The sequence below is a fragment of the Clupea harengus genome, chromosome 5 (genome assembly GCF_900700415.2).
Source record: "Clupea harengus chromosome 5, Ch_v2.0.2, whole genome shotgun sequence".
NCBI lineage: Eukaryota > Metazoa > Chordata > Actinopteri > Clupeiformes > Clupeidae > Clupea > Clupea harengus.
In genome coordinates, this window is record NC_045156.1 from 72,609 (window position 1) to 144,697 (window position 72,089).

The following is a 72,089-nucleotide window of genomic DNA, read 5'->3' on the forward strand; positions in this document are numbered from 1 at the left end:
AATCTGGCTGATTCACCACTGCTATTTAGCATTCTTAAATTCTAGTCCAAGTTAAGTTGGTCCGACGTTTTTTTTTTTCTCCGTCTGTGACATCGCGCCCGCCCCCCCCGGGAGAGTGTCCACGCCCCCCACTTTAAGAACCACTTCTTTATAGGATAAAGTACAAGTCAGTACAATGGTGAGTTGTATTTTTCATGCACTTAACATTCGTTTTTATGCCGGTCGCGTTGTTTTATTTTTGCTGTAGGCTATTTATCTGCCGGTCCGTGAAAATAATGCCTACATTAAACCGGTCCGTGGTGCAAAAAAGGTTGGGGACCCCTGAGTTAAAGGAACACTAATGTAGGCTATAACTACCAATGTCAGCATAAATAGCCTTTACAGCATTTTTTTTTTTCACATTGAGAACTGACTTGTTTTCAAAGTCCCCCCCTTTAAATACTCCAGACAGTGTAAACTAGGCGGTTTCTCCGCATTTCATTAAGTCTATGATATGATGACAATGCATCATCATCAACACTTGATTATGGAGGTGACTTTACACCCGAGATTGTGTTTAAGTTATGCTTTGTGCCAGGCAGCAACGCAAACGCAGTTCATAGCTATGTGTAACTGGCTTGCAAAGAATCGGTCTACAATTTTCAATGAATAATCAGAATCAGAATCAGAATAGTATTTATTGCCAAGTAGGTTTACACCTACCTGGAATTTGTTCTGATGTATAGGTGCATACAGTAAACATAAAAACATACAAACACAGTAAGTACTACACATAACATAAAACATAAAAACACAGTAAGTACTACACAAACACAATAAGTACTACAATACAAAAAGCAGGGCAGGAGTGCAAAAGTGGATGTGCAGTGTGCAATGTAGTGTGTGTTAACATAACACAGGCTTGAGGTGTGGGGGCGGGATGAGAGTCCACGTCAGGTGGCCTTGTTACTAAGGCCAACAGCAGCCGGGAAGAAGCTGGTTTTGTGGCGTGAGGTTTTGGTCCTGATGGACCGCAGCCTCCTGCCGGAGGGAAGGACCTCGAAAAGTTTGTGACCCGGGTGTGAGGGATCGGCCACAATCTTACCTGCCCGCCTCAGGGTCCTAGAGGCAAACAGGTCCTGTAGAGAGGGCAGATTGCAGCCAATCACCTTCTCGGCGGAACGGATGATACGCTGCAGTCTGCCTTTGTCATTGGCAGTGGCAGCAGCGTACCAGACGGTGATGGGGGAGGTGAGGATGGACTCGATGATGCAGGTGTAGAAGTGCACCATCATTGTCTTTGGCAGGTTAAACTTCTTCAGCTTCCGCAGAAAGTACATCCTCTGTTGAGCTCTTTTGGTGAGGGAGCTGATGTTCAGCCCCCACTTGAGGTCCTGGGAGATGATGGTGCCCAGGAAGCGGAAGGACTCCGCAGTGTCGACTGGGGAGTCACTCAGGGTGATGGGGGTGGGTAGGGCTGGGTTCCTTCTGAAGTCTACGACCATCTCCACTGTCTTCAGAGCATTTAGCTCCAGGTTGTTCTGCCCACACCAGGTCACCAGATGGTCAATCTCCCACCTGTAAGCAGACTCATCCCCCGCAGAGATGAGCCCAATGAGGGTGGTGTCGTCCGCGAACTTAAGGAGTTTGACAGACTGGTGACTGGAGGTGCAGCTGTTGGTATACAGGGAGAAGAGTAGAGGGGAAAGAACGCAGCCCTGAGGGGAACCGGTGCTTATGGTCCTGGAGTCAGAGACATGCTTCCCCAGCCTCACGCGTTGCCTCCTGTCAGACAGGAAGTCTGTGATCCACCTGCAGGTGGAGTCAGGCACGTTCAGCTGGGAGAGCTTGTCCTGAAGCAGAGCCGGAATGATTGTGTGTGAATAAGCCTTATCTGCAGCGATATGTGTGAGGATAATTACTAATGCATCTTCAATTGCTAAAATAATTTACGTTTTATTAGGCCTATTAGACTAAGCAACTCTGGCAAAATCACCATAGCAACACATCAATAAACTTGAACCTGCTCCAGCGCAGGCTAACAGCTTAAATGAGCTGGTTAAGCTTGCCACTCACCCGGGAAAAAATGGCAGCTCCCTTCCTCAGAGATCCCATTGACGAAGGAGCGATATTAGTTAGATTAGCGTTTTATAGGGAGAGTTCTTCGAGATCGCCAAGATCCGTTATCACATCATGATGACTTCCTATACGAGCGCTATCGATTCTGCCGACAAGGAATCATTTATTTACAAGACCTTCTCGAGCCGCACATTGCGAACACCACACACCGCAGCCGGTGACTGATAGGTGAGGTTAAAATGTTTCAAGTTGGAGTAAAATATGTTTTCAGTGTGAGAAGAATGCCTTTGAATATGTTCATTTTTGTGTGTGGGTTCCTGCCAATCAGAGAGGTGGCGCTGGCAGCAAATTGGATGTTTTTGAGGGGATGGGTAGAGAGAAAAAAAGAGAGACGGCGGAGCACCGTTAGGACTGGAGGCATGTTGAATTACAGTGCCGTCCACAATTATTGGCACCCCTAGTGAATATGAGCAAAACAGGATATAAAAAAATATGTCTTTGCTGTTTATCCTCTTGGTCTTTCACTCAAAATATTCACAAAAATCTTACCCTTTTCATTGAAGTAAAATTATTGAAAGAAAAAAAAAAAAAAGTTTTTCCCCAAAACATGTGTGCCACAATTATAGGCACCCCTAGAAACATCTTATAATTAAAATCTAACTGAAGTATATTTCCAGTCATGTTTTACATTTTTAAGTTCACTTGTTTGATAAGGAACTCTTAAGAGGACAACCATGACTTCCTGTTCCACTGGCGTACAAATATGAGGTGACACAGGCCAAATTCCATTAGTCATTCATCACTATGGGAAAGACCCAAGAACACAGTGACGATGTGCGACAGAAAGTTGTGGAGCTGCACAAATCAAGAAATGGACACAAGAAAATCTCTAAAGAGTTGAAAATGCCCATTTCCACTATCATGGAAATAATTAAGAAGTTTAAAGCGACAGGAGATGTTAATCAGCCTGGAAGAGGACGTGACCGTGACCACGCACCGTGAGGAGGATGGTTCAACTGGAAAGAGAATCTCCAAGGATCACAGCTGGAGAATTGTAGAGGTGAGTTGAGTCTTGGGGTCAGAAAGTCTCCAAAATTACCATCAGACCAAGAGGATAAACAGCAAAAACATATTTTTTTATAGCCTGTTTTGCTCATATTCAAAAGGGGTGCCAATAATTGTGGAGGGCACTGTAGCTGTTGTAAGAAAGTTTTAGTATCTGAAGTAAACAGTTGTATTAGACATTGAGGAGTGTTTCACGTTTCCCAACGAGACTACATCTGCATGCGGAACACGAACCTCGCTAAAGGCTGCTGTTGCAGGAAAGTTGCCGTGAAGTTGTTAGCAGACTAGGTGCTAATCCTGAGCTAAACTAGCCACTGCATTCGCTCAAGAAGAGGAGGAAGATCGCGGGAGAAGAGGACAACGGATTCCCACTGAACTATACGGGTAGTCGTGAGTGGATTACTTTTGTTTCACGTCAAATTGATGGTTATGAGCTCCAACGGAAGTGCACCACCTTTAAATTATACTGGCCAGTAGAACATTTTGGTATTTTGTGCTATGTCTGCGGTGTTTAACTGTTTGCTTGTTAATATGTTGCGATATAATATGCGATTTTTTTTTATTTTATCCAATTTTTTTTCCCAACAAATCGTAATGAATGATTTAAATATGACCAACACAATATTAGATACATTGTGTAAAATATTATTTCCCACATTTTACATTTTTATTTAACTGCTCATTACAGAATCAAGAACAACAAATCGGTGGCTTTGTTTAAATTACTTAAATGCCCAGTGGCAAAGTCATTGTAAGAATAAACACAAGGCATGCCCTTTTTAAACACTGTGTGCAAAATGTACCATCTTAAGAAATGTTTTTTTTTCTTCCGCGTTCTATCATATCGCGATTAAATCACACATGCAATTAATCGTCCTATCCTCAACCCCCTGTACCACTGACGCACATGTCTTTATACATACATATATACGTAAATACATACTGATCCGCCCATACACAGATTCAAACTCCTACTTCTATATGGTCATCTACACATACATGTATATACACATATATAGTACATGATACATAAGCGCATACAGTACATATATCCTCATAAGTATCTATTAATTCATATCAATTAGATACTCTTTGGGCTTGTTTTTATCTACTTATTCTAAAAGGGTTAAGAATTATTTTCGCTAGCAAGATCTCATTCGATGATTCATTCCATTAAGCTTACTGCCAGCAGGCACATTTAAAGAAATATGATCTGATTGATTGGGGTAATGAAGCACTTAAAGTGGCATTATGCAGTAATTGCATTAAAAAGCTGGATGGCCCTGGGGACAAAGGACTTCCTCAGCCTGTCTGATGAGCATGACAGTGACAGGAGTCTGCCACTGAATGTGCTCCTCTGTTTGTTGAGAGTACTGTATAGTGGGTGGTGGTCATTGTCCAAAATGGTGAGCAACCTACTCAGGGTCCTTCTCTCAGCCACTGTAGTGAGGCAGTCCAGTTCAGTGCCAACAACAGCTCCCGCCCTCCTCACCAGCCTGTCCAGTCGCCCTGCATCCCTCTTCTTTATGCTGCCTCCCCAGCACACCACAGCATAAAAGAGGACGCTGGCAACAACAGACTGGTAGAACATGCGCAGGAGTTTGTTGCAGACATTGAAGGACCTCAGCCTCCTCAGGAAGTAAAGTCGGCTCTGACCCTTTTTGTAGATTGCATCAACGTTGGCTGACCAGTCCAGTTTATTGTCCATATGAACACCTAAGTATTTGTAGGTGTTGACCACCTCCACACTGACCCCCTCGATGGAGACTGGTAGCAGAGGAGGCTGGGACCTCCTAAAGTCCACCACCATCTCCTTGGTCTTAGTGGCGTTCAGCTGCAGGTGGTTATTCCTACACCACTGCACAAAGTTATCCACCAGGCTCCTGTACTCACCCTCCTGTCCATCCCTGATACATCCCACAATAGCAGAGTCATCAGAGAACTTCTGGATGTGGCATGACTCCGTGTTGTAGGTGATTGATTGATTGAGATTGATGTCAGCTGCTGATTCGGCGCTTGTGTAGCGGCCGTGGAGATCTCGTGCAGGAGATAGTTTGTCTGTTTTGTTTTTATGTTCTGTTTCACTATGAGAATCCCATACACACGAAATGAACTACTAAACATCAGAGCAACTTTATCCCGTAGTTGCCACCCTGATCTTCAGGGTTTTCATTCGGATATCCTTACTAACTCTACGGATCGTAGCCCAAACAAACACACGAGAGCTCGCCCATGGAGGCTACTCCCCCGCAGCAGAGCGAGGGGCAAGCGAGCCGGCTGCAGACTCCGCTTGGAGAAGAAAGGTTTCCGTGCACCTTTACCTGGATTAGTACTGGCTAACGTGAGATCACTCAGCAACAAGCTGGATGAGCTCCAACTTCGGCTGAGGACGGACAAGAGCTATTCACATATTGCTGCTTTCTGCTTTACGGAAACCTGGCTCCACTCCAATATTTCTGACACGGCGATGGACCTGCCCGGCTATCAGCTCTTTAGAGCGGACCGCGATGCGACAGCCACCGGGAAAACAAAAGGCGGAGGTGTCTGCTTTTATGTGAGTAACGAGTGGTGCAGCGATTTAACAGTCATCGCTGAATTATGTTCCCCCGATCTGGAATTACTGGTGATACACTGCAAACCCTTCTACTCACCTAGAGAAATATCATCCATTATCCTTGCGTGTGTCTACGTCCAGCCTCAGGCGCACGCTGACACCGCACAGCAACTTTTAGCAGATCAGATCACGGAGTTGGAGAACAAGTTCCCTAACTCCACTTTATTTGTCATGGGTGACTTTAACCACACTGATCTGAGATCTGAACTTCCAAAATACCATCAGCTGGTGCGCTGCGCCACCAGGGGAGAACGGACTCTTGATCAGTGCTATTCTACCATCAGAGAGGCATATCGCGCGTGCGCACCACTAGGCAATAGCGATCATTCTGTGATTAAACTCATCCCCACATACCAGTCCCTACTCAGGAAACAAAAACCGGTCAAGAGGTCTGTCCAGATACGAACACCTGATGCAACTGAATCACTGCAAGCCTGTTTTGACATTACAGACTGGGCAGCTATTAAGCTGGCATGCAATGACATTGATGAGTATGCAGACACATGCTCATCCTACGTCTACTTCTGTGAGGAACTCTGCATCCCCAGACAATCCATTGTCATTTATAGTAATAATAAACCGTGGTTCAACAAGGAGGTGAGGCTACTGAGGAGAGGGAAGGAGGCGGCCCACAGGAGCGGAGATAAGGACGCGTACACCAAAGCCAAATATGCCCTCAGCAAAGCCATCCAGCATGCTAAAGGGGTGTATAAGACTAGAATTGAACAACAGGTCGGGGATAAGAACATCAGAGCTGTCTGGAGGGGCCTACAATCTGCCACGGGCTACAAGAAGAAGCCCCCCCCCACCTCTAACGACCCAAATCTACCAGACCAGTTCAATGTGTTCTGCACAAGGTTTGAAGCACCGCGTGGGTCCACCCCCTCCATCCCCCCCGCCTCCCCTCCCCCTGCCACCACCTCACCTGCTCCACTGGTCATCACTGAGCATGAGGTTCGGAGGCTCTTCAAAGGTCAGAACACCAGGAAAGCGTGTGGGCCGGACATGGTGTCACCTGCTACCCTCAAGCACTGTGCCAGCGAGCTGGCTCCAGTGTTTACGGACATTTTTAATCAGTCTCTCAATTTATGCCGTGTCCCTGTATGCTTCAAATCTGCTGTCATCATTCCAGTGCCGAAAAAGCCCAAGATCACCTGCTTAAATGATTACAGACCGGTCGCCCTCACCTCTGTAGTCATGAAAGTATTTGAACGCTTGGTCCTCTCCTATCTCAAAGCATCCACTGACCACCTCATGGACCCCCTCCAATTTGCATACAGACCCAACCGCTCAGTAGACGATGCAATCAACATAGCCCTTCACTATATTCTACAACACCTGGACAATCGGAACACCTATGCAAGGGTCCTGTTTGTGGATTATAGTTCTGCCTTTAACACCATCATTCCCGACCTCCTCCATAGCAAACTGACCCATCTGAACATCCACCCCCTTACCTGCTTATGGATTACAGATTTTCTCACCAACAGGAGACAGTATGTCAGGCTGGGCCCGCATCTGTCACAGCCCCGCACAGTTAACACCGGTGCCCCCCAGGGTTGTGTGCTGTCCCCCCTGCTCTTCTCCCTGTACACCAACGACTGCTCCTCTGGTGACCCGTCTGTCAAGACCATCAAGTATGCAGACGACACCACCATGATAGGTCTCATCAGCAACAACAACGAGTCTGCCTACCGGAGGGAGGTCGGCCATCTAGAGTCCTGGTGTGCAGTCAGCAACCTAGAGCTCAACGTCAACAAGACAGTGGAGGTGATTGTGGACTTCCGAAAAAAGGTTCCGACACATCTTCCACTTGTCATCAACAACTCATCTGTCACTGTAGTAGAGCATTTCAAGTTCCTAGGCACAACCATCACCAACACACTAAAATGGGACAATAACATCACTCAATTAGTGAAGAAAGGTCAGCAGCGCCTGTTCTTCCTCCGGCAGCTGAGAGGACTACAGGTCAGCCCCCCCATCATGGTGCAGTTTTACAGGGCTATCATTGAGAGTGTGCTTACATCCTCTCACTCGGTCTGGTATGACTCTGCCTCTGCCCGCTCTAAGGCCAGGCTCCAAAGAGTCGTACGGGCAGCAGAGCGCATCATCGGCTGCCCCCTTCCCTCCATCAAGGACCTTCACAGCTCCAGATCCCTCAGGAAAGTAATGAAGATCACGGCAGACCCCTCACATCCTGCTAACAGTCTCTTTAACCGTCTCCCCTCTGGACAGCGATACAGGGCCATCATGACCAAAACATCACGTCACCTCAACAGTTTTTTCCCCCAAGCAATAGCCCTCCTAAATAGCTCTCACACACGAACTTTATCGCACTTTATTTAACTTTATTTAACATTATTATTGTTGCACTACCTCCATTCTTATTTATTATTTTGCTCATACTGTCTGGTACTATCTGTCCTTGTATTGTTGTTCTGTGTTGTCTTGTTGTTCTATCTGTGATACTATAGCCTGCATGGAGAAAACCAAAAACAATTCCTAGTATCTGTATACATGGCGAATAAAGTTGAATTGATTGAATTGAAGTCAGATGTGTATAGGGTGAACAGGACTGGTGAGAGCACAGTCCCCTGTGGAGCACCAGTGCTGCACAACACAGTCTCAGAGACACAGTCCTTCAGTCTGACGAACTGTGGTCTCTCCGTCAGGTAGTCAGTGATCCAGGAGACCAGGTGGACGTTCACACCCATCTGCAAGAGCTTGTCACTCAGTCTGAGGGGCTGGATGGTGTTAAAGGCACTAGAGAAATCAAAAAACATGATTCTCACAGCACCTTTTCCCTTATCCAGATAAGAGTGTGCCCTATGCATTAAGAAGACGATGGCGTACCTGGGGTCTGAGGATGTGAAGTAGCAGTCTTTCCATGGTCTTTGAAATGTGTGATGTTAAGGCGACTGGCCTGAAGTCATTAAGCACACTGGGGTGTGGCTTCTTTGGAACGGGGATGAGGCAGGATGTCTTCCACAGTGCAGGGACCTTCCCCAGTTGGAGGCTCAGGTTGAAGATATGCTGCAGAGGCTCACCCAGTTCCACCGCGCATGCCTTGAGAAGTCTTGGACAGACTCCATCGGGGCCGGCTGCTTTCCTGGGGCGCAGTCTCCTCAGCTCTCCTGTGACCTGAACCGCCGTGATGGTAGGGAGAAGGCTCTGTGTGGTCGCCTGGGGGAGGGGTGCAGCAGCTGTGGAGAATGGCAGAGGGCTGGAAGCTGGAGGGAGTGGGGCCACATTGGCTGTGGTCAGAGCAGGGGGGAGGGGAGGATCACAGGGTAGTGAGGGTGGGGGGGCTGTGGCATGCAGTGAGCAGGTAACAGCAGCTGATGATGGGGGGGATGCAGGAATAGGTGTTAGACAGTCATTAACACCTGGAGCTGGGTTGTCAAACCTGTTGTAGAACTGGTTAAACTGGTTTGCTCTCACCACATCCCCCTCAACAGTGCTGCTGCTCTTCTTGCAGCCTGTGATGGTTTTCATGCCATCCCACACCTCTCTCATGTTGTTTTCCTGCAGCTTCTGCTCCACCTTCCTTCTGTAAGAGTCCTTTGCCTCTCTCAGCATGGTCTTCAGCTCTCCCTGTACACGCTTCCGCTCAGCCTGGTCCCCCTCTTTGAATGCCCTCTTTTTCAAGTTGAGGAGATGTTTTACATTAGAGGTAATCCAGGGCTTGTTGTTAGGGAAGCAGCGCACAGTTTTAGTGGGAGCCACAATGTCCATGCAGAAGTTAAGGTAGTCCGTAGTGCAGTGTGTGACCCCTTCAATGTCCTCCCCAAAAGAGTCCTGTAGCACACTCCAGTCAGTTGACTCAAAGCAGTCCCTGAGGGCATCCTCTGCCTCAGGAGACCACTTCCTGAAGGAGCGCGTGGTGGTTGGTTGTCTGCACACTTTTGGTGTATATTTGGGTTGTAAGAAAACCAGATTGTGATCTGATTTCCCCAGGGGAGGAAGTGGTGTGGCTTTGTATGCGTCCCTCATGTTAGCATACATTAGGTCAATTGTCCTGTTCTTCCTTGTTGGGCAAGACACAAACTGGTGAAAAGCAGGCAGAGTAGAGTCCAGAGTAACATGATTGAAATCCCCCGAAATTGCAATGAAGGCCTCAGGATGTTGAGTTTGGAGCCCAGCGATAACAGAGTAAATGGTGTCACACGCGATTTCGACCGTAGCTCGTGGAGGGATGTAAACGCAAACAACAATGGCGTGCGAGAATTCCCTGGGCATGTAATACGGACGGAGGCTCACAGCTAACACTTCGATGTCAGGGCAACAGATGGTTTCTTTTACAGTCACATGCCCTGGATTGCACCACCTAATGTTAACATAAAGTGCAAGCCCCCCATCTTTCCGTTTTCCACTTAGCTTAAGATCTCTGTCCGCTCTCACCGTAGTGAAGCCGGGTAGCTCCACGTTGTTGTCCGGGATGTTGCTGGTTAGCCAGGTTTCCATGAGGCACAGTAAGCTGCACTCTCTGTACAACTTCACGTTCATCACCAAGGCTGCCAGCTCATCTGTCTTGTTGGCTAACGAGTTTACATTCCCCATCACACACGAAGGAATAGCTGGTTTGAACCTCCACCGCTTCTGCAGGCGCCTAGCCTTCCCCAACGCCCCAGCTCTGCTTCCACGGTAGCGTCTCACCAGCTCCTCTGGTATGGGGTAAACTTTGCCGGCATGAATTCTTGTCCGCAGTGCGAACAGCTGATCCTCGTGTAAACAAAGTACTGACTGCCCTGTTGCAGTCGATTCGTACGTGTATCCATATGATATAAAGATATCTACACAGTGCCTATGAAAAGCAAAGTGTAAAACAAGGACAAACAAACTTAAAAAAGCTAAAAAGACTCGAGACAACGGAGCTACGTGGAAAGGCTGCCACTCACGTCGGCGCCGGAAGTTGAACAGATACGAGGCTTCAACCCACCACCTAGTAAGCAAAAACACATCAATACTACTTAAATACAATACTTGAGTAACTTCCTCAGGAACCTGAACTGAACCTGTGTGATGACTTTCCCTTACACTCAGACTGTGAGGAGGTTGACTTTTCCTCATTGAGCGGTAGCACTGACACCTAATTGTTAGCCCTGTCAGACCCTGGTTTGAAACTGTGATTAACATTGAATTAGGGTTAAATACATTTTACCAATAAGACACTGGACAAAATACAACAGTAATAAGGATGATTAGTGCAATGTCAATGAACGTTAACGTCGTTAGCTACTTGCTAACATGTACGCTAGGCTAACATAAAACACTTAATTTTAACCTCATCTTCATAATTATGGACATAGTTCGAAACTTAGAGTTTAAACCCCTTGTCCTTTCTTGCTGTGGCTGTATTAGCCTGGATAATTCGGCTCACATCTGTCAGTGAAATTGTTGGGAGATCCAGGAGTGAGCGGGTGAAAAATGCAGCCATTGTTATTGCGTTGACAGAGAGACCGGAAGTAAACGTGGTGGCTGAGACCGTGGAGCGGAAGTACGTGGCATATAGGCAACTGGGTAACCAACTGGCTGGCTTACGTTTTTGAATTGCTTAGGCATATCCTCAACGTCCAGACAACCATAGTCGTGGTCATGGGCAAATGCAAGTTTTCTGACAGCTGGGTGTAGTAGGGAATAACCGGCAGGCTTATTGTTCGGTTTGTAAAAAAAAACATCAATGTCATCTGGATGGGAGCTAATGCACTTCGGTCGCATATGCAATCCACTAAACATAAAAATGGAATGTGCGGTTGGCGAGAGCAATTCATTCTACCACTCTGCCAACTGTCTGTGCTGCTGCACCACCACCACTAGTGCCACGGTACAAGCCAACGCTACGGCTCCAGCAACTACGTCTGACCTCCGGGTGACTATGGGCACCACACCAACACTGCGTGCGGAGGCTCTGGTGTTTAAACACTGCAGTTAAACACCACTCATTGAACTCCAACGAAGGAATTTCGGAGCTGTTTAAAGAAATGTTTCCCGACTCTGACATCGCAAAGTCATTCACGTGTGGTAAAGACAAAACCGGCTACATCATCAGATTTGGATTAGCATCGTTCTTCAAAAAACAGCTTGTTGATGGCATCAACAAGGCAGGGCCATTCGTGTTGATGTTTGCTCATGAGTTCATATTAGGCCTATAGCACACCAGTTCACGTAGTGGATGCCAGTTTGTGGAGTGATATTAGCAACAATTCATATAGCAGATGCCAGTTTATAATGCATCAACAGTTCATGTAGTGAATGCCAGCCAGTGTGCTGGAACTATCTCTCCATTGCACATTTAATGTAGTTTGTTTTATTTTTATTCACAAAATGAAATAAATGTGTGCAATATGTGGTCAACATCAGTGAGTCTCTAAATCTATTATGTTGTGTATAGTGTTATATATGTCAAAATCTCCGTAAACGTTAGAAAGGTCGCCGATTAACACTTGCAACTCAGTGTCGTGATGGTTTTAAAAAAATTCAGAAGGTAGTAAAAAAGGTATTAAAAAGGTATTAAATTTAACTTAAGGATTGCTGTATATACCCTGCTTTTCTACCGTTACATATATTTGAATCAATGAAAGAGCACAACAGCTACGACAATCCAAATCCTCATGAAAACACTTCCACAATGTACAGTACCTAACGGCACTTTTCTACCGTTACATATTCCTCCCTGCTAAACCCTGCCATACCAGTGACCACTCTGCATCCGCAGGCCCCTGCAACAGAAAATGACAAGTGTTCCACAAAACAGCAATGAAAAATAAAGACAACAGGTTCTCTGTCCACAGTAACAGTATGAAACACAGTGTGAAACTACTTGTACATGACAAACTTGTGTCTATACCTTGTGGGCAGCACGCCCCTGGTGCTTCTAATAGGGCGCTTCCATACTCTGAGTCTGTTTCTGCTTGGTCCTGTGGTTTAAACTGATCATGTGTGGGTGCTGTTTCAAATATGCAGTGCTTTAACTGGTCTCTATGAACAACTTTTGGAGCCCCACCCTGCTCAGGACGTATCGTGTACACCGGTATGTCTGGATTATTTTGTTTTACCACTATGTAAGGTGTGGTTTCCCAAGCATCCTGTATCTTATTCCTGCCCCTAGATTTGTGGTTACACAGCAGCACCCGGTCCCCCGGCCGGACAAGAGCACCTCTGGACTTGCGGTCATAGGTCCTCTTTCGTCTTCGAGAGCGGTCTCCTGCCACTTTGCCACCCTGAGAAGCAATGATGTCAAAGAAGAAGCAGCAAGGCCCAGAAGATGATGACTGTTCCCAGTCAGCTAGTAGTGGGGCAGATAACAGCATTTTTTGATGAAGAATCGTTCAAATGTGGATACAAGCGCCAAAATTGGCACAATTACTCTATGGATACTGCTCTTCCAATAAAGAACGTTAGCCAACGCAAAAAAAGCTCATGTCGGCCGTGGCGGCCTTTTTATTTCCCGCCATTATCAAAATATGCGTTTTCCATGATATCTCCTGAAAAAAACATCAAAGCACATATAAGATGATGTCAACCCCTATGTTTTGATGGTCAAGGATTGCAATGATACCATAGACAGCATCATTGAATGCTTTGTGGCATTCATGGCCACCATTTTGCCCTCCTCCATAACCGATTTCTGTATTTTGCGTCATATCTCTTCAGCCAAACACAATAAATGAAAAGTGGTAATGTCTACCCCTATGTTTTGATGGTCAAGGATTACAATGATACCATACACAACACCATACACTTTATAGATCTAAAGATAAGTCTAATTGTGAGGTATAATACTGTGGAATGGAAATCATAATATTAATAGACCTATTTTTCTAAGGGATTTTAGATGACATTTTATTTGAAGAAAGAAATAATATTTGAAAACAGAATTTGGGTTTTCTACCTGTTTTTCTTATTACTCCAAATTGGAATAACACAAATTGATGTACTGTCTCTTTAAGTGAGACTGTCTCTTAGAGATCAGATTTCGTTGGCGGCAACTGTTGCTAAGCAGAGCATATCTGAGGTAAGATCTATATTTTGTCTTACTTTCAAATTATTATTTATGTTAATTTCCAAGACTTTAGGGTTTTAAAGCATACCCTCTATATGTGAAAAGATTTAATTTAAGGGTGTAATCTTATTGACAGATAACATAATTTGTTTATCAATTTCTGAGTTAATTAGACATTAGCTACATTGATTATTATTAGACAGCTGATTGATTATTAGCATTAGCTGAGCATGCTAATGTTTTAACATGAAGATTGAAAATCGTCACTGTAGCCCGTGTATTGGCTGTAAAATAACTATGTGACTCATTTGTTTGCACTTAGTAGTTAAGTAGTGTACTACTTAATACATGTGTAATAAGCTGTTTGATTAATAGATAGAAATAATAATAATTAATAGATAGAAATAATAGATTTAGGGTTTCCCAATCTCTATATCAACATAACTTGTGCCAGTTTTATCTTGAGTATAGGCCTATGTAATGTGTTGTTTTCTTTTGAATCACTGGCACTTTTATGTTGTCATCTTGTACACTGAATTAGTTGCAACTATGTGTTTGTGTTGTTTTATGTTATAGGCATATATAGCAGAAATAGACTAGACTGCCAAGCAAGATGGCAAACTCTTCACCAGCACCAGCTAAGTGGCAAACCGACTGGAGCAAATGTTGTTTATGTCAAAAGGAGACACAAGAAGTTCTCAAAGCCCCGCCAACACGATATTCATCTGATCAGGATGGCTACAGCATGATTTCAATGAATATCCCCCTCTTTTATGAGATCAATGACCTGCCAATCATTCTCGATCCTGCACGGCTGGATGAGGGTGGTGGGATAGATGGAACATTGAGACGGAATAAGGCCATGTATCATCAGAGCTGCCGCCTCCTTTTCAACAACACAAAGCTTGACCGGGCCAAAAAAAGGAGAGCACAGAACAGTAATCAAGGTGATTGCCAAACAAAGATGCGCAGAGCTCACGAAGGTCAGAAGTCTACCCCACGTGAACAGAATGCATACCCACAGGCATTTTCTGAGCTGGTCATTTATATAGTGGAGACCAAATCTTGCTCCGAGGATCTGTCTGTCTTCCGGCTTGCAGATCTAGTTAACCTGTATCAGCAACGGCTAGAACAGCTGGGTGTGGACAAACCTGTAAATGCCACCAGACTTAAAGACCGATTGCTGGCCGAAGTACCGGAGTTGGAGGCTCATAAGCAAGGAATAAATGTACTCCTTGCCTTCAAAAGTGATGTCGGATCAGCTCTATCCCAAGCCTGTGAGTACGATGATGCCATGATCCTTGGAAAAGCAGCTAAGATCTTAAGAACACAGATGCTCAATCATAAGGCAAGTCTTGATGGGACATTCCATGAGGGTTGCATTGAAGAGGCAGTTCCATCCAGTCTCCTTCAGTTTGTAGGCATGATTGAACATGGTGCTGACATCAAATCACAGCTGTCATTTGGTGCATCAAAGACCGACCTTGCTATTGCCCAATTCCTGCAGTACAACTGCTATGCAAGGTATAGGGAAGGGGCATCAAAACATAGGCACCTGAAAGCCCGCGAGACTCCGTTTCCTATTTACATGGGGATGTCTGTCTATGCAAAGACCAGGAAAAAGGCGTTGGTGGAACTGTTACATGAGCATGGTGTCAGCATCTCATACGACAGGGTGCTGGAAATATCTGCACAGCTGGGAGAGGCAGCAGTAAGTAAATATGTTGAAGATGGTGTAGTCTGTCCATCTGTTTTGAGAAGTGGATTGTTCACTATAGCTGCCATGGATAACATAGATCACAATCCCACCGCAACAACAGCCACCACGTCTTTCCATGGCACCAGCATCTCGGTTTTTCAGCATCCAACATCAGATGACCAAGGTGAAAAACGCGAACAACTGAGTTTTGGGAAATACAAAGTGAAGAGAGTCCCAGAACTGCCCGACACCTTCACAAACATCCATCCTGCCTTTTTCAAAAAGAAAAATCCGTCTCCTCCGCCAAGTACTTTAACAGATTTGCCATGTGCCAGTGTACTGAGATCACAGATTGCTCTGGAGTATGAGTGGTTGGAGAAGATCACTGTGACTGAGGGGCCTGTAGATGTGACTTGGTCTGCACACCATGCTTCAAAGAAGAGAAGCCCTGCATTTGAGGTCAGCATCACATCACTGTTACCTCTGCTTCGTGATCAGGCCCACTCCGTTGCTACAGTCAAGCATGTTATGGACAAAATCAAGGACATTGTATCATTCCTGAACCCAGGCCAGGTAGCTGTTCTTGCTGCTGACCAACCAATCTACGCAGTAGCCAAGCAGGTACAGTGGCACTGGCCTGAGAAGTATGGTGAAGACAATTTTGTCATCATGTTTGGGGGTCTGCACATAGAGATGGCAGCACTGAGATCAATTGGAACTCTACTTCAGGACAGTGGTTGGACAGGGGCTCTGGTGGAGGCAGGGATTACTTCTTCTGGTACAGCTGAATCATTTCTGACAGCCTCAAGCATCACTAAAACACGGCAAATGCACCAAATTACAGCATGCAGCCTATACAAGCTCCTGAAGGCAGCTTACCAGAACCACTCCAATGACATCACTCAAAACGAAGACATGCTTGACTTTGAAGCTTGGTGTGAGAATAGAAAAAGACAAAGCCCCCAATTTAAATTCTGGCATTTGGTGTTGTCAATGGAACTTGTGATTCTCCTGCTAATCCGATCATTCAGGGAAGCCAACTTCAGCCTGTATTGTCAATCTCTGGCAGAGTTAATACCATATTTTTTTGCCAACAACAATGTAAATTATGCACGATGGCTTCCTATCCACCTCAAAGACATGATGACTCTAAAACATAGGCAGCCTGAGATAGCACAGGAGTTTCAGAGTGGAAAATGTGTTGTGCACAAATCAGCCCGAGACTTCTCAGCAATTGCTATTGACCAAGCCCATGAACAGGCCAATGCTGTCATCAAGGCAAGTGGGGGAGCCATAGGTATCACTGAGGATCCATCAGCACTGAGGAGGTGGATGGTGGCTGGACCTGAGGTCAGCCGCTTGGTTCTTCAATATGAAGCATCATCCAGTGCCAGGGAGGGTGCAAAGCACACCAGTCACCATGAACAGACAGAACATGCTCAGATGTCATTCCTTGATAGAGTCAATAAGCTAACCAGTGTCCTGGAGGATCTTGGGAATCCTTTTGCTGAGGAGAGCCATGATCTGTTTTCACTTGACACAAAGGATATCGCAAACCCAAGTGTCGCTGTGTTTATTCATACGCACTTTGAGAGAGGTAGAACCCGTTTCCAAGAGTTCATGAAAGGATTAGAGGAAAAAGAGCCCAGGCTTTATGAGCCTATCAAGAAGAATTGCACAAACTTCTTCCATCATGGCTCACCCTCAGTCAATTGTTCAAAAGAGAAAGTGCTGAAGGAGGACTGCCAGCTTTTCTCCAAGCTTTTCATCTCATGTCAGAGCAGAGAATGTGATCTCAAAGAGTTTTTTAAACATGAGAATCAGCCATTCCCTGCTGCCTTGAGTGATGGTGGGAGGCTCCACACTGTTCAAAAAGCTCAGTTGGCAGCCATACTTGAGTCTCTTGTCAAAATCTATGATACCGAACCAGAAGTAGAAACCATTATCATTGATGGCTCAGCACTCATCAACAGTTTGCCCCCACGGAGCTCTAAGACATTTGACGACTATGCATCATTTGAGTTTCTCCCAAAAGTACAGGCATACTCTGCGAAATACAAGAGAACAGACTTAGTCTTTGACGTGTACCAGCAATCAAGTCTGAAGGCAGAGACCAGGTCTAAGAGAGGACATGGAGCCAGAAGGAAAGTGACCAGCAATGGCAAAATACCAACTAACTGGCGGAACTTTCTTAGAAATGACAACAATAAAACTGAGTTGTTCCACTTCCTTGCTGACAAGGTTGCACAAGCATTGACACCAAATGTGCTTATAGTGACCAAAGAGGAGCAGGCTGTCAGCAATCAGTCCATCAACCTAGATGAAGTCAGTTCATGCCCACATGAGGAAGCGGACACCAGGATCTTTGTCCATGCCAAGCATGCAGTCAAAAATGGCAGCAAAAACATCATGATCAAAGCCAGTGATACAGACGTCCTTGTTATAGCAGTCAGTGCTTTACCAGTTCTTCAAGCAGCAGGTCTACAACAGTTATGGATTGCTTTTGGTCAAGGAGTGAACATGAGGTGGATTCCTGTACATGACCTCTGTCAGTGTATAGGAAGAGAGAGGAGCAGAGGAATCCTTTTCTTCCATGCCTTTACAGGCTGTGATGTTGTTTCAGCCTTCCGTGGCAAAGGGAAGAAGACTGCTTGGCAAACGTGGGGTGTATTTGATGAAGCCTCTGAAGTCTTCACCAAACTCAGCCACTATCCACCAAGAATACATGACAGTGACCTGAAGACTTTAGAAAGGTTTGTGGTCATGATGTATGACAAATCCAGTGAAGCAGCAGGAGTGGATGATGCCAGGTTGGACTTGTTTGCTAGAAAACAGCGGTCATACGAAGCCATTCCTCCGACTAAAGCAGCATTGCTTCAGCATGTAAAGCGTGCAGCCTACCAGGCAGGCTGCATTTGGAGTCAGGCAACAGCATTTCAACCAGAACCAGAGAGTCCTTCTGAGTGGGGATGGACCAAGAAAGATGATCAGTGGCAGGACCTCTGGACAGAGCTATCACCAATAGCAGAGAGTTGCCAGCAGCTGACCAAATGTGGATGCAAGGTAGAATGCAAAGGAAGATGCAAATGTTACCAGTTTGGTCTTACCTGTACAGCTCTGTGCAGCTGTAGGTGTCTGGACTAGAAAGAACTGCAATGAACTTTCAAACATTTTAGATGTCTCAGAAAAACAAAATAGATCTAACCTCCTCAATAACATGATACATTCTGTTTATTAAACATTCTTCATATTAAATCATTTTTCCATATTTTTCCATGTTATTTATTAGAGATGTCACCAAAAGACCCTCAATCATTAAGATTTTTTACATTATTGATGTTCCCAGGGCAAATAATAGAGGATTTAATGGTAAAAATATAAAAATATGTCCCATGGGTACAATTCTGTGGCAGAATATGTCTGTCAAGCAGCAAAATTGGTGGCCATCTTGGAAAATGGCGGCCATTTTTGAAATTTAAGTGGCTAACGTTCTTTATTTAATTAATGACCCCAGAGGGATACATATACCAAATTTAGTGCTTGTATCCACTTTTGAACGATTGTTACAGTTATCTGCCCCACTACTAGAGAGAATTCACTGCAAGAACTCCAGTAAATGTTCCAAACGCTAATGACTGCCCAGGAGAAACTGGAGGAGCGTGCCAAGCAGGAACAAGGTGGTGGAAAGGTATGGTGCATCACTTCAATGTTCTCCCATCAAGAGATGGGAGCTTGGGAAGAGCCGGGGCAAAGTCAGGCTGTTGGAGGGGTTACATGGGACGTCAACATCAGCTCCAGTGTCAACCCCAACAAGTCCATCGTTAAGACTACAAATAAGTCCATCGCTACCCTCGTCAGAAAGCAGCCTTCTCGCAAAGTGGCAGGGGCGATACCTAGTAAAGTGGCGGGCAGGCAAGGTCACGAATGAAATCAGCACGCCACACAAGAAGAAACAAAGCCAGATTTTTCACATCAATATGCTAAGACAATGGCATGAGAGGGAGAGACCAGTGGAGCAGCACTTCTTTGCCAGGCCTGTGGGGGAGGAGGAAGAGGTTGAAGAGCAGTACCTCCCGGTCAAGGAGGAAGACACGACAGAGATCAACCTGGACCACCTTTCCGAGGCCCAGCAGTAGGAGTAGAGGGCATGTGTTCCAGAGGGGGCATTCATTGGCATTCCTGGCAAGCACCGCATTGGGCTGAAGTCACCTGGTCCAATTCGGCTCCCCTGCTACCGGATGCCAGCGCAGCTGCTCCCAAAGATCAAGGAGGAGATTGATGCCATGCGGAACTTGGGAATCATTGAACCATCAAACAGTGAGTGGTCAAGTCCAGTTGTGCTTGTGCCAAAGAAAGATGGGACCTTAAGGTTCTGCATGGACTTCAGAAAGGTAAACTCCATTTCTACCTGGCGTCTGGAGTAGGGCTGGGGGCAGTCTAGCTGCAAGGGCCACCAGGGAGCAAAGGCCTGTGGTGTTCCTGAGCAGAAAGTTGTTCCCAAGGGAGACAAGGTACTCGACCGTGAAGAAGGAGAGCCTTGCCCTTAAATGGGCTTCAGAATCTCTAAAATATTACCTGTTGGAGAAAGACTTTGTTCTGGAGACAGACCATCGGGCCCTGTAGTGGCTTGACAAAATGAAGGACACTAACTCCAGAGTGATTAGATGGTATTTGTCATTACAGCCATTTAGGTTCACTGTGAAGTATCGTGCCGGCCCAGACAACATTGTGGCAGACTACCTTTCCAGAGTGTACGAGGGGGGGGGGGGGGTAAATGTGACAGAGCGCATTGCATCCGTCACGTAGAGCAGCGGTTTTCTGCCGTATCATGATCATTGTTAAATACCTTCTTATCTACACAAAAAAGGAAATTGTGATATGATTATGTTGTGCAGAGGTATTCCTATGGGTTAAGTACTGGATGGGGTTTCTGAACTTTGAGATTGCCGAGGTATATGTATTGTCTGTAACCCAAGGGAAGAAAGACGCGTGGCACACAAGCGTAATTTAATGATCATTTATTTAGGTGAAACTGTACCATTGTAAGTGCTCTAAAGTGCTCAATTGAACATCAGAACACTTACATGCATTACTGTTGTCACTGATCTGTTGGCCAAAATGTTGTGTCTTCATACTTACCTGTTGCTTGTGTCTTCTGGGAACGGGGGAGCAAACTCGGGAGCAGGGCTGGGAAAGCTTTTGATTGTTAATTTTGCGCTCCTTGGAGCAGGGGTGTTCGTAGTGTTGTAAATAATTCCTTACTAACTGGTTTAAGGGCATTTTTGATAATGTAACATGCATGTATGTTTGTAATGTGCTATGCCAGTATGTTTATAAGGAGGAAATATCGTGCAAAACAGTTAATTGATATACGCACATTCAATGGTAACGGCCAATGGTTTAAATATGTGCCGCACAGCTCAGTTGGGAAGAGGTCGCTGACGTGAGCAAACATACGTGATTTTTGAGAATCAGGGTCTGAAAAAATGCATCGGCAATTTTTTGGAATAGCTGTTTTTGCATTTGTCCATCCTTAAAGTCTGACCTAAACCAACCGCTTGGGCAAACGCCTTTACAGTTTGACCTATAAGAAGTTTTTTACATCATACTTTAAACCTGATCCATTAGTGGTATATGGTGAGGTGGAAGAGTGCCACTTTGCTTTGCAGAAAACTTGTGACACGCAGTAAACCCACTCTAGGTGCGTGAATAAGATTACTTCTGAAGGCAGTGTGAAACAAACCGACACCCAAAGAGGCTTGTCACAAGAGAGCGCAAAAGCCCACTGTAAAGAAGTTGTAGGAGAACATGCATAGGCTAATCTAAACAAGAAAGGGAAAACTCGTCCTGTTCACTCCAAAAAAAAAGTGGGGGGGGTGGGGGGTAGACTTTGACTTAGTGGCTACGGCCTTCATTCAGATACAAATGTATAGATTTTTTTCATTCATGACACCACACAGCATCACAAAAAGGGGCTTAATAGTATCTATGTTCTCTGACTCAGATTTGTCCCTTAGAATGAACCATTTAAACTAGTTATCATCTATATTTTCATAGCAACAGTTGCAAGGCCAACAATGCACTCAGCTTAATCTAACTTCATGTACCAATCTCCATCAATACGGGGAATATATCGTCAACTGAACATTAACAAGGTCTATGTGCACTTCTGAGGAAAAACGATTGAAAATCCAGAATGAAATAATCAGCATTATATGAAATGTATCTTCGTATTATTTTTGTAAACAATATAATGTTATTACTTTGCATCAAATCATTATTTTACATTATTTGGTGCAAAAATAATGCATAGTCGATTGACGATATGATGCTATAATATAGGGGTGGGAATCTCTTGGCACCTCACGATTCGATTCCGATTCAGTGGTCAACGATTCGATTCTTAACCGGTTATCGATTCTAAACCGATTATCGATGCATGTCGATTTTTAAAACATTTGAGTTTGCTACTCAGAGTCTCAAATCACTCCCTACTTTGTGTTTGATAATTAAAGAAAATCAACAGATGAATTACCTTCTCTGTATTTTTATTAGAGAAAAAGCTTTTCTTTGTCACAATTATGACTTTCAATGAACAATGCAATATTCGATGCAGCTTGCATTTCATCACAAAATGGATGTGTAAAAAAAAAAAAAAAGAAGACAGAATCGTTCTAGAGAGAAATCGAAGAATCGATTTTTTTTCCCCACCCCTACTATAAAACATCCATATAAGACTGGTAGAAACACACACGTGCTGTTTCTAGATGTTTATTCATAATGAAGCTTGTGCTTTCTTTTCTGAAACATTTTAACACATCGCAATATTATTCCAAATGCATTATACAAACACAAAAACTATTTTGTTCAAGTTTAGGCTTCAGGTTGGAGAATTTAAAATATAAATTTTGTTTCATGACATGAGACTTTAACCCATTAATGAACACACCCTCTTGCTCGAACATTTCAGCCTCCTTCTCTTCAATTTGACTTGAATAATGATGGCTTTGCAGGAGTAGTACTGCGACATGTGTTTGGCAAATTTCTGATCCCTAACACTATAAATAAGAGGACTGAGCAACCTTGGAATAATGTTTGAGATCAGGTAAGTCAGGAATGTTATTTTTGAGTGATAGATTGGGAAAAAAGTGATTAAAACAATATCAAGAAAAGGAGTGAGATAGGACAACATACAGAGAAGCAGCTGAGCTCCGTGTAATAAAATGGTGTTCTGTGCCTTTTTGGCTGAAGCAGTGTCCCCTTTTGCTGCTCTGGCAGTTCGAAATATCATAAAGTAGGTATACATCAGCGTCAGCCACACGAATGACATATAAAGGACTTGGTCCACCATCATTTTTTCTCTATGGTATCGAGTGTTGTATAAGTTAGGGGGGAAACAAAAAATTCCCTTTGAGAAAAAGCCTATAGGCTGAGTGGCAAGGCAATGATAACATCAGCTACTGCAGGTACAAAGCCGACTCCCCAGGTGAGAGCAATGATAAAATAAGTCCTGCGTACTGTGCAGACCTGGGCATGATGGAGAGGTTTGCAGATGGCAATATAACGCTCAATAGCCATACTTGCCAAGATAATTGGTGTGTTCCTGTGTGTAGTTGAAGCAGTCACAATCAAAATACAACACATGGAGGCATTCAAAATTGGATAGGCATGAGTCAAAACATACAATGTCACAGAAACACAAATCATGATCATATCGTTCACTACTAGATTCATGTACAGAATGTATCTTGAGTCACTGTGAAAAACAGAGTTCTTGCAGAAAGTCAAAACTATGATCCCATTGATGCAGTTGATGACAATTGTTACGACCCTGGCGGGTCTAGGCCCCGCCCCCATGAGATTTGCATGCCTGTTCTGTCTATCTCTAGAGCAGGTGATTGGGAGCAGGTGTAGCAGGTGATTGGAACCAGGTGTAGCAGTAATTGGAGGGGCTACAAAAGCCCTGAGCAGACTGCAATCGTGGAGCGTTGGATTGGAGTTTTGGATTGGTCGTTGGTGTTTGGATAGGAATTGGATTTGTGGATACTCGTTGGATTTGGATTGTCGTCGTCGTCGTTTGCTTTATATTACCATTTAACTGACTTTACATTACATCTTTTGTTTCTCTCCACAACACTGACCTTCACCACACGTTTTCCTATAATTAATAGATAACTATATACTTGTAACCCTTAATAAATAACTTATTATTATTATTATATCAAATATTCTGCGTGGCCTCCCCTTTATGTTTCGTGCCCTTGAGCTGGCTCGTTACACAATACCCAGGATAACAACGATAAGGTTTTTCACCAAAGCCTCCTGAAAGTCATCTCTGTTAGTAAAATTCATCACCATGTGCCTCTCCTGAAGTACAGAAAATAAAAGTAACATCAGCTCATAAATAAGATTTTAGAAACAGGATGTCATATGAAAAAGATTAGGAATTATGAAATGAACAGAGGTATGCTTACCTTGTCAACCCAAACCAATACAAGAGCAGGGCTTCTGTCTGGTAGATTAATATAGAGCCAGTGTGTGTGTGTGAGCGCCTTGTGGTTGGCTAAAGACAACGGAACTAATGTGGGCGTTTATAATTATTGTTCTCTGAGCACAGTACCATGGGAAAATGTGGGAGAATATGTCATCATCAATGTATTTGTTTAATTCTTAGTGCTGAGTGTATTTCTATTGTCTTCCAGGCAATACAAATAAAGATGTATGGATAGAGATGTAAGAGACAATATGAGAAAATTGTTTGTTACACAAAAAACATAATATTGTTTTGCATTTTGATAAGTTATTAAGACATAATGTCACGTATATATGAATGTTATTGTATTCATTATTATCAAACCTATTTTGTTAGTTAATGTAAGTGGAATGTAAAATCCAGTGGTGGAACATCATGTGATTCCTATAGGTCTATGCATTAGGCAGTTATGAGGTGATCAGGTTAGAACAGGGGTGTCAAACTCAAATACACAGATTTAAAAACTGGGTCCAAGTCGTGGGCTGGACATATTCAATATTTATTGAAAAACAAAGATATATTATATTTTTTCATATGTAAACATGAACTTTAACATAGGCCAATTTAATCTGGGACAAGCAGCCTAAAGCTAAGCTCTATTAGTTATTGCCTATAACCACAGAGATCAAATTTCAAAATAAAATAAACATCAGTGGCCTTCATTTGTTATGCCTCTCTTTTCTGCACATCGCAGGGGCTCCATCTGTGGTCAGTCCCTCAAGTTTGTCCCAAGGCAGCCCCATTTCAGTTACACATTTGGATACCTCTTCAAAGTGGCCTTGCACTGAATTCTGTCTCATTCAAGGCTTTAGTCACGCCTCAACGAGCAGACTCATTTCACAAGTGCCTTTCCTCTTTCCAACGTCCTACGCCTTCCGGGTTTAATTGCATCGATGATAGCGGTAGTGCCATTGGGCCAACTGTTGAGACATGCAGAAATGGGTGTTTTTGCTTCATCTGTGTGCAGAGCGGGGCGTGCACAGGAACAGACTGATACCAGTCTCCGCATCTATCTTCGAGCTCCGGTGGGACCCTACACTGTTGTCGCAGGGTGCTCCTAAAGGGCTTATTGTAGTGCGCAAAGTGGTAACCACAGCCGCGTCACTTGGTGGCTGGGGCACCACGCTCTAAAATCGAGCTGTGGGCGGCTCATGGTCAACACGACAACGAATTGCTAATGGAGGTGTTCTTAGCTGAAGCACTTGTTCTTATACGCACGAACAACATAGCAGTAGTGACCTATATAAACCGCCAAAGGGGGCTACGGTCCCTTTGCCTGCACCGTCTAGCCTACTCAATTTTAATATGGGCAAACACTCACTTGAAGCTCAGATCCACTCATGTTCCGGGGCGACCAAACATCTGGCTCTGGAGAGCATCCCTCTCCAATTGGGAATGGAGGGGACATCCTCAGATATTAGAGCAGCTGAGCAGAAATTGAACTGTTTGCACCAAGAGAGAACACATATTGCAAACTGTTCTTCTCCATTCGAGACAGGAGCGCGGCACTTAAGAAGGGTAAGTTTAAGTCTGTTGGGTTTGGTTGCACCATCTCTGAGTAGGTCTCGCTGTATCTTTCCTGTTGCAGGCGTCTGTACTCATAGGCTTGACATTTTCAGTGAGAAAACAGACTACTCACTCATTACTTTGGGATCTGTGTCACTGCAAGGTCAGGGTAGTATGCCTGTACGTATTCTCAGGGATACAGGGGCCTCCCAGTCCTTGCTGGAGGGAGTGGTGTCTCTCTGAGAAGACTCAAGCACTCATGTGTTAGTTAGTAGCATTAAAATGGGGTTTCTAGAGGTACCGTTACATCCTATCTATCTTTCTTCTGGCTTGGTCACTTCTCTTCCTGTGCCTGGGGTGTAGTTCATCCTGGGAAGTGGATGGTTGGTTGAGGGAAATGTCTGGGAACATTCCAAGATTGCACCACCACCATTTGTTGTAAGTGCTCCACTGGTGGATGAGTGTGTAGAGAAATGTCCTCATGTTTTCCCTGCCTGTGCCATTACCATAGCTAGGGCCAAGCAGTAAGGGGAGGTGAGAAACAAGGATGTTTAAGCCTTCCTTCTGAGTTGGCCAGGATTGAAAAAGTACATCTTAAAATGTCATACCCGTCAAATGACTGGTAAACCCAACCAGAAGATACCAGAGCCCCCTTTACAGCCTATTCATGCTGTGTCCACACCATTGAACATGTGCTTGTGGATTGTGTTGGCCCATTGCCCTGTCAGGCCAGGCACCACGATCTCTTAACCATAATGTGTCAGTCCACTCGTTATCCTCTAACTAACTTTATGTCCATCTTTCGGATTCCACAGGTTAAACAATTGGAGAAACTTTATGTCCAAACAGTTTGCTAGGGTGTTGTGTCAGAGAGCTAGCCCATTGCCCTGTCAGGCCAGGCACCACGATCTCTTAACCATAATGTGTCAGTCCACTCGTTATCCTCTAACTAACTTTATGTCCATCTTTCGGATTCCACAGGTTAAACAATTGGAGAAACTTTATGTCCAAACAGTTTGCTAGGGTGTTGTGTCAGAGAGCTAGACATAATATTTCCAGTGCTTACCACCCACAGAGTCTGGGGGCTCTTGAAATATTTCATCAAATCCTAAAAGCACTGTTTAAGGTGCAAGATACAGCATTTTTTCAATTGGAAGGCAGTGGCTCGGTTTTTTTTAAACAGGATCAGGTAGTGGCTTTGATGTCCATCATGAGTAGTCCATTCCAGGCCCATTTTGCTGGCCCCTACGGCAATGTTAAGTGTCTTTCCGACCAAAACTATTTATTAAGTACACCTGACCCAAAAAAGAAGGTGCAGGTTTGTCATATTAACCTTCTAAAAGCGTACTTTTCTCCTGTGCCTGTCGGGCTGATAACTCCTTTTCTGTGTCCTCCTTTTACTCGGGGCTCTTTGGTTGCATTATCTACACTGGAGGAAGGAAAGGATGGTTGTATATGTCACATGTCAGCCTGGTGAATTATGTGTTTGTTTATTAATTTGTGTAATCATCTGTTCTTTGCGTGTGTTGTGCTGTAGCCAGTGGGCTGGGGGGAACTGTGTGGCAGGAACTCCATATGTGGTTATGTGGACTGATGAACTGATGGACTAATGGCTATGGAGTTGATTGAATGATTGGGACACGGGGGGGGGGGGGGGGGGTCCTTTTTATACAGGGTGACGGAGAAGGTAGGGGACTCGACTTCCCAGGTGGCCCTGGAGCAATGACGTCATCCAGCAGCGTCAGCAAGAAGTAAACAACCAGCAGCCCTGCCGGCGTGTGGAGCATAGATGCATGCTAGCATGCCAGCTAAAGGATAGTGCTTTTTACTAGTTCACACTTAATCATTTGTGTAAATGCGCCAGCCTCTAGTCTGCTGGTTGGTGAGTGTTTGTTCTTGTGTTCCGGAGGGTTGTGGAGTCCGAAGCTGCAACCAGAAGGAAAGCATAGGAATTATCCATAGGAATTGGCCTGGGCGCTTTGACAACGCTGCTGTTTTGCTGTTAGCTGTTTTGCTGTTAGCTGTTGTGCGTCTTGATTCACGTCTCATCCTCCATCTAAGCAGCTGCTATCAACAAGTGCTGCTGCTGCTTGTGTGTGTGTTTGTTTGTTGTTTCGTGCTTTTCTGCTTATTTGTATCCACCTTAGTTGGCTGCTTTTGTTTTGACTGTTTGTTTTGTTTCTATATTCTGTTGCCTGTGCTGGGTGCCCAAGGCTAGGTAGTCCATCCTTCCTCCCCTAGTGTTGGTAGTATCTCCTGTGTGTGTTTTGCTCAATTTATGGGTGGATTCATCTTGTGTGTGAGCAGCACACGTGTGATGTGACCTGCTGGAGGTAATACCCCGCTTCCTAGTAATCTGCCTGACTAGTAAGCCTCAGTCCAGCTTGTGTATTGTTCATTTATCTGTGTTGTCCCTTGTCTGTCCCCTACCGCTACCAATCTGTGTGTTGTTTTATATATTGGTGTATTTAAATAAAACACATTCATGGAAACACGTCTCCAGCTTCCTCAGTTCACAAACCTGTGCCCCTAGTGGGTTAGTTTGATTCCACCTTAACTATTTCCCTGGGCGAAAAGGGTGGCGTAGTCGTGCATGTGCTCTGGTTAGTCCTAGCTCCACTTCCCGTATTGTCATGCCACATATGGGAACCTTCTTGTGGTTGAATTGTAATCTGAACTACCTAAACATAACCACCTGAGATACACGCCTCAATAAATCTAAAAAACATCCACTGTTGGTTCAATTTTGCAGACTTGATGTGCCAACCCCAGACCCTGATGTTGTGACTGGTTTAGACAAAACTAACTTTATACTCAAGCATCATTGTCATGTTTTGATGTGAATATACGCAAATTGCAGTGTCAAAAATCACATTGCATGGACTGCAAATGAACAAAACAGAAAAGCTCAATCTTTCAATTAAACATAGCACCAGTTGCAATAAGCAACACAAGCTGGATCAAAATTTTCTCACAGGAAAACCGTTAAGGCAAGTGGAGACAATTAAAAGCCCAAATGAGTGTAGAGAAAAGATGAAGACGTAGGCTACAGCCAAGTTGAAGCCATGTTACTAACACTGAAGGGGCCAGAATGACCAGTAACTCCAGGTAAAACTGAATAACGCTTAAAGCAACCGTATGCAGTTATTTGCCACTTTTGAGGTATATTTTATGGGCAGCTCGTTTTTGTGTTATCTTCAAATTCATTTTGATGGTATATGGTCATGTCAAGGACAGATAAACACACCTGTCGTTACTAGCCACCCAGCCTATGCACTATGTAGTTCTCTGGTACGGGTCAGATGCACAGCACACCACTGACAGGTATAGGTGTATCACCAAAACACACCAGTTGCTAGCAAGCTTCTTTCAACCCAAATTGTGGTTTGTGTGTTGGGGTTTGCCAGGTTTTTGCACACCTTTAGGAAGCTCCCTAGTTTCAGACGAAAAGTCCTTACTGCTGCTGTAAGGTTCCAAACTACTACCTTTATTAGCAGGCTGTCATTGATTGTTATGTTGAGAACATATGAACGTTATGTATTGTCAGTTGAGAGTATAATGCTATAATACATCCATATAAGACTGCTAGAAAAACACACATGCTGTTTCTAGACGTGTATTCATAATAAAGCCTCTTAAGTTGTGCTTTTATTTCTGAAACATACACAACATATACCAACATTATTCCAAATGCAATATAATAAACACAGAAAAATGAACACAAAAATATGCATTTAGTTTCATGACAGGTAAATTTAACCCTTTAATGAACACACCCTCTTACTAGAACATTTTAGCCTCCTCCTCTTCAGTCCACCTTTAAAAGATATGACTTTGCAGGAGTAGTACTGTGACATGTTTTTGGCAAATTTCTGATCCCTAACACTATAAATAAGAGGACTGAGCAACCTTGGAATAATGTTTGAGATCAGGTAAGTCAGGAATGTTATTTTTGAGCGATAGATTGGGAAAAAAGTGATTAAAACAATATCAAGATAAGGAGTGACATAGGACAACATACAGAGAAGCAGCTGAGCTCCGTGTAATAAAATGGTGTTCTGTGCCTTTTTGGCTGAAGCAGTGTCCCCTTTTGCTGCTCTGGCAGTTCGAAATATCATAAAGTAGGTATACATCAGCGTCAGCCACACGAATGACAAATAAAGGACTTGGTCCACTATCATTTTTTCTTTATGGTATCGAGTGTTGTATAAGTTAGGGGGGAAACAAAAAATTCCCTTTGAGAAAAAGCCTATAGGCCGAGTGGCAAGGACAATGATAACATCAGCTACTGCAGGTACAAAGCCGACTCCCCAGGTGAGAGCAATGATAATATAAGTCCTGTGTACTGTGCAGACCTGGGCATGATGGAGAGGTTTGCAGATGGCAATATAACGCTCAATAGCCATACCTGCCAAGATAATTGGTGTGTTCCTGTGTGTAGTTGAAGCTGTCACAATCAAAATACAACACATGGAGGCATTAAAAATGGGATAGGCATAAGTCAAAACATACAATGTCACAGAAACACAAATCATGATCATATCGTTCACTACTAGATTCATGTACAGAATGTATCTTGAGTCACCGTGAAAAACAGAGTTCTTGCAGAAAGTCAAAACTATGATCCCATTGATGCAGTTGATGACAATACCCAGGATAACAATGATAAGATATTTAACCAAAGCCTCCTGAAAGCCATCTCTGTTAGTGAGATTCATCACCATGTGCCTCTCCTGAAGTACAGAAAATAACAGCAACATCAGCTCATAAATAAGATGTTAGAAACAGGATGTCATATGAAAAAGATTAGGAATTATGAAATGAACAGAGGTAGGCTTACCTTGTCAACCCAAACAAAGACAAGAGCAGGGCTTCTGTCTGGTAGATTAATATAGAGCCAGTGTGTGTGTGTGAACGCCTTGTGGTTGGCTGAAGACAACGGAACTAATGTGGGCGTTTATAATTATTGTTCTCTGAGCACTGTGCCATGGGAAAATGTGGAAGAATATGTCATCATAAATGTATTTGTTTAATTCAGTTGTGTGATTCCTATATGCATTTGGCAGTTATGAGGTGATCAGGTTAGAACAGCGGTGTCAAACTCAAATACACAGATTTAAAAACTGGGTCCAAGTCGTGGGCCGGACATATTCAATATTTATTAAAAAAAAAGATATATTATATTTTTTCATATGTAAACATGAACTTAAGTTTAACATAGGCCAATTTAATCTGGGACAAGTAGCCTAAAGCTCAACTCTATTAGTTATTGCCTATAAACACAGAGATCAAAATTTCAAAAAAATTAATTTCTTATGCCTCTGTTTTCTGCACATCGCAGGGGCTCCATCTGTGGTCAGTCCCACAAGTAGGTCCCAAGGCAGCCCCATTTCACTTACACATTTGGATACCTCTTCAAAGATATTCAAATTCAAATCATATTCTTTCATTACAGCCGCAGGCCAGCTCTGATAGACATTAAATATTATCAGACGGGCCAAATAAAATTACACCGTTGGCCGGATCTGGCCCGCAGGCCTTGAGTTTGACACGTGGGTTAGAACAACAGTTTTCTGACCCAGATGAACAAGCTAACTGAAGGAAATTGCCACAGTAAAATAAGACCCAAACGAATTATGCTTTTTGTATATTGATATGTTTTTAGCAAACAAATGTTTGACCTATGGTAAATGTTTTCACACTTGTCTGAAACCTGCTCCGTTAGTGGCACATGGTGAGGAGAAAGAGTTCCAAGTTGTCAGAAATCTTTGCTTTGCTGGAAAATGGCATGCAGCAAACCCACTCTAGGTGCGTGAATAAGACTACTTCTGAAGGCAGACAAAGGAAACCAAATGGTATGAAATGAAGTTGAAAGGTTGAGCTAAAACTGACGCTTCCCTATGTTGACGTCAGCAAAGGTGTTGAGAGAAGAAATAGACTCTCTCCTTGAGCAGATCGCTGTTTGAACAGTCCTTCCAAACGAGGCGCTATCAGGTTTTTACAGCAGATACTTTGTTCCCAAAAAGGACACCAGCTTACGCCTCATCTTGGACTTAAGATGAACAGCCACATAAGATCACTGTAGGTTAACACTTTCAAAATGCTGACACACAAGCAACTCCTGATATTTATGAGGGGGATTGGTTCAAGAAACTCGTCTTAAAGCCGGAATACTTCCATATTGGGATTTACATTCACCCCAGGAAATTCCTGCGGTTTTATTTAGAAGGCAGAGCCCTAGAATTTCAAGTGCACCCTTTTGGCCTAGCTACAGCACCCACATTTTTCACCAAAAAAATTGAATCCGTTATAGCCCCCCTCAGGGAACGGGGTCTGAGGATTAACAGGTACTTAGACAACTACTTTCTTTGTGCCCAGTCAGCCCAACAGGCAATGTAACACACAGAACTGTTCCACGAGCATCTGGAATCTGTGGGTTTTATACCGATTCCAGCTTTCTTGGCCTCGCACTGAATTCTGTCTCATTCAAGGCTTTGGTCACGTCTCAACGAGCAGACTCATTTCACAAGTGCCTTTCCTCTTTTCAATGGGGGAGGAGGGTGAAATTCAGCACTTGCCTACGCCTTCCGGGTTTAATTGCATCGATGATAGCGGTAATGCCACTTGGCCAACTGTTGAGACATGCAGAAATGGGTGTTTTCGCTTCATCTGTGTGCAGAGCGGGATGGGCACAGGAACAGACTGATACCAGTCTCCGCATCGTGTCTTTGAGCACTGAGATTCCGGTGGGACCCTACACTTGTCGCAGGGTGCTCCTATGGGGCTTATTGTAGTGCGCAAAGTGGTAACCACAGCCGCGTCACTTGGTGGCTGGGGCGCCACGCTCTAAAATCGAGCTGTGGGCGGCTCATGGTCAACACGACAACGTCAGTTTCCATTGCTAATGGAGGTGTTCTTAGCTGAAGCACTTCCTTCCGATACTGTTACACCGACATGTTCTTATGCGCACGAACAACATAGCAGTAGTGACTTATATAAACCGCCTGGGGGCTACGGTCCCTTTGCCTGCACCGTCTAGCCCAGTGGTTCTCAAAGTGGGGGGCGCGAACACTCTCCAGGGGGGGGCGCGATGTCACACAAAAAACGACCGCCGACCTGTCACTGGTTAGTGAAAGCTCCCTCAGTGGCGAAATGCAAGGGGCTGGACTGACCCAAACAAATCAAATACTGAGTTTTATCATTTGAACGCGAGTTGCACCTAAGTTCCCGAGTATAAAAAAAACACGCAGGCATTGGTAAGCCCTCACCCTGAGACGACACTCTGCAGAGTTTGTTCAATTTCTCTTGTTTCCTGTATCATTCAGATATTCATTGCTTTATAAACAGTCTTTTTAAAGACTCACTCCTTCCTTAGTAATACCTTACTGCGCTTGCAGTAGGTCTATTCGTAGCCTATTCTAAGGAGTAATTTGCTCCACAGTCTTTTGAAAAAGCTCGTAGCCCCGAGAGCTAGCCTAGCTAGCTACCTTCTTCCAACTGCAGCTAGCCCTTTTCTACTTAACACCTACCTTTACATTTTTGTATCATCCACCGTTTTGCAACAAATAAAACACTAGCACTTGAATACTATTTTGTGCTGTCCCTGTCTACATTGTGTACAGTTCGTTTTGTTAGGAATCATTGCCTAGCACAGCCTTATCCTTATCCATTATTGATGTCGTTCACAACCACACATACAAGAACACGCAGTTGAAATTAGAACTTTATTAAATTCACACCCACTGTATCAGCAAACAAACACAACTATGGACACGTTTCTGATTCGTAAAAGTCAGAAAGAGAAGCCTGTGGACTTCTTTAAACATGAACGTGATGGCCTCCAGCAACAACAAACCACCATCTCCAAGCAGTGTCTGGAGGCATCTTATGTAGTTGCTCATAGAATTGCTAAGCTTGGCAAACCCCATACAATTGCCGAAACACTGATTTTGCCGGCCGCGCAAGACGTGTAGAATAGGAGCTAAACTCAGCGCAATACCTATGTCAAATGACACTGTATCACGCCGAATATCAGAAATCAGTTTGGGTCCTATTTCAAAGAGGACTATCGTTCATTCGCCTGAGTTCGGGATCCATTTCTCTGCTCAGCAGACGAGCTGTCAATAGACATGAAAGAGCAGCTGAAGAGTGACAGTAGACTTAAGCATCTCCCCTATTTCGTCATTCTGGATAGCAATAATCAGCTTTGCGACATATCCTTAAAAATGCTCCTCCTTTTCGCGTCGACATGACCTGAGGATATGTTTGTCAAACATTGCCCCAAGATTTGAGGACCTAGCAGGCTCATGTCTCACATTGACAGACCTGTAGGATTTTTTTTGTAAAGATCACAAGAGGCCCATAATAACAACAGTATCCAAATGATAGCAATAATAACACTAATTATTATTATGATAATAATAATAATAATACAATACTAATAATTGGTCGATAATCATTAATTATAATAATAATAATAACATAAGGATGGTGATAAAAATGAATAGCCTACTAATAGGCCTACTATTACTGATAATAATAATAATAACAATAATAATAATAACAAATAGTTATAATAATTGTCTGTATGGGCCTAACAATAACAATAGCCTAACCTTGACATGTCAGGCCTATCAATAACAATATGCTATCTATCTATCTATCTATCTATCTATATATGGTGGTGTAGTTGAGGGCGGTGGCGGCGGGCTGCGCGCTGGGGGGGGGCCAACTACCCCTAACCAGCTTTGGGGGGGCCCAGCTTGCAAAAGTTTGAGAACCCCTGGTCTAGCCTACTCAATTTTAATATGGGCAAGCACTCACTTGAAGCTCAGAACCACTCATGTTCCGGGGCGACTGAACATAGGTGCGGACCGACTCTGGAGAGCATCCCTCTCCAATTGGGAATGGAGGGGACATCTTTAGATACTAGAGCGGCCGAACGGAAATTGACCTGTTTGCGCCAAGAGAGAACACATATTGCAAACTGTTCTTCTCCATTTGAGACAGGAGCGCGGCACAGATGCGTTAGCACATGGAATGGAACTTAGTAGCCAGGTAAGAAAATCCAAGCCTGCAGTACTGAAGATTCTAAAAAAAAAAGTAGTCGTGGAGTCACTCTTTCATCTAGGGATGTAAGTGAAGTCCGACTCAAAGAGATTGCTATGCAAGAAAAGCATTGAGGTTATTGGTGAAGTCAGAGTTCCAGAGGGAACGTTAGCGGTTTGAATTACGCAAATTGGAAATAGAGTTAGCTGCTAAAGTCACTGTGGTTCCGCCATCTTCCTCACCATCTATTGCCCCCTCAAACAACATCAGCAAATATGTCAGGATGGTGCCACCCTTCTCGGAGCGGGAAGTAGACAGATACTTTCCCCACTTCGAGAGGTTGGCTACCTGTCTGAAATGGCCAATGGACACATGGACATTACTTTTGCAGTGTGTTTTAGTAGGTAGGGCTCAGGATGTCTATGCTTCACTGTCTATTGAGCAATCAATGTCATATGACACAGTGAATAGCGCAATACTATGTGTCATTATAAAACTCTGACCAGCACACATACATGTAGTCTGCACATGAGAGAATATCTGTTCAATCGCTGGTGTGCCTCACAGAAAGCAGAGTTTGTGTTGACCCACCAAGGCATACAGGCAGATAAATATGATGATAATCAGGGTACGTACAGGGCTCCGGTCAAGGGCAAATTGAGGCCTGGTGTGACAGGGCCTAACCCTGTGTCTCCACCAAGGGGTCCTAGTAAATCACCTGCTTTAAAGTCAGATAGTGTGTTTCTGCTGTAAAAAGTCAGGGCACAAAAAGTGGCATGCACTTAAGAAGGGTTCCTTTAAGTCTGTTGGTTTGGTTGCACCATCTCTGAGTAGGTCTCGCTGTAACTTTTTTCTGTTGCAGGCGTCTGTACTCATGGGCTTGACATTTTCAGTGAGAAAACAGACTACTCACTCATTACTTTGGGATCTGTGTCACTGCCAGGGGTCACTGCTCAGGGTAGTATGCCTGTACGTATTCTCAGGGATACAGGGGCCTCCCAGTCCTTGCTGTTGGAGGGAGCGGTGCCTCTCTGAGAAGACTGCTCCAAGCACTCATGTGTTAGTTAGGAGCATTAAAATGGGGTTTCTAGAGGTACCGTTACATCCTATCCATCTTTCTTCTGGCTTGGTCACCGGCAGAGTAATTGTTGGGATACGTTCATCTCTTCCTGTGTCTGGGGTGTAGTTCATCCTGGGAAGTGGATGGTTGGTTGAGGGAAATGTCTGGGAACATTCCAAGATTGCACCACCACCAGTTGTTGTAAGTGCTCCACTGGTGTCTGAGGGACTGGACGAGTGTGTAAAGAAATGTCCTCATGTTCTCCCTGCCTTTGCCATTACCAGAGCTAGGGCCAAGCAGTAAGGGGAGGGTAGAAACAAGGATGTTTAAGCCTTCCTTCTGAGTTGGCCAGGATTGAAAAAATATACCTCAAAATACATCAAAGAATGTCATACACGTCAAATGTCCACGTCAGTGTGTCATGTGTCAGTCCACTCGTTATCCTCTAACTAACTTTTTGTCCATCTTTCGGATTCCACAGGTTAAACAATTGGACCAAGGGACAAACTTTATGTCCAAACAGTTTGCTAGGGTGTTGTGTCAGAGAGCTAGACATAATATTTCCAGTGCTTACCACCCACAGAATCTGGGGGCTGTTGAAAGATTTCATCAAATCCTAAAAGCACTGTTTAAGGTCGTATTGTGTTGAACTTGCCAGTGACTGGTAAAAAGGTCTCTCCTGGCTACTGTTGGCTATACGTGAGGTTGCCCAGGAGAGTACTGGATTCAGTCCCAATGAGCTGGTGTTTGGCCATGCTGTTCGTGGGCCTACAGCCATCTTGGCCCAAAGAATGGAGCACCAAGCAGCCTCCTGAGAACGTACTGGACGACGTTAGTGGTTTCAGATACCTCCTCTATCAAGCCTGTGCCGCTGTGAGGAAAGCGCTAGCAAAATCGCAGTGTAAGATACAGCGTTTGTTCAATTGGAAGGGAGTGGCTCGTTTTTTGGAAACGGAGGATCAGGTAGTGGCTTTGATGCCCATCATGAGTAGTCCATTCCAGGCCCATTTTGCTGGTCCCTACGGCAATGTTAAGTGTCTTTCCGACCAAAACTATTCAATAAGTACACCTGACCCGAAAAAGAAGGTGCAGGTTTGTCATATTAACTTTCTAAAAGCGTACTTTTCTCCTGTGCCTGTCGGGCTGATAACTCCTTTTCTGTGTCCTTTTACTCGGGGCTCTTTGGTTGCATTATCTACACTGGAAAAAGGAAAGGATGGTTGTATATGTCACATGTCAGCCTGGTAAAATATGTGTTTGTTTATTCATTTGTGTAATCATCTGTTCTATGCGTGTGTTGTGCTGTAGCCAGTGGGCTGGGGGGAACTGTGTGGCAGAAACTCCATATGTGGTTATGTTGACTGATGAACTGATGGACTAATTGCCATGGGGGGGAGAAATCCTTTTTATACAGGGTGACAGAGAAGGTAGGGGACTCTCTCCTTGGAGACGTTATTGGGTGAGCCTAGATCAGGAAATATTACTAGTTCCATATTATCATTTATCAAAGACACACAGTTAGCGAATAGGATTTAGAACTCTTGTTTTGTTTTGATTTATTTGGTTTTGTTTTAATTGTTTTGTTATATTTAAAAAGATCCCCAATGAACTGCACCTCAGTCCAGTAGATGGCGGTAATACACTTAGCTTGTAAACTGCCATAAAACACAACAGAAGAAGAAGAAGAGGTAGGGGACTGAACTTCCCAGGTTGCCCTGGAGCAATGACGTCATCCAGTTAGTTCACACTTAATCATTTGTGTATATGGGCCAGCCTCTAGTCTGCTGGCTGGTGAATGTTTGTTCTTGTGTTCCGGAGGGTTGTGGGGTCCGAAGCTGCGGCATATGAATATGAATTGGCCTGGGAGGTTTGACAACGCTGCTGTTTTGCTGTTAGCTGTTGTGCGTCTTGCTTCACGTCTCATCCTCCATCTAAGCAGCTGCTATCAACAAGTGCTGCTGCTGCTTGTGTGTGTGTTTGTTTGTGTGTCTGTTTGTTGTTTCGTGCTTTTCTGCTTATTTGTATCCACCTTAGTTGGCTGCTTTTGTTTTGTTTCTATATTCTGTTGCCTGTGCTGGGTGCCCAAGGCTAGGTAATCCACCCTTCCTCCCCTAGTGGTGGTAGTATCTCCTGTGTGTGTTTTGATCAATTTATGTGTGGATTCATCTTTCACTAGGTTTGTGTGTGCATTTTGTGTGAGCAGTGCACGTGTGATGTGACCTCCAGGAGGTAACACCCCGCTTCCTAGTAATCTGCCTGACTGGTAAACCTCAGTCCAGCTTGTGTATTGTTCATTTATCTGTGTTGTACCTTGTCTGTCCCCTACCGCTACTAATCTGTGTGTCATGCCACATATGGGAACCTTCTTGTGGTTGAATTGTAATCTGAACTACCTAAACATAACCACCTGATATACACGCCTCAATAAATCTGAAAGAAAACATTCACTGTTGGTTCAATTTTGTAGACCAGGATGAACCCCAGACCCTGATGTTGTGACTGGTTTAGACAAAACTGTAACTTTATACTCAAGCATCATTGTCATGTTTTGATGTGAATATACGCAAATTGCAGTGTCAAAAATCACATTGCATGGACTGCAAATGAACACAACAGAGAAGCTCAATCTTTCAATTAAACATAGCAGCAGTTGCAATAAGCAACACAAGCTGGATACAAATTTTCTCACAGGAAAACCGTTAAGGCAAGTGGAGACAATTAAAAGCCCAAATGAGTGTAGAGAAAAGATGAAGACGTAGGCTACAGCCAAGTTGAAGCCATGTTACTAACACTGAAGGGGCCAGAATGACCAGTAAATCCAGGTACACACTGAATAAAGCTTAAAGCAACAGTATGCAGTTATTTACCACATGAGGTATGTTTTATGGGCAGCTCGTTTTTGTGTTATCTTCAAATTCATTTTAATGGTATATGGTCATGTCAAGGACAGATAAACACACCTGTCGTTACTAGCCACCCAGCCTATGCACTATGTACTGTAGTTCTCTGGTACGGGTCAGATGCACAGCATGCCACTGACAGGTATAGGTGTATCACCAAAACAAACCAGTTGCTAGCAAGCTTTTTTCAACCCAAATTGTGGTTTGTGTGTTGGGGTTTGCCAGGTTTTTGCTAGGAAGCTCCCTAGTTTCAGACGAAAAGTCCTTACTGCTGCTGTAAGGTTCCAAACTACTACCTTTATAAGCAGGCTGTCATTTATTGTTATGTTGAGAACATATGAACATTATGTATTGTCAGTTGAGAATATAATGCTATAATACATCCATATAAGACTGCTAGAAAAACACACATGCTGTTTCTAGACTTGTATTCATAATAAAGCCTCTTAAGTTGTGCTTTTATTTCTGAAACATTTTAACACATACCAACATTATTCCAAATGTAATATAATAAACACAGAATAATGAACACAAAAATATGCATTTAGTTTCGTGAAATGTAACTTTAACCCTTTAATGAACACACCCTCTTACTAGAACATTTCAGCCTCCTCCTCTTCAGTCCACCTTTAAAAAGGATGACTTTGCAGGAGTAGTACTGTGACATGTGTTTGGCAAATTTCTGATCCCTAACACTATAGATAAGAGGACTGAGCAACCTTGGAATAATGTTTGTGATCAGGTAATTTAGGAATGTTATTTTTGAGCGATGGATTGGGAAAAAGGAGATTAAAACAACATTAAATAAAGGAGTGATATAGGACAACATAGAGAGAAGCAGCTGAGCTCCGTGTAATAAAATGGTGTTCTGTGCCTTTTTGGCTGAAGCAGTGTCCCTTTTTGCTGATCTGGCAGTTCGAAATATCATAAAGTAGGTATAGATCAGCGTCAGCCACACGAATGACATATAAAGGGCTTGAACCACCTTCACATTTTCTGCATGGTATCGAGTGTTGTATAAGATAGGGGGAAAACAAAAAACTCCCTTTGAGAAAAAGCCTATAGGCTGAGTGGCAAGGACAATGATAACATCAACCAGTGCAGGTACAAAGCCGACTCCCCATGTGAGAGCAATGATAATGTAAGTCCTGCGTACTGTGCAGATCTGAGCATGACGGAGAGGTTTGCAGATGGCAATATAACGCTCAATAGCCATACTTGCCAAGATAATTGTTGTGTTCTTGCGTGTGGTTGAACCTGTCATAACCAAAATGCAACACATCAAGGCATTCAAATTTGGATAGATGTAAGTCAAAACATACAATGTCACAGAAACATAAATCAGGATCATATCGTTCACTACTAGATTCATGTAGAGAATGTATCTTGAGTCACTGTGAAAAACAGAGTTCTTGCAGAAAGTCAAAACTATGATCCCATTGATGCAGTTGATGACAATACCCAGGATAACAATGATAAGATTTTTCACCAAAGCCTCCTGAAAGTCATCTCTTTTAGTGAGATTCATCACCATGTGCCTCTCCTGTAGTACAGAAAATAACAGCAACATCAGTTCATGAAAAAGATTTAGAAAACAGGATGTCATATGAAAAAGACATGTGTAAAGGCATTTCTGAGGACTTAAGGAATAAGCTTACCTTGTCAGGCCCAACAAAGATCAGAGCAAAGCTTCTGTCTGGTAGATTAATATAGACCCCGTGTCTGTGTGTGAGCGCCTTGTGGTTGGCTGAAGACAACAAAACTAATTTGGGCGATTATAATTATTGTTCTCTGAGCACAGTGCCATGGGAAAATGTGACTGTTGAGAATATGTCATCATCAATGTATTTGCTTAATTCTTAGTGCTGAGCATATTTCTATTGTCTTCCAGGCAATACAAATAAAGTTGTATGGAAAATATCCAAAATTAATTATCAAAGTGGTTGTAAGAGCCACTTTGAGAAAAATGTTTGTTGCACAAAAAAAATATATTGTTTTGCATTTTGATTGACATAATTACATGTATATATGGATGATTCACTGTTATCAAATCAATTTTGTTAGTTAATTTATGGAGTGGAATGTAGAATCTAGTGGTAGATCATTAGTCATGTGGTTGCTATATGCATTAGGCAGTTATGAGGCGATCAGGTTAGAACAACACAGTTTTCTGATGAGCTACTTAGCCTAGGAAACAGCCAGTTATATTGAATATATTGAACTATCTAGCACTTCTTGCTTTACTCCTTCTTCCTCTTCTTCCTGGCCACCTCCTGCAACATATCCAGGGCCTTCCGTCTGGCTGCATTCATTTTCTTAACATGTTTGAGACAAGCTCTACTGGCTGCCTGTAGCTGCTCGAATAAAGTTCAAGTCACTTATGCTTGCCTTATGAGTGCTTGCTGGTTCTGCTCCCACCTACCTAAATGCTCTTGTAAGGGCAAATGTTACACCCAGGATGCTGCGCTCGTCTAGTGAGCGTCATTTGGCACTGCCGTCTGTGCAAGTACGGCAATCCAGACTATTCTCATTTGTAGTTCCAGCTTTTGAAGACCCAATTCTTCAGAGAGCACCTTCTTCCTAAAGGCCCCGTCACACCATAACGTTCTGGTCAACGTTCTCTGAACTTTCTAATCGTTCAATTTCGAGCGTTCTCTGGCGTGTGACTTAACGAAAGAATAGCGTAGGACTGACGCATGACTACTAGCGTGGGACTCACGCATGAGGAGCATGTAACAGCGACTTGTGACGTGTCACTGGTGCGCGACAAACGTGTGCTGACGTGTCTGCTACGAGCGCTGCTGCAAGTAAGAAGATGATAAATGCTGCTGAAAGTAAGAAGAATACAAAGCCTCTTTCACTAGCAATGTCTTCAGACGAAGATTTACTGTTATTATTACTGTGATTTACGAAATAACGGGCATTATTCCTGGGGTTTTATGTTATTAAAATAAATGATTTAAACTTGACACTGAATTTGTGTTTCTCAATGTTTATTATCAGAAAACATCAACACATCCACACAAATTGTCCATGTCACAAGAGTCTTCATATCATATCCATCTGCCATGGAACAGTGCTCAGCTATGTTCAAGTTCAGTACATCTACTTCATGCTGGGCTCAAGCAAGCATATATACATATACCCTACACTCCGCTTTTCGCTAGATTATGCAATGACCTTGCATGACATGATAGCATGAAATATGTAGATTTATAGTGCACAGAATAACGTTTGCAATGATGTAAGTTGCGTTTGTTGATCACGTATGGTTAATAACATATTAATTGTAGAAGGGACATAATAAAATCAAGATCTTCCCTTGGTGAAAAAACTTTCGCCGATATCTTTGTATGAGAGATGGGTTAGGTGCTCAAATTTCCCGGAGTCAAAGAGGATGTTAGTAGGCATGTCCAAACTAAAAATCACGTCTCGGGATTGCTGCGCACATAAGTTATTTTGGGTGCATCAACTTTACTCAGTCTACCCTACCCAACGACTGACTACGATAGCCAAACGCGTGCAAAGTTAATAAAACGTTCCACGAAAGTTCTCCAGCGTTTAAATTAAACTTTGAAGAACGCTGGTCTCCATGAGAACTTTTGTGCATGTTCAAAAATATATTTTCGGACCAGCGTTCTCCGCCGATCACCGCCGATTACTGACGATTACAGCGTTCACCAGCTTTCACACAACGCTCTCTTGGTGCTATACCAGCGACCATGGACGATTACCAACATTTCCTCTAACTTCATAGAACGTTGACAAGAACGTCATGGTGTGACGGGGCCTTTACTGGCACCTTGACTAGTGCTTAACCTGCACTTACAGCAGTTACATTCCTGCACTTCTTTTTCTTTTCTATGTCGTTTTTCAATTTCTTATGTAAAGTAGTATTTATTGTTACGTCGCTTTGGACAAAAGCGTCTGCTAAATGACTAAATGTAAATGTGTCTGCCTCTCTTTGGCCAGAGCAGTAGTCTTGGCCTTCTCGGCACTTTCACATGTAGCACTGCAACCATACTCTGCCTGCCTCTTCTGCTTTGCCTCCGTCCTCTTCTCTCTGTCGGTCTTGTCCCTTCTCCCTGCAGCCCTAATGTTCTGGCAGAGAGTTTTATCAACTGGCCCCATGTTGATGTCATCTCTTTTAAACATGCCAATGCCAGTCTTGCCCCTAGACCTCAGCACATATGTCACAGTCTGCCACAAGCTGTGTATGCCTTGGTCACCTTCCCAATAAAATCCATGATTATCTGCAACACATAACATACAAAAAACATGTTTATCCTGAGTTCATACTCAGGTTTCATGGCTGTGTCATGGTAAAAGGTGTCCGGGCGACACCATAATGGCTTTCGAACGACTCTTGAGTGACAGTTGCTATACCAACGCTAGCATTACGTAACCCGGACAGTACGTAACCCGGACCCCTTTTGGCTATCAGTCAGTGAGTCTCAAGAGTCGGTTGGTATAGCAACTGTCATTCAAGAGTCGTTCGAAAGCCAATATTACATCACCCAGACCCCTTTTGCCATGACAGCTGCAGCACAATGGCAAGTTTCTCAATACTGTCCCCGTCCCCCCCCAATGAAATCAGGATCTGTTCTAACCATCATCAAATCAGATAATGTTTGATCATGTGATTATATAAACAACTGTTTATGTAACATTTATGGTGGCATCATGCAGGACTGTAAAATCAGAATTGAAAAATGTCAAAATCTTTACTTTTCTAAACAATTAATAAAAATACATTTTAAATGTACAAGATGTTAAACATTCTTACCAGTCTATATATAAATGTACAAATCAGTCAATCAAACAAAAGAGTAATTACAATACATGCAGAGAGTACATTTAGCACAACCCTTTTTTTCAATTTTCTTAAAAACGTCAGACAGTATGAATGTGTGTTCGACTGCATGGACCTTGATTGTAGTTTCAGCCAAGACCATTTCCAACTGCTTTTACAGCCTCTATCAATCTGTTGCACAAGAAGTGCCTCACTTTCCTCAATTTCCCTCATTCTGCAAATGAAAGACGCAACGCGTGGCGGAGAAAAGGCGCACACGCAAGGCGCGCCGTACCATAGGAAACAATGCATTTGCTAGCATCCCGTTTTTAAAAACGCGTTTGGTGTGTTTCGGCCCATTAGGTGCCACTGCCACATGAGAAGTAAAGGACATTTCACCATGCAGTAAAGCTAGCAGTGCCTGGCTGAAAAAGTACATTTTGGATCCCCCTGATGGTCATCAGCGTTTGCTGTCAAAAAACACAACATTGAGAACAAATGTGAGTTAATTGTGCATTGACGAAAAAGATGGCCGAATGTACGAAACCAACCGATATCCGAAGAGTAAAAAGAGGGCGCAAAAAACGTTGATGGAGAACCTGCATCGGGAAGGGAAACTCGCACTGCTCACTCCAAAAAAGAAATAAATTGATGAGCTAATGGGAAGGGATAACAATCTCTACATGTAGAGGAACTTTTGCATGAAGATGTTTGCAAATTGCATAAAGAGTTGCTGGATTTCAATGATTCCATAATACCTCTGATGGATGTGGAAGAAGGAAAATCAAATCAGCAATGGAGGAAATTAATGAAATATAATAATAGTGAAAAATTATGTTGAAAATGTTATGGAATGAGTCAGCCGCCTAGCCTGGTATAACCAGACCCAAATTCACTTTTTGAATAGTAAGGGTCTGGCCACGCTCCGTTGAGAATTGTTTCCAGTCACTGCATCCTAATGGGCATAGACTTTGGATTAACTTTGAAACCATTTGACCAGCCTTTAACCAATCGGCATTGACCAGTGTGGTATTGCTATAGGGGAGAACTGGTTTGGTTGTCACATTCATTAGATCTTGGTACTGACTAGAGATGCTCCGATCAGCATTTTTGAGTCCGATCACCAAAATCATGATTGGCCGATTGCCGATCACAGAATGGCAGGAGAATGGTCATCTTTGATCTATAATCTAGCAGAGTTCACACTATTCAAAAGGCTGCCGCTATCAACCAGTGGTTAGTCTGTTTCATGTCAACAGTATATAGTATAGATATTAGTTCATGTAGGGTTTTAATCATTTACTGTTTCATTATTATTATTGTTTACATCATTTAGTTATTCTGCTATTTCAAATGGTTACCGTTGTTAACGGGTAAATGGAATGTTCACCATAACGCAGCACGGAGTTAAAGGGACAGATCCACCTTCATGTTATAGCCGTAATATTCTTCATGTATGTAAATATTTGTTGTATATATAATTGTTCATATCTGTATGTCTTGTTATTTATCATTTCTGTAGAATCCACAGTCATCAGTCATTCATATTCATCCTACCAATTCATGTCTTGCGAGTGTGTGTGTGTGTGGAAAATAAATACCGTTCTTACTTCATCATTGGAACTTTGACATTAGGCTATCTGTTCTTACCGGACAGTCTGTGGAGATTGGGACCTATTTATTAACCTTCATACAGATCCTTTTGGGATTCAATCAGCTAAATATCCCCCTATTTTATATGCACCATTTGTAGAAATTAAACTAACTAACTAAAACTTTCAGACGGGAGAACGCATGTTGCTTGCAACTGCCAAGCTCCGTTCTGCTGTTGAGTGCCTGTTAGCCGCGCATGCAGGTGGAAAAAGTTGCGCAATTAATTTACGTCATGTGATCGGTGCTTTTGGCCGATCGCCGATCAAGCCATTTTTACCAATATTGGCCGATCAATCAGAGCATCACTAGTACTGACATTTTTGGAATTGGGGTCTGAGGCCACCCACAAGGACATTTCAGGAGTAAGACACTGAGGAGGATGTGGAGATTGCTACCAGGACACTTTTCGCAGCACTCCGTCCACGGAGTTATTCGCGCCGTTTTCTTAGATATATTAAATCAGAAGTCAGACACACCTTCACCGCATACAATTCCAAACCTAGAACAAAAAAACAACATCCGTTAATACCATTTGTACGCACATATTCCACACAACTACAGTCATTTAATAAAAGATTAAAATACAACTTTACCCAGCTCCAGGAACAGGTTCCAGAGTTGAAGGACCATAAAGTAATTGCGGCATATAGAAGAAATAAAAACCTGAAAGACCTACTGATCCATACACGCTTGAACAGGGAAGATGAAGATAATTGCTTCTTCATATTCCCTTCCTATGCACTGAACTCAGTGAGTGGTAAGGGCCTCCCTATTCATAAAAAAAATAGATCCCCACATGCAAAATGTGGTCTATGCTATTAAGTGCATGACCTGTGGAGCGATTTATATAGGGGAAACAATGCATACTATGGACATTAGATTAAAACAACACCTATACTGCATCCGCAAATATAATAAAAAAACAGTCCTATATACACATTTTCAAACTCATTCCGTAGACCATTTAAGGATGATGGGGTTGGAGACAAGGTTGGCTTGGAATAGGAGACAGAGACAGAACTGTGAGAGGAAGTGGATTAGGGGGCTGAACACCTTAGAGCCGTGGGGTCTCAATGAAAGATGGTGATTCCATCTTGTCCCTAGGCCTTTTCACCATTTTACACTGGTAGAACCTAAGCCTAACCCTAACCTGACACTACACCGGTCCTACTACAAGGGGAATATCGATAGAGTGGGACACATGTGCCAGTACATAACATCTGTGGAACAGATACTTAAAATTACACCTTATTTTAATTGACATTGAGGTCATTCATGTCAAAATGTCAGTATTGTCAAATGTCTTGGCAAGGTGGCTCAGTTGCTTGCACTGCAGCCTCACAGCAAGAAGGTCATGAGTTCGATTCCCGCATGGGGCGCTGTTGGCTCTGGGGGGCAGGTCCTCCCCAGAGTGCACAGTGCTCAAGTGGGCTATCTCCCGGGCCTTTCTGTGTGGAGTTTGCATGTTCTCCCTGTGTTCACAAGGGGTTTCCTCCGCTAATAACCCCAACAGAAAAACATGCAAAAAGAACAGAACAATCCTGTCCGATACAGACGGTTCACTTGGTCCCCGGGCGCTGAGAAGCTGCCCACTGCTCCTGGAGGATCCTGGAGGAGGGACGATCCGGGATGGGTTAAAGGCAGAGCAAAAATTCACGGCGACCGCAGGCCTGTGTGTGTGTAGTGTGTCCTGGTCGCCTCCATATATATAACACGTGTGTGTTGCTGTGAGTTGTGCGTGCAATAAAAAACTGACTGCAGTCAGCCTTGTTTGTTTTTTTGTATCCAGCTCTTCAGCGTCTCTTGTAGTTTTTTGTTTGTGGCTTTGAGATGGGCACTCTGAGTGGAACAATTGAGTTAAAATCTAACGTGCTTACCGGCAGTGTAGCTGTTGGTGTTCATAAATCTTTACCAATTTCGGGAGTCACGTTTATTCTTGTTAACGATATCTGTGGTGGTAACGTGTGGAGTATAGCTAATTCTGAAGTGTTTCCCCAGGTTGCTGAACCTGGAACCTTACCAGCATTTCTTCTGGCCAGGGGTTAAGCGGGATGTTGTCAGTTTCTGTCATGTTTTTCAGCATTCCGGCAAGCCTAACCAGACAATTCAACCTGCTCCCCTGTACCCTAGCCCAGTGATGGGCCTGCCATTAGATCATGTCATCGTTGATATTGTTGGTCCACTTGTGCACTCAGCGAGTGGATATCAGTATCTTCTAACAATAATGTGTGCTGCTACTCTGGCACTGTTGGTTTCTGCTCCTGTGTTGGCTGCGAGTGCTCAAGGTGCTGGCGCTGTCCTTTTGCAGTCAGGTGCTGATGATCCATCACCCCGTTTGATACTTCTCAAAGAAGTTTAACTATCAGCAACGGCGGTACTCCACCATTGAAAAGGAGACGCTAGCCCTTCAGTCGAACACTTCGAGGTCTATTTGGGAGCATTAGAGAAGGTCATTGTGTATAGCGATCATGACCCTCTTAAGTTTCTTTGCCGCATGAGAAACGCTAACTAGCGGCTGATACGGTGGAGTTAGTTCTTGCAGCCCTTTAACAACGAGATCAAACATGTGCGGGGTACCGATAACGTCTTAGCAGACGCTTTATCAAGGGTACCTGTGAGAAGGTGAAATCCCCCCTTCTCACCATTGCATCAAAATGGAGGTGGTGTGACGACCCCGCCTCTTCTGGTGGCTGGGAGAGCTACTTGTCTTTGTATTACAGATGCCCCGCAGGTGTGGCCAGCTCGTTCGTTATTGGGAACACCTGGGTCTGCTACTATAAGAGCACCGCCCACGGATTTCATGGGAGATTCAGAGAGAGAGAGATCGCGTGGAAGCCTTGCTCCCTACTGCTCGTCCTGCGCAATGCTCATCGCTCCGTACCTACTGAGATACAACATTCCACCTACTGCCCTAGCATGCATACATCCACGACAACCTTACTGATTCACTGACTGCCCCATCTCACCGTAGTCTGGCCTGGTAATATAACCCTAGCTGCTAAATAAAATCATACTGTTTGTCGTTAAATCCTGTGTGACTCTCTGTTATTTGGCATGCCTGTGAGCCGGGCATGACAGTGGTCTCATATTTCCCCTCCAAGAGCAGGAGAGACTTGGACTTCTCCCACTACAATGGTTGGATCCAATTTGCTTGATTGGCCCAATTAAGCCCAGGTGGCAGGCTATTTAAAGGGTGCCTCAATCCTAGCCAGGGAGAAGCATTGAACTATTGAAGATGCATGAGAAAACACTTACAGAGCATTCACACGGTTGCGTCGGAATGCGTTGATCCAACGGATGGCGGAGGAGGAGTCTGGCGCATGGGGTTGTGTTGATACCAGAGACGTTATAGTAAGATTGACAGGTCAACAAACCAATCACGCCACTAGTAAGCTGTTTACCTTGTGAGTAGTAGCATGCTAACATTAGATAGATGACTCAGACACCTTGCAAATCCTACAATAAAGGGGTTTTTACATTGTAGTGTCTATTTATCTGTAACTTAAAAAAAATCTAAGCAAAAAAAAGTCAAACAAACAACTTTTAGGTACAAATACAACCATCTACGGAGTTTGGTCCGCCATCTTTTTTTTTTTTAGCCTCCCGCTCTTCAGACGTGAGCATAAACGCGATCTGATTGGCTAGCGCCTGTGCTGTCAGTTATGCATGAAAGGCAATTTGATTGGCTGACACATGCATTGCCTCTCGAAAAGTTGAACATCTTTCAACTGTTGCCGCAAGCAACGCATGAAATGAAACGCAACGGAACCCAATGGAGCCACAATTCAGTTCGGCAAAGGATGACGTCACCCCATTCAAAGTGAATGGGGATGCGTCAACCTTGCCGCATCAACGCATTCCGACGCAACCGTGTGAATGGGCCGTTACGGCCCACTCAGACGTGTGCGTCACTAGCGTTGATCCAACGGATGAGGGAGGAGGAGTCTGGTGCATGGGGTTGTGTTGATAACGGAGATGTTATAGTGAGATTGACAGGTCAAAAAACCAATCATGCCGCTAGCAAGCTGTTTACCTTGTGAGTAGGATGTTTAGCTTTTGTGTGCTTGGTCATTGTCTGTTTTTCATTGTTACAGCATAGCTGTATAGTCTTATTTCCTGACATAGTGCTGCACGCATCTGTGGTTGTGGATGTTGTGCATGGCATGATTCATTATGAATATGACTAAATACTATAGCTGTCAAAGGTAACGCGTTAAAATATGAGATTATTGTGGCCGAGATTAATGCGATCAAATATTTTTGTTTACTTTGTTTACTTCCGGTGTGCCTTGACCCCTGACACGAAACCACCGCATGCCTGCAGTCAGTTAGATAGAAGAGACCACGAAAAATTCAGCTCCTCGAGCAAGCTGCCAGCGTCACCCTTACTGGTAACCACTGGACGTCAGTCAGCAATGACAATTACCTGGGTGTCACAGCTAATTTTATTGACAATGTATGGAAATTGAGATATTTTGCATTGTAAGTAAAAAAACAAAACAGAGGCGCGACATACAGCGGAGAACATGTGCAGAGGAATTCCTCGACGTCTCAAACAGATGGGAGATGAGTGGCAAACTGACCACTTTAGGCACTGCTAGGCCACTTCCATTTCAACATCTACCCTGCTCGGCACAGTCTGTACCTGGCTGTCTGAAAGTGATTACTCGTTCATTTATAAGATTTAGTCTTTAGAAGAAAGACAAACTTTTAATCGCGATTAATCTAGATTAATGAATTTCAAAATGTGAGATACATTTTTTTTTGTAATCTATTGACAGCCCTACTAAATACTATAGTCACCATTTTGTGGTGGAGGTGTTATGGTCCTCTTTATCCTAGGTGGCGTAGTTTCTTTCTTTAGTTTTTGCCTGCTGTTGTGGAGACTATGTTGTCTGGTAAGAAATGCTTAGAAGCCACTGTGGTGCATCTGATTAAAATGCCTGAGATGATGTACAATCCAAACTTGAGGTTTATTACAAAGTTGAGATGAATGGAATGGAATTCAAAGTAAATGTATTTGTGTATGTGTGTGTGTGGTAAGGTTATATACTTGTGTGTGGTTCTGCAAAAGAAACCGAATACAACAGAGATACTTAATAACCATGCTAGTAGGCATCTCACCATATAAGGCTAGTCACAACCTCACATTAATACTAGCAATATTAAACCAAGTTTCTCACATTACTAAAGTGACACTACTTCCTACATAACTCACGTAGTCTATCACATTCTAGCTGCTAAACAGCACAGGTAATTGTTAAACATGTCACTAGTTAACTAACAAAGATTATGTCCATGTTTATAATGTAACCGCGACACCGCATCAATTAAATATGCACCCACGATCATACAACGCATTTAAAACATCAATGCCCTGTCTAACAAACACAGACTGATAACAGTATGAACTAAACATAACCAAGGAGCATTATAAATACTTAAAGGTATCTGAACGCACACTATTCCAACACTCTCTCACTCTAATCTTTAAACTGAAATCTCAACACCATACTTCTGTCTCGTCAATCCACTGATCTGCTATTCCCGCCACTGGGTACCGTCAGCGCAAGCATCCCCAGACTGCACTCTGATTGGCTGTACAAGTGCAGCCATAAGGGGTGCATGCACTAACGGAATGACCCAGCAGCAGCTAAAGGGCTGTTCACGTGCACAGTCTAAACCATCAGTCCTTTGTAACACCTGCTCTTTGTGACCTTTATTGGGGGGGTGGAGCCGTTTCCTTTAAATACTGTGCTCTGCCTGGATAAGGGCACTTCGGAACTCTCAGAGCGCCGACACCCAGTTTCATCATCGTCACCATCACCATAAGGGCTAATGGTGAAAGGCCAAATTAATTTTTCACTCAATAAAATCAATTAAACGATTTGAATAATTGGCAAATTTATTTAATTTTAATTCCACACATTTTGCTCAATCTATAGCCTATAAAAAGTCTTTGTGTCTTAGTTTTCAGTAGGAGATATGGCTGCATTGGCGTTGTTAGAGGATATTGCCAACCGGGCAATAAGGAGAGAAAGGTTTTTCGTGACCGGGCAGACTTTTTGGCACAGGATGATGTATGGCTGATAAGCAGCTACCGCATGCCAAGAACGGCTCTGTTCGAGATTTGTGCCCAAATGGGCCCTCATCTACAGAGACTCACCAGATGCAACCAGGCCATACCCGTTCAGGTTTTGTCTGTTCTTGGGTTCATTGCTACAGGAACGTTCCAATGAGAAATTGGAGATTGGTCAGGTATATCCCAGTCATCAAGCCGAATTTTGCCCGATGTTCTTCGCTGTATTTTCCATCTATGTCCGCAATTTATTAGATTTCAATGCAGTGCCCAGGAGCAGCGAAATGTGAAAGAGGATTTCCTGCGTAAAACAGGGTTCCCAAACGTGATAGGTGCGATAGACTGCACCAAGGTCTTTATAGTTTTGCATTTTTCACTAGTTTTTATTTTATTTTATTGGACTTTTTGTTTTCAATTTCAGTTTACTTTTAATTCGTTTTCAAAGCGGGTTTGCTAGTTTATTTTGAGTCAGAGAAATTTTCATTTTATGCTCAAAATGAAAAAGTAGATAAAAGCTATAATAAGTTAGCCTAGTCAGAATATGAGTCTGATATCGCTCCATTGGGCTGTGATTATGGGGCGTGTTTCAACCGAACCAGGAGAAAAAATGCCTCTTCGCTCAATTGGTTACCTACAACCAATCAGAACAACGTAGTATGTGACCAGGGGCAGCTGATACATTACACTTTTACCGGATCCCGTAGGAAGGAAGGCAAAAACATCTTTTCGATTGACAAATGCCTTAATCGCGTTTCTCTGTTCCTCTTTCAAAATGAATGCACTGTCAATGTCTAAATGGACTCGAATCTATACATTTCAGCTCTCCAGCGGCAGCCATGTTTGTTGAAAACGAATTCAACTCGTGTGTTGGTGACGTGGTTGGTTACGTTACTGTTGATCATCTGTCCATCATCGTATAAAGCCCGCCTTAACAATTTGATTGGTACGGCCGATATCGAGCCGCAGATAATTTCTCCTCAATGGAGTAATGCCAGACCGAACTTCCCAACCAAAAAAATTGTGGGCGGGGCTAAGTTCGGTCTGGTATCCAGGCTAATAATAAGTAATAAAAACTCAACAAAACATACCATTTAAAAAAATGAAACGGAAGATTCTATAGCTAAGCTAAAACATTTCTCAAAACTGGACTTTCAATCAAAACGTTAAGTGATCAATAATGGGAGCCCAATGCCGTAGCTAAAAGGTATGCTTCAAACGACGGGACAGAAGATAACTCGATTGACTTCTCACATTCAAAGCCAAATTGCCGTAATGCCAACTCTGAGCTGACGTACATCCGCTTAACATCTCAGCCACCACGATCACTTCCGCTGCTATGGCATCCATCGTCCACATTGATTGTCCAAAGCTAGTCAAGGGAAGAGAATCGATGAAACAGTTCAAATATCAGCGAACACCTGGTACAACTGCTGAACACTGTTGTGTGCTTTTATGCCAGAATTCAAGTAAGTACAACGGTGTTGTAGGTGAAATTGGTACCAGCCTCACATGGGAGTACCAGACTATGTAGGTACCTTACCCTGTGAGCAGGCGCTGGGTGAATGTGGGTGCAATTGTGTATAAATTGTGATACCGTCTTCGCAAGGGCAACCAAGACACACTGGTGCTGTCCTTGCAACAGCAACAATATCTTGGTAATCTCACCTGATTGGACAGGCATCATCCATTCAACCCAAAGGCAGATCAAGGTTGATTACACCTAGGGGGCGCCACACAAAGTGTAGTGTCCTCCACGGTGGTCAAAATAAAGATAATCCACAAATCAGTCTCATTAAATATATCAGTCTCATTAAATATATTATACTATCAATTTGGAACTCTGATTAATAATTAAATGAATAACTACAACCAAAGTTACCTTATTAATAGTATGGTTGAAGGTCATTGGAGTTCTGAATAGAAGAGGTTGGCAACGTCAGCCGCCACTGAATGTGTTTAAAGTTGCCCCACAACCTTTCTGCACTTGGCCAGGACATTGTCAAACGCACTGTTATGCAGAGATAGTGTAACAGAACGCTGGAGACTGTGCGCGAAGCAGGGGACATGATCAAAAGGCAGTTGTCTCGCAGCAGCAATCATGTTTCTTGCACTATCTGTGCTAAGTGTGGTGACTTTATTTGACACATCCCACTGCTGTGCAACTTCAGTAAAGTGTCCCGTGCACGTTTCAGCATAATGTCTCTCCTCTGTTTTCAACACAGTCAGAGCATGTGAATGCAGCGCCCACTTTTCATCAATATAATGCACTGTAACTCTGAGGTAATTGTGGTTACCGAGTGATGTCCAGTAGTCCCCAGTGAGCAACAGCGGGTGCACGTTGTAAAGTTGTCGCTTTTGCAGTCCTCTCCTTTTCATACAACTCGTGTATTCTTCGTGTGATGGTGCGTCTTGAGGGCATCTCATACCTGCCGTCATTTGTTGCGATTCTCAGAATGTTTCTCAGACCGACATCTTCCACAACACTAATCGGTCTCTAGCTATCCACTTCGCTTTGGCATTTGTTAGCTTCTCTTGCCTTTGTTTATCTATACTTCTCCCACACGCTGCATCTAACATAGTCTGCCAAAGCCTCGCTCCACTGTTTGTTTCGTTGAATGATTTGCTGGTATCAACTGTGTGTTTTGCATTTAGGTGATATTTTAGACTGGAAGTACTCCGGTGATAAGAAAATTCAACTTTGGTTCTGTCGACTCTAGGGATGGGCATAATTCATCGACGATCGATTAATTGATCATTAAGAATTTCGTCGGTTACATTATTTTTTTCAGCGATAAAATAATGCCTGTTCTGTTGCGTAGTGTGAGTCTTGAAGGAACGCAATGGATATCGCTATCTGGCAGCAATTAAACATTTTACCACACAAGGGCAATGTTTGAAAAAAAACGCCACAGGCCTACTCAGTTACCTGCGAGTTTCCGTGTATTTCAAAAGTAAACATGAAGCGGTCACGTCGAAGTGTAGCGTGGGACCATTTCGATTAAAAAAATGACTTAGTTCGCTGCCAACACTGCGAAGCTGTGTATAAGTACAACTCGGCCACGACTCAAATGATGTACCACTTCAACAACGCACATCCGGCCCTGGTTAGTGGCGGTGCATCCTGCTCTCAGTCTCAACCTAGCATCAACTCAGTTTTAGCACAGAGGAGCTGCGATGCACTACGAGCAGGGTAAGCTGGCATTGTTAGGTAGGGTAATCTCTCTCTCACCCTCTTTCTCGACTCGGTGCCTTTTTTGATAGTTTTGAGTTACATTTGGCAAAACCTGTCAGACCTAAGTATTATATATTTTTGGTTAAGTTATTGTTTAACATGATTGTTTTTTATGAGGGCTGTCAATAGATAAAAAAAATAACTAATTAATCTCACATTTTTAAATTCATTAATCTAGATTAATCACGATTAAAAGTTTGATAACCAACATAACTACGACATCAAAGAGAGCTTGAGGATGTTATGCACGTGAGTTGAGCCTAGTTGTCAAGGTAACGAGCTGTCAGAATGTTGGAGTTAGTTGGAAATCTCTCTACATTGATCAGACATTCTGTAACTTTACCTGATCCGACTGAACATGTTGAACTCTTCCGACAGTACCCGACAATGACCAACAAACACCAACTGCTGGCGCACACTGACACAACTGTTGGTGTTAGTTGGCGTTTGTCGGGGCAGTGTGCAAAGCTGCTTTAACTCTTCCAGCCCCAAGGGGCCCCGTGGGGGACTTTTTGGTATTTTGATCTCTGCGAGTTTTTGTCCTAGAAACATAAAACTAACACCCACAGCAACCTTGAACCCTTTTCTTTTAAAATATGTAAAGTTTGAAACTAAAATATAAATAATCACTTTGTAAGGACAATATTACGAATCCCTTGCATATTTCAGCCTCTGAGTGAGGTTTCGACCCTCCCATTAGCAAATGACAACTATTCATATGATAAGGAGATGGTAATTCAGTGATCACCATTGGGTCATGATGTGTCAAGTAAACCTGTAGGAACAAAGATTCCAGGCCCATTACGTCATGGCCATTGTTCTTGACCGAGGTGTCCCAGAATGTTCACACCTTTCTCATCAATATGCATAGTGGTCTAAGTGAAGAAAAGTGTCACATTGTATATTACTTAAAATTAGTATTGAAACCACACACACTTTCTGAATGATAAACTCACCTATGTGGAGCAAACACCTATGTTTACAGGGCTCAGAGTAAAAAAGAAAACTTCCAAAATATTAACAATGTGTTTTTGTACAAAGTCTGAGCACCTCTAAAACTAGATTTCATTTTAATAAAAAACGTTTTTTACTACATTCCTTTTACTCTCATTTTATTATTGCTGAGGTGTTCTAGAATATAATCATAAATGCCACTTTTGCCTCATAGTTTTTAGTTAGGTGAAATATACAAAAATATCAGGCATGGCAGACTACCTAACATAGTCAAAAAAAAGCCTTTGGGGTTGGAGGTGTTAAACAGAAACTTTCCGCCCAACAATCCCTCAGCTCTCTCCATCTTCAACCACCATCTCGGTCTCTCCAATCTAACTGACTGCAGGCAGGCAGCGGTTTCGTGTCAGGGGTCAACGCACACTGAAAATAAACAAAGTCGCAATAACTGCGTTCAAATATTTTATCACATTGATCTCAGCCACAATAATCTCATAGATTAATGCGTTAATTTTGACAGCCCTATTTTTTATATTATTATTTTAGAGAAGAAAAAAAAAACAAGGGTCAGTCGTGTTTGAGCACCGGCTTCTAGCTGTTGGCTCCGCTGCTTAAGAGTACAGCAGCGCATATTTTCAAGTGTAACCATTGAACGGATCCCGTTTAACTGCCACAAGAGTTGTCCATCTTGTAATAAAGCTCTCAATGAGCAAACACGCTGTGTTTTTTTCTATTTTCACTGCATTTTAATATAGCCTATAAATAATGATTTTTTTATATAAAAATATTAATGATTAATTGAAAATCGATCGTTAATTCTCCCGACGATCGATTCAGACAATTTAATCGAATGCCCATCCCTAGTCGACTCCGCCGTCTGGAAGAACTTTAAAATTAAAATGGCCATGTAAAAGCTCTGTACCTGTCACGTCAGAGCCCGGACCTGCACCAGCCACGCCCCCGTTGGTTTCCACTCGCTCACTCTCACCGGAGTACTGATCACTTACACCTGTGTCCTCACTCACCTGCACCGCGTTTACACTCACCTGGTTCCTAATCACCCACACCTGTCACAGCCCCTACATATACCGCACTCTCCCTTCACACGGTGTCTGGTATCGCACTTCAACGGAAGCACTTACATTGGATTTCCCGCGACCTGGCTTGCCGAAGGATTACGTTCTCTTCCGTCATTGTTTGTTTCAGTTTAGTTACTCTCCTTAGTTCCTGTTTTGAGTATAAACTTAGTTCTAGTTTAGTTAAGTGTCTTGCCGAGTGTGACTCGTGTTTTGTTTGCCGCAACGGCTTGTTCTTTTATTAATGCGCGATAAAATCATTGTTGGCGTTAAATAATTGATGAGTTAACGCGATAATAACGCGTTAACTTGCCCAGCCCTAGTATTATCATTAAAATATAAGAGAATATCAGGTCTAGATTTTGAAGATTCAAATGATGTGATGGCACAATACAACTACTATGCCTACCTGGTAGGGGTGTAAAAAATAACCGATACGTATCGATATCCATTTTTAGCGTGTAAGATACGACTTCATCGATGCGTGAAGTCCCGTATCGGTATTAAAACGACATGAAACGGTCTTTGCCCGAATCAAAAGTTAATAATCAAAGTTATGAACCGGTTCACAAGCGTTTGTCTCTCCGTTAAATTGCTAAGCAATGCTACGCAAAACTCTCACTCGCTGACCTGTTGCATTTGATCCCAGTCAGAACAATGACAACCTGTCATTTGCCAAAGCCTGCATAGCATAAGCCAATCAGGCTGTATTCTCGCAAATAATGCCCCGAGGTACGGAGAGAATGACAGATTACAACTCCCATTCATTTCAATGGCCAATGCTATGCTAGCTACTTCAGCCCAGGAAGATAAATCGTTGTTGATTGCGTGATTCTACAGACATCCTCGGATTTAAATAATTATAATAATAATAAATAGGAGAATATTTGTATCATTAACAATTATGATTCACATTTATAGTCATGATTCCGAGACTGAGCCATCGTGATGTCCTAACATAAATAAAAGCACTATACGAACTCTGTAAATGGCAGTGAATACATAAATAAGCACTAAACTCAATCGCGTGGATATAGCCATATTGGAATAGAATGGACACATCTACATTCTGCAACAGTACCTCCACCTCTGCACTGGTGAAATTAGGTCTGGATTTACCGGTGCTCGCTTTGACATGATTTAGATCAGTCTGAAGTTGCTTTCGCATTGCCTGTGGAGTGTGCACACATTGCAATAGCATGCCCTTATAAGGAGCTGGCGGGGCGTTTCTGTATGCAGGTTCAGGTGCATGAGAAAGCACGTTCAATTAAAGAATCAGTGCACAGCTAAGAAAACTTTGGCGGTTTAAGAACACATTTCCAGGTGTTCAAGAATCCGGCAGAGATCTCTTCTGAGGTTGGGAAGAAGATATTTAAGAAGACACTTAAGAAAATGTTTGTGAATTAGGTCCATTGTTTCCTCACAACGCAGTGTTTTCAATTATTGAACTGCATCGAATCGCATCATACTGAATCGTTTTTTATCAACATGCATCTTTTCTTGTATCGTATTGTGCCCATGTATTCGAGATACGAATCGGATCAGCTTTTTCATGAGAGATTCACACCCCTACTACCTGGCCTTAGAGCTAAATCACATAACCTCCATATGAATTGCTGTGCAGTCTGATAACCAACCTATTTAGCTAGACGGCTAGTTTTGACACTGGAAAGTGGTGCCAATGATAATAACAATTGCCCAAATAGACATGGGTATGTAAACCAATCACATATTAATTCATTTTTTCTTGATTATTGTCATGCGTGGCCTGTCCTATGGTCCATTCTGCAATGAGTTTACTAGCTAGCTATCGCATAATCATATATAGTACTCATCGTTAGCTAGCTAAAAGGAGGATGGAGCTGGCTTCTAGGTAAACACTTAAAAATAAAAACAAATCGTAGCCTAATTTGGTTCTTGCTTTTTAGAGCGTACATAAGGTAGCCTAACCTAATAATTTATACGCCAACAGGTGACCGAGGTTATCCTCTGAAGCCATGGGTTCTCACCCCGATTGTGCTCACTGAGACCGACAAGGAAGCCCACTTTAACACAGCCCATGCATAGGCATGCTGAAGGGAAGGTGGCGTTGTTTAGATCAGGGGTTTTCAACTGGTTTTGTCCCAGGGACCACCATTCTGACCAGAAAGTAATCCGCGGCCCACTGATGTGCCAGTGATTCCCAAAACATTTTACAGTCCCGTACCCTTCTTTTTCATGTCTGTAACCGCTGCCATGCCCCCTCCCCCCGCACACATATTCTGCCTATAACACTTGTCAGTGTAATTTCTTCGCTGAATATGGGTCTACATCAGTATTTTGGGCAATGCGACTTGGCTATTCAGACATAAATATGTCGACGGGCCCAGGTCAATGGTGAACTGATCAACATAGGCTCATGTCGCGGACCACCAGGGGGCCACGGACCCCTGGTTGAAAACCCCTGGTTTAGATGCATCGGTAGGGAGGCTACTCTATGACCCCAAAAAGGTGTGCCAGGTGATCCTGGCCTGCTGTGTGTTACACAACATCTGTGTAAGCCGTGGCATAGAGCTACCAGACGAGGAAATGCGCATGGACCCTGACGACCACCCTCCCATCCCTGCTGGCGAGGACATGCACATCACTGCGCTGAGAAGAAGGCGGGAGCGGATTCACCGATTATACCAACAGGTAAATAATGTTGATAAGAATAAATGCACACGTTACATTTTCTTCAATGTTTTAGTTCGTTTGCTCAAAGAACCTCCAGTAGCGGACAGAGTTTGGTTAATTTCATCCAGAGCTTGCCGCACTTTCCGAAGTTCCCCAACAACCTCACTTACAGACTCATTCAAGCTCCGTTGTGTTTGTAGGACGGCCTCAGATAAGACCCTGGCATGATGGTCCGAAGAGCAGTGTTGCCAACTTAGCGACTTTGTCGCTATATCTGGCGACTTTATTAGCAAAAAGCGACTAGCGACAAATCTAGCAAAGTTTTTTCTGTCATTTGGTGGATTATTGTGTTGACAAAGCACTGAAAAAGCATCTCACATATCCCGTTTTGCAGTTCACGTTGCAACCGATCTCACGAGAGCTGAGTACAGCGAGGGCTGTCATTGTCTCCTCTCCACTCACACAGCGCCTGTGCGGCCAGTCTGATTAGATAACAGCAAAATATTAGAGCTTTGTATTCACGGGCAAAATATTAGAACTTTGTAATTGCGCGCAAATTGTACCTCTCCCAGAATCGCATAATGTGCGCATGCGCAGCTTATTTGCATATTATGCAAATTAGTTGATTACGTCATCTAGCGACTTCTGCCGACTTTTGGGAGAGCTAACAGCTACTTTCCTTACAGAAAAGTTGGCAACACTGCCGAAGAGGAAGCTGGTGATGGCCAGTGAGGCCCCGATGCTGCTGCCGCAGATGCGGCTTCTGGTGCTGCTCGTGGCACTGTTGTGGCTGCCGCAGATGCGGCTTCGGGTGCTGCTCTTCGTGCTATTGTGGCTGCCGCAGATGCGGCTTCTGGTGCTGCTCTTCGTGCTGTTGTGGCTGCCGCAGATGCGGCTTCTGGTGCTGCTCGTGGCACTGTTGTGGCTGCCGCAGATGCGGCTTCGGGTGCTGCTCTTCGTGCTGTTGTGGCTGCCGCAGATGCGGCTTCGGGTGCTGCTCGTGCCGCAGGTGTGGCTGCCGCTGGTGCTTGTCTCATCCCATGTCTAGCTCTTCTCCTTATGGGTTGTTCGTCTGCACCAATAAATGTGTAGAATTACAACAGTGTTTGAAGTTTCATTATTCAATAAGCAAAAACTTAATTTCACATACCTTCTGAACCTCCTGCAGACAGAAGGTCCGTGTCGCCCTCCACGTACACACCTTTGACCGCTTCCTCTCCGATAATGGCGCACATTTTCTCATCCTCTGGACTAAGAGTGGATGTGGCTCCACCACCCCCTGTCTCCCTCAACCTACCCATATGCCTTGCAAGGCGCTTTTTTGAATGCAATTTCAAATCTGCCCATTTTTTTTTTTTTTACCTCGGGCATGGTCCTCTGATTCCCCCCAACCTCGTTAACAGCTTGGGTTACACCTTGCCAGGCTACATATTTTGATTTGGGCAGTATGCTGCCAGACAGGCTTCCAAAAAGTGTATTGGCCCGCATCTCCACCTCCCTCAGCAATACAGGGGTTTCGGCCTTGCTATAGTTTTTTTTTCCGTGTATCTTTTTTACTTGTCATCATCACAGAGTGTGTGTGTCACGGCCCGAAAAGTTACAGGTCGGCGTACTCCCCCAGGCTCACAAAACACAAGAAGCTTGGCAACAATCAACTTTTTATTATAAATAATTCACAGCTCATAAAACCGGCAATCACAGCACCCACCGCTATAGGTCTACTGGCACTAACAGAGCCCCATGGATGGGGAGGAGACAGACACAGACAGCAGGTAAATAAGTTACTACAAAAATAGATCTCAGGTAATAAATAGGAAACTCAGGTGAATAAATATAAGGCATACACAAGCCCACACCAAATTCATCACACACACAGCAATACACTAATTTAAATGACAGTAAAACAGTTTGCACTCCAGTGTCTAAAACCACACCACTCAGGTCACACTGCGTCACTACGCCTCTTCAGCTCACCCACTGTTCTCCTGTTCAGCGCTACGTTGCAGCCGGGTCCGTGATGACCAACAGACAAGACAGACAAACATGCAAGGTAAACAGTCCACTGGCCGGCCTCTCCGAGCCGACCAGAATAATAAAATAAATATTCCCACACGCTCTGGTAGCCACCACGCAGAGGACGTCACGTCAGCTTGCGGAAATCCTGTGAGCCCAATGCTGGAGTGGATCCTCTTCCGCACGGTCCGGATGTTAAGCAGGCACCGCCCCCGACAGCCTCTTCTGCTCTTGCTTGCGTTGCCTCACCGGCCGGTGATCACAAGACCAGCTGTGAATGCACAAACACTGATCAGCTACCTGTCGCATACACCGCACCATTACACGCAATGGGTAGGTGGTGAAAATATCACTTCCCTTCAAGGGATACTTATCGTGCGTTGAGGCTGGGTTCTCTGCGTTCTCCTTGTAGTCGCGCCGCTGCAATCCTGCAGGTGTATTCCCAGTGGAAATATCACTTTACGTCATTTTCATCCAACCCATATAGACGTTACACAACATGTGCTTTGAGAATGCGCTCAATTTTTATGCTAATGACATTAAGTAGGGGCGTTTTGAGGGCGGAGATGAGAGAACATTTAGCTGCGCACAATTCCATGATCATTTGTGATTTATAAACGCAGGAAACACATGTTTTTTTGGGCGTACGTTCGTTTTCTGTGAATAACACTTACGACCATTTCAGAAAACGTCTGAGATCAAATGTAGGATGGTTTCTACACAACATTTTATAAATGAGGCCCATGGTGTTCTAATAACACTATCATATAATTATGAGTGCTTTTTTCTCCGCATCGCCGACACTACAAAAATGTACCACTCGCAAAAAACCACAAGACAGTCAATGCTCGGCTATTGCGTGTGGTGTTTGCAATAAATTGCTCGAGAAGGTCTTGTAAATTAATTATTCCTTTTTGGCTGAATCGGTAGCGCTCATAAAATAACTCATCATGATGGAATAATGGATCTTGGCCATCGCGAAGAACTTTTTTCCTATGAAGCGCCAATCTAACTAATATCGCTCCTTGGTCCTTTTTCCGGGGGTGTGGCAAGCTTATCCAGCTTCACTTAAATTAGCCTGCGCTGGAGCAGGTTGTAGCTAATTGATGTGTTGCTATGGTGATTTATCCAAAGTTGCTTCCATGAACCGAAAGGAGGGACTTATATTATCTCATCCTGAAAATGATCTTGGTAACTCGCTAAATGAGCTACGACGAACGCGGCCCAGTTTTGCTGCAGTTGCAATTGTTATTGTTGTTTGTTGTATTTTGAAATGCATTTCCCATGACTTGATTAGTTTAAAATGATGATTGCCAATTGACTTAAAATTGACCCTAGTTCGACGCACAGCTGATTGAAATCAGTGGAACTAAAATGTTCTGGATTGACTAAATTAGGTGTTCAGCTGGCCACTGACGGCTGATGGCTGATTCACACTATATGCGTTGATCTGTACGTCATCCGTTGCCGAACTGATTTGTGGCTCCGTTGGGTTCTCTTGAAAGCGTTGCTTGCGGCAAGAGTTGAACATTTTCAACTTTTCGAGAGGCAACGCATGCGTCAGCCAATCAAATTGCCTTTCAAGCATAACTGACAGCACAGGCGCTAGCCAATCAGATCGCGTTTATGCTCACGTCTAAAAAGTGCGAAGCTGAAAAAAAAAAAAAGACGGCGGCCCAAACTCCGTAGATGGTCAAATTTGTACCTAAAAGTTGTTTGTTTTACTTTTTTTTCGCTTAGATTTTTTTTAAGTTACCGAGAAATAGACACCCCATTATTGTAACTGGAAAATATGTCTGATAGGTGGTTCAGGCAACTCGCAAATCCTATCTAATGTTAGCATGCTACTACTCACAAGGTAAACAGCTTGCCAGCGGCGTGATTGGTTTGTTGACCTGTCAATCTCACTAAAACATTTCCGTTATCAACACAACCCCATGGGCCAGACTCCTCCTCCCTCATCCGTTGATCAACGCATTCCAACGCATGTAGTGTGAGCTTGGCGTAAATCAGGAAATGATGGAAAATGCAGAGTAGGTCAAGGAGGATGTGGGGGACACTCAGAAGCCCTGGATTTACTGAAAGACAAACACTGTGCCCTGCCGAGTGTCTAGCATACCCTTATAGCAGGTCACCACTTAGTTGTATCAATTCCTTAATTTATCTTATTGTTTTAATTGGTCTAATACATCAGTGAAGCATTACTAACATGGCAGAGTTCCCAAAATCTTTCATATGTACCTATTGTGACCATTTATCCAAAAAAGGTGTCCCTTTGTTAGAGTTGACTGGGGGTTCTTTGACGCTTGTTGTGTGTAAAAAGGGAGATCCAAAGAGGTCCAGGTAGACTTCCATCAAAGTGATTGCTTTATTGATATAAATTAATGTTACAACTTGTAGTTTGAAAATAGATCAAGGCAAAAGGCTTAAATTAGAGTACAAGGAGCAGCTAGGCCTATCCTTGACGAACAAGCAAGCACGCTATCAAACAGCAAGGTCAAAAGCTGTGTGCTCCCAGTCAGCCGCACCTCCAACAGGTCACTCTCCTATTTAATGGCCTATTGATCTGTAGAGGGCACAAATTATCAGGCAATAGAAAAACAAGCATTCAAATAACGTATTAAATAAATAGAAAAATGGCTCCTACAGTACCTATGTCTGAATTTGAGTCTCCATTAAAATACAAATCTCATTCATATGTTTTATCCCAGTAATGAAACCATGCAAAATTACAAAATGCTAGATGGGTATTCTTACAGACATATGGCTCTGTACTAGCCTTCTGTCTGCTCTCAGGTGGATCTAATGTCTATGTTCTCTGACTGATTCTAATTAAATGAGATAGTCAGTGATTGTAAGGTTAATAATGGTAAGAATCAGCAACATTAATCATATTAATAATTATATAAATAATAATCAGAATCAACTTGCAAATCTTTTAGTGAACCAACACAATAGGGTTACTGCAACACAGAGCACAAAGAATCATTTCTGCGTTGCTCTACATTATGTGTTGTTATTCACCTACATTTTCATGTGAATAGTTGCAAGACCAAGAATACACACAGCTGTCACTTCATCAAACTGTATGTGCCAATCTCCACCAGTATTGGCCATGATCAAACTATAGGCATTCATATAAGCCACAATAACCACATTTTTCTTGGAGCATATTCACATCAAAACACATCTTAACATCATCCAAAATAGCTGCAATATCTAAACATAAATATAGCCTTCTTCATGTTTATGTGGATAGTCGTAGGATAATCTTAAATAGGCATTTTGTTTCAGATATCTCTCTAGCTGTTTCATGATATAATTCAAAGCAAATTTAATCCTTTAAAGAACAAACCCTCATCTTGCTAGAATGCTTCAGCTTCCCCCTCTCCACTCTGCCTTTAAAAAGGATGACTTTGCAGGAGTAGTACTGCGACATGTGTTTGGCAAATTTCTGATCCCTAATACTATAAATAAGAGGACTGAGCAACCTTGGAATAATGCTTGTAATTAGGTAACCCGTGAATGTTATTTTTGAGCGATAGATTGGGAAAAAAGTGATTAAAACAATATCAAGAAAAGGAGTGAGATAGGACAACATACAGAGAAGCAGCTGAGCTCCGTGTAATAAAACGGTGTTTTGTGCCTTTTTGGCTGAAGCAGTGTCCCCTTTCGCTGCTCTGGCAGTTCGTACTATCATAAAGTAGGTATAGATCAGCGTCAGCCACACAAATGACATATAAAGGGCTTGAACCGCTTTTGCCTTTTCTTCATGGTATCGGGTGTTGTATAAGCTGAGGTAGAAACAAAAGATTACTGATGAGAAAAAGTCTATAGGCCGAGTGGCAAGGACAATGATAACATCAACCAGTGCAGGTACAAAGCCGACTCCCCAGGTGAGAGCAATGATACTGTAAGTCCTGCGTACTGTGCAGATCTGGTTATGATGGAGAGGTTTGCAGATGGCAATATAACGCTCAATAGCCATACCTGCCAAGATAATTGGTGTGTTCATGTGTGTGGTTGAACCTGTCACAACCAAAATGCAACACATGGAGGCATTAAAAATTGGATAGGCATAAGTCAAAACATACATTATCACAGAAACATAAATCATGATCATATCGTTCACTACTAGATTCATGTACAGAATGTATCTTGAGTCACTGTGAAAAACAGAGTTCTTGCAGAAAGTCAAAACTATGATCCCATTGATGCAGTTGATGACAATACCCAGGAAAACAATGATAAGGTTTTTCACCAAAGCCTCCTGAAAGTCATCTCTGTTAGTGAGGTTCATCACCGGGTGCCTCTCCAGTAGTACTGCAAAGAACAACAACACAAGCTCATGAAAAATACTTTAGAATATCATATGAAAAAGACACGTATATGCATTTCTTAGGACTTGGAATAATGAATGGGATTATGAAATGGACAGAGGTAGGCTTACCTGTTGTCAACCCTCTCCTGAAGTACAGAAAATAACATCAGCTCATAAATAAGATTTTAGAAACAGGATATCATATGAAAAATATTAGGAATTATGAAATGAACAGAGGTAGGCTTACCTTGTCAACCCAAACCAAGACAAGAGCAGTGCTTCTGTCTGGTAGATTAATATAGACCCAGTGTGTGTGTGTGTGTGTGTGTGTGTGTGTGTGTGTGAGCGCCCTGTGGTTGGATGAAGACAACAGAACTAATGTGGGCCCTGCCACAACATTTTTATGCTTCGAGCACAGCGCCATGGGAAAATATGGCTATTGAGAATTTCAATCACCAAGTTTATTTGTTTGATTCTTAGTGCTGAACATCTCAATTGTCTCAGAGGCAATACCAATAAAGTTGTATGAATAGCATCCTTTATGACATCATAACATTAAATATCAACATCTAGGGTTGATATTAATTCTAGCTGATTCATGACTCATCTCGTAGATTTACTGAGCATGAAATTTCCCTAATCCATCCAATTTGTTATCTATTTCTGTAGTCTGAATTTGGTTCAGGTATCCAACATCACTGCAGCTGGTCAGGAGTGTATTCATTCTCAAGTCAGTGTGTAGTGAAGCTGGAGGCATCAACTGCATTGATTCATGACCCACCTGATCATGTCATAATTTTCTCCTCTTCTAAAGATTTATTTCATTGCAAAGGGTGAATCAAAAATCTTACTTTAGCATTAATGTGCAGGCAACTTCAAGTCCTTACCAGTGTAGCAGTTCCCTGATGGCAAAAGGTAGTAGACCACTGGAGGCAGAGCTGGTGAGTAACAAACGGCCGATGGTTTTGCTTATTGCTTTCAAAAGTTTTGTTACATGTTTTGTTACTTTTTCAGTCATTTTTACAAACACCTTAACAGATGTTACCAGTGCATAACAGAAGTCCTCAACTGACATTGTCATTTTTCACCTTGAGAGCCTTCTAGTACCTCTCTTTAGCTGTAATATTTTACATAGACTAATAAATGTATTGTGAGAAGGTGAATCTCCCCCCCCACCGGTGCTCTCATGTCGCCCGGCAAGAGACTTGGTCTCCCCCTCCTCAATGGTTGGATCTAATTGGACCAGGGGGAGAGTGGAAAGGCATTGGAGGCTGTGAAAGGCAAAAGCCAAAAGAACACTTACCTTCTGTGAGGCTAAGTGGAAGCTGTATCTAGACCCGTGGATACAGTTTTCGTGCCTAGTTGTTTGGTTCCTAGTTTGAATTGTGCCGAGGAATGTGCCCAGCTTGTCTAGTGTTTGTGAGTACCTCGAGTACTTTGTATGTTTTCTGGTTTATGTTTGTTTATTTGGTTATTACATGTTTGGGATCAATACCTGAGAGTCACCGTGTAAAATAAGTATATATGTATATATTTTTATAAGAAGCCACCATCTCCTGCACCGTGTTTTCCGCCATCTTCACCATCAAGTCCAGTTGCCCAAAACGAGGGATCGGCCGCCTTGGTCCCTCACAGATATGATTTAGAAATTCCATTTTTATATTATTTTCTTAATATCCTCGCCCAGGTACACTAAAGATGATGGTCTGAGAGTGAACCAGAAGTGGCACACCACCGATCAAAATCCACTGGTGGACCGATGCTATCTGGATTATATGCAATGTCCTCGGTGGTACTGTAAATATCAAGCTAATGAAGTATTTATGAATAAGTGAGCAGAAAGAAGTGGTGCTGTCTCTGTATGATCAATATGATTTGACTGCTTCAAATGTTAAAAGGTATACTATTATTGGCAGCCACAGGCTGTGTAATGGACGGTATTGTGAGCAGGACTCAATCGCATGACTCAGAGACATATATATATATATATATACACAATCCAAATGATTAACTAGCAGAGTTTGGTACACAGAAAGACAGTCCAAAGGCAGGAAAACAAATCCAACAAGGAGAAGGCAACAACAGGGTCCGGTGTGGTTCAGATCGGGGGTTTGGTACACAGGCAGGCGTTTGAAGATCAGGCAGACCATCCAATAGGGAGGAGGCAAAAGCAGGGTTTGTTAGACAGGCAGAGGTCGACAATACCAGGAAATCAAAAGCTAGGAAAAATTGCTGGGATGCTAGAAACATTGAAGAGACTAAGGCCTGATTTTTTGGTCTGCCTTTTACGCAGACACGCAGAGCCCTCTCAGTCATTGCAAACCCTCTCCGAGCACCTCTCCGTGGCTTGACAAGCACCTCCCAAATTTTTTAACTATCCGTCGAAATGACGGAGAGCCTACGGAGACGTATGGAGTTAGATTAGTTTCATAATTCACAAACAAACTAAACGCGATTCACAAATGTGATTTGTGATTCACAAACAAAGTCAAAAGTCAAAGTCAAAGTAGCTTTATTGTCAATTACTTTGCATGTTAAGACATACAAAGGAATCGAAAAAAACGTTTCCCACTCTCCCACGGTGAAACATATAAGTGCACACGCACAACAACAGATAAGACAAGACATATAGATATACATATACATATAGTTATAAACATTCAGATACTTGTACAGCAGCATAAGTTTACTTTAAAGTGAGGTTATGGTAGTACAAACGAAACGCGATTCACAAATGTTTTGTATTTTGTGATTCGCAAATAAATGACCCCATGACATTTGTTTGCAACCTGACGAACACGAGTTACAAATCCCTGCATTTGTGTGTGTGGATTTTTGGAACTTTCCTAACGCGCTTAGATTCACAAATACATTTTTTCTAAAAGATATTCTCTGCAACCTATCAGGGGCCCGTTCGTCGTAGGGTTGAAGCTAGCCCATTAAGATTATCGAGCTGATTGAGAACAGCAAATATCGGTTCGTTAACGGCTGATCCGCATCCAAATCATGTGGTTAATTTCAACCAGGCTAAACTTATCAGGGCATTTGCGCGTGCACGTCCTACTTCAAAAGGCAGGAAAGGTCGATCACCAAAACCATGATTTTCTAACGGTATTATGGCGGAAAAGACAAAGGAGAGAGAGGTGATTTTCTCGGCATCCGAGCAAGCGATCATAATGAGTCTATACGAAGACCATAAAGATGTTATCATGGCTAAAACGCCGCCACCGCTGCCAGAGCAAGACAGGCAGCTTGGCAAAAAATTGCCGATAAGCTAAATGCGTAAGTTTTGGGGAAATGTATAGGCTCATCTTAAGTGCCTGATTACCCCAATCAATCAAATCACATTTCTTTAAATGTGCCTGCTGGCAGTAGGCTTAATGGAAATGAATCATCGAATGAGATCTTGCTAGCGAAAATAATGATCTCAACTCTTTCAGAATAAGTAGATAAAAACAAGGCCAAAGAGTATCTAATTGATAAGAATTCATAGACACTTATATATATATATATGTACTGAAAGCGCTTATATATCACGTACTATGTGTATATGCATGTATGTGTAGATGACCATATAGAAGTAGGAGTTTGAATATTTGTGTGCAAATCTGTGTATGAGCGGATCACAGTATGTATGTATGTATGTCAGGTTTTAAGGGCACACACGACACACTGGAACACACACGTGCATATATGGAGGCGACACAGGACACACACACACACGCAGGTAAGCCTGAGATCGCGGTGAATTTAGTTTCTGCTTTTTCCCATCCTGGACTGTCCTTCCTCAAGGACCCCCCAGGAGCAGTGGGCAGCTTGTAGCGCCCGGGGACCAAGTGAAGTGAACTGTCCATCTTTGGTCAGGGATGGACATGTGTTCTGTTATTTTGCATGTTTTTTCTGTTGGGGTTGTTACTGGAGGAAACCCCTTGTGAACACGGGGAGAACATGCAAACTCCACACAGAAAGGCCCGGGAGATAGCCCACTGTGCACTGTGCACTCTGGGGAGGACCTGCCCCCCAGAGCCAACAGCGCCCCATGTGGGAATGTAGTATTCATAATCAGAAATTCAATCAATTGAAGCAGTGAAAAGAAATTGTTAGATTCTCTCTTCGTATCATGAGTCCACTTTAATCATTTTCAACAATAATGATATGGTATGGTGTACTAATAACACTGTCATATAATTATGAGTGCTTTCAACCCCCATGTAGTTGCAACCCGGCCACTAAAAGGACTTGGGAGCAAGTAAAAGTCAAGCATAAAAACATCATTCAGGCTGGTGAGTCAATACAATATGTGCCATGTGAATGTATTGAACAGCTTGTCAGTGTCATATCCTTCATATTTTAGCTAACAAGAAAAGGGCAGATATGGCGAAGACGGGGGGAGGACCCAGAGGTCCAGCGCTAACGCCTGCTGAGGAGCTGGCCCTGGCCAATAACAGGGGTAGGCCCATTATGCAGGGCATAGCTGGGGGCAGCTCCTCTGGAGTGGTGGTGGCTGGAGAGAATCCCTATGTCCAAGGTAGGTGCACTTCATTCTATGAGTTTCCTTCATAATTAGTCATTTGGTTAACCATCGTCACATTTTGCAGTGGTAGGAGGTTCACTCACAGTCCTGCAGCCACCTCCCAATGTGTTGGTCGGGGGAGAGGAGCCCACTGATGTAAGTTGATATTGCTGCATCATTGTGTAATGATTCTAAACATGTTCATTGTGTGTGTCTTTTAAAACCCAAGGCAATTTTCCACAGTTCCTAATTCACTAACAGGAGGTCGGTCTAGACGATGAGGACACTCTTTCCGCCTTCTCCAGCGATTTGGTAAATGCAAGTTGTGTTAACTAATACTCCTATCCCACTCACTCCTGGCACTCACTACATCGATGCATTCCTTTAGGCAAATCCTGCTGGACCACGGCCTGATCCGCCGGAGCCTGGCCCCTCTCGCTCTTCGGGAACTGGGGATGGGGAGGTGAGTTCTCATTAAATACCCTCACATTGTGAGGTGAGGTCTGAGTATAGTTGGCATCTGACCACCACACTGAACAAAGTTATGAATGGTTTTCTTGTCTTTTTTTCCAGACTGACAATGAAGATGTGCGCACGCTATATAAGCGCTACTTGCGGATGGGAAGGGTCAGCAATGATCCTGACTGCTCTCTTGCTGGTCCTGGAGTGAAACAGGTCAGGGTGGGACGGCAGGTCGCAGCCGATGGCCTTCTCGGCTGACCAAATGATCTGCTGCAGTCTGTCTTGGTCCTTGGCAGTGGAGGCAGCAAACCAGACGGTCATTGATTGATGAGTTGGGATGGACTCGATGATGGCTGAGGATGGACTATTAATGGGTAACTTAAAAGCAAAGAGGGTGGCAAACCATATACCCATTAACCATATAAATGAAACATGCAAACATAAAGAGAAAAACATGAAATGAGTCCAACATTACCCAAAGTCATCTGGACACCTATCTGAAATGATGATGGGCAATTATGTCCCTTGCAGCCGGTCCGGACCGCTCATCAGGATGGACAGGTTCTCAGGATGGGCCACGATCACTGGGACCCTCACTCTCCTGAGTGTGGCCACATTGTGGAGCACTGCACAGGCCACCGTAATCGCACAGGACCTGTCCGGTTCCACCCTCAGCCCCCGCAGACAATTACATCTGGCCTTTAGTAGGCCAAAGGTCATCTCTATTCGTGCCCTCGTTCTAGCGAGAGCACCGTTGAACCTCACTTCAGGGTCTGGGGCTGGCTCGGGATAGGGGGTCATAAACCAGGGCCTGCAGGCGTAACCCCTGTCTCCAATTAGGAGCCCATCATAGTTACCTAGTATATGATATGAACAATGTTGGATCACCTCTACATAAAATAATCAATTTCTGAATGACATGAGATTTGCTATACCTTGCTCGAAGCTGTGGCACAGTGTAGAGTCTCGGAATATCCGGGAGTCGTGGACAGAGCCCGGCCACTTGACCTCAACATTGGTAATGAGGCAGGTGGAGTCACAGATCATCTAAGATGAATTGCAGTCAAGTCATGGGTATTGTACAGTACATGGGTAGCCTACAGCAGGCAATTGCAAGGTCCATGTCTATTGTCAAAGACAAATGATTGTTTTTATAGCAATGTAATTTGAGGAAAATTATGTCATAAGTACCTGCACATTAAGGCTGTGAAAGCCCTTTCTATTTACAAAATCGGCCTCGTTTGGCCCAGAGGGCCTTTTCAGGCGGATATGGGTGCAGTCCACTGCGCCAATGACAGGAAACTCTGCATAATGATAAGCTCCGTAATGAATAGTGATAGGAATGCATTTTCATGAAATGGTAAAATATTGAATTACTCAATTACCTAAAAATAATTAATTGCATAAAATCCCTCTTTGATTACATGGACTGGGACATGGCCAGGGAACATGATGAATTTATTCATCAGCTGGTTAAGCGGCAAGTACACTTTCCTTACAGCAACGCATGCTGCGGCTTTGCCAATGTTTTCGGCATCGCCTACACTGTATAAAAATGTACCTGACTCAAAAAACCTCAAGGCTATGCAGAGAGTCTGAAGCACAGTTATAGCTCTGCTGCGGCGTGTGACATTTGCAATGTACGGCCCGAGAAGGTCTTGCAAATAAATTAGTCCTTGTCAGCTGAATCGATATCGCTCAAACAAGAACTCATCCGTGTAAAATAAAGGATCTTGGCAATCGCGCAAAACTCTATTCCTATGGAAAGCTAATCGAACTAGAATAGCTCCTTGGTCAACTGGGTCTCTCAAAAAGGGAGCTGCCATGTTTTTTTCCGGGGGGTGTGGCTACACTTAA

General features: G+C 43.3%; 3 protein-coding genes and 2 pseudogenes across 3 annotated transcripts; all 5 read right to left on the reverse strand.

Annotated features, from left to right (window-relative positions):
* Nucleotides 1-22,152: 22,152 nt before the first annotated feature.
* LOC105909933 lies at nucleotides 22,153-25,313 on the reverse strand (annotated as a pseudogene).
* A 3,919-nt stretch (nucleotides 25,314-29,232) lies between these two features.
* On the reverse strand, nucleotides 29,233-34,396 carry LOC116220465 (odorant receptor 131-2-like). The gene is made up of 2 exons (XM_031567135.1): nucleotides 34,301-34,396; nucleotides 29,233-30,210 (listed from the first exon to the last, which is right to left on the reverse strand). The coding sequence occupies exons 1-2, from the start codon at nucleotides 34,394-34,396 to the stop codon at nucleotides 29,233-29,235; spliced, it is 1,074 nt and encodes a 357-aa protein (XP_031422995.1).
* A 4,654-nt stretch (nucleotides 34,397-39,050) lies between these two features.
* On the reverse strand, nucleotides 39,051-40,013 carry LOC105909934 (odorant receptor 131-2-like). The gene has a single exon (XM_012838605.2). The coding sequence runs from the start codon at nucleotides 40,011-40,013 to the stop codon at nucleotides 39,051-39,053; it is 963 nt and encodes a 320-aa protein (XP_012694059.2).
* Nucleotides 40,014-64,270: 24,257 nt separating this feature from the next.
* On the reverse strand, nucleotides 64,271-70,553 carry LOC105909935 (odorant receptor 131-2-like). The gene is made up of 4 exons (XM_031567136.1): nucleotides 70,383-70,553; nucleotides 70,138-70,219; nucleotides 66,434-66,490; nucleotides 64,271-65,259 (listed from the first exon to the last, which is right to left on the reverse strand). The coding sequence occupies exons 1-4, from the start codon at nucleotides 70,551-70,553 to the stop codon at nucleotides 64,271-64,273; spliced, it is 1,299 nt and encodes a 432-aa protein (XP_031422996.1).
* On the reverse strand, nucleotides 70,426-72,058 carry LOC105909936 (annotated as a pseudogene).
* Between the last annotated feature and the right edge of the window lie 31 nt (nucleotides 72,059-72,089).

What these genes read in the sequence shown, in the direction of transcription:
- LOC105909935 (XM_031567136.1), bottom strand. Translation starts at nt 70,553, where the DNA reads ATGACCGTCTGGTTTGCTGCCTCCACTGCCAAGGACCAAGACAGACTG. An exon ending in TAAAGGAATGCATCGATGTA is followed by an intron (nt 66,491 to 70,137) that starts GTGAGTGCCAGG and finishes TGGTCCAATTAG; the next exon opens with ATCCAACCATTGAGGAGGGG. An exon ending in CGGGCGACATGAGAGCACCG is followed by an intron (nt 65,260 to 66,433) that starts GTGGGGGGGGAG and finishes TGTTCTTTGCAG; the next exon opens with TACTACTGGAGAGGCACCCG.
- LOC116220465 (XM_031567135.1), bottom strand. Translation starts at nt 34,396, where the DNA reads ATGTCCCCTCCATTCCCAATTGGAGAGGGATGCTCTCCAGAGTCGGTC. An exon ending in TGAGTGGTTCTGAGCTTCAA is followed by an intron (nt 30,211 to 34,300) that starts GTGAGTGCTTGC and finishes TCTGTACTTCAG; the next exon opens with GAGAGGCACATGGTGATGAA.
- LOC105909934 (XM_012838605.2), bottom strand. Translation starts at nt 40,013, where the DNA reads ATGAATCTCACTAAAAGAGATGACTTTCAGGAGGCTTTGGTGAAAAAT.